This window comes from Amborella trichopoda, chromosome 13 (assembly GCF_054954075.1).
Source record: "Amborella trichopoda isolate Santa Cruz 75 chromosome 13, AtrichopodaSantaCruz75HAP2 v2.0, whole genome shotgun sequence".
Classification (NCBI taxonomy): Eukaryota; Viridiplantae; Streptophyta; class Magnoliopsida; order Amborellales; family Amborellaceae; genus Amborella; species Amborella trichopoda.
Genome location: NC_142348.1, coordinates 35,620,271 through 35,692,359, shown reverse-complemented (window position 1 = coordinate 35,692,359; position 72,089 = coordinate 35,620,271). Strand labels below are relative to the sequence as shown.

General features: G+C 37.7%; 2 protein-coding genes and 1 long non-coding RNA gene across 4 annotated transcripts in view; 1 reads left to right on the top strand and 2 right to left on the bottom strand.

Moving 5' to 3' along the window:
* LOC18446292 (NAC transcription factor 32) overlaps positions 1-10,412 on the bottom strand; it is a 10,905-nt gene extending 493 nt beyond the window's left edge. Inside the window, exons 1-3 of the mRNA XM_011629551.3 lie at positions 9,857-10,412; positions 1,464-1,772; positions 1-394 (exon numbers count right to left, since the gene is read on the bottom strand). The exon at positions 1-394 is cut by the window's left edge and continues 71 nt beyond it. Of these exons, the coding sequence (XP_011627853.1) occupies positions 209-394; positions 1,464-1,772; positions 9,857-10,285 (924 nt within the window). The 5' untranslated portion in view covers positions 10,286-10,412 and the 3' untranslated portion in view covers positions 1-208. The remainder of the gene's footprint in view (positions 395-1,463; positions 1,773-9,856) is intronic.
* A 30,223-nt stretch (positions 10,413-40,635) lies between these two features.
* On the top strand, positions 40,636-62,073 carry LOC18446288 (putative E3 ubiquitin-protein ligase HIP1). Of its 2 annotated transcripts, none has more exons than XM_011629550.3 (6): positions 40,636-40,957; positions 54,380-56,216; positions 60,555-60,605; positions 61,069-61,167; positions 61,325-61,465; positions 61,540-62,073. In XM_011629550.3, the coding sequence occupies exons 2-6, from the start codon at positions 54,471-54,473 to the stop codon at positions 61,669-61,671; spliced, it is 2,169 nt and encodes a 722-aa protein (XP_011627852.1). In that variant the 5' UTR covers positions 40,636-40,957; positions 54,380-54,470; the 3' UTR covers positions 61,672-62,073. The 2 variants fall into 2 exon arrangements, with proteins under 2 accessions (XP_011627852.1, XP_088711376.1); XM_088855250.1 differs by having other exon boundaries at positions 60,552-60,605.
* Positions 62,074-66,779: 4,706 nt separating this feature from the next.
* On the bottom strand, positions 66,780-68,300 carry LOC110008301 (uncharacterized). The gene is made up of 2 exons (XR_002283089.2): positions 67,923-68,300; positions 66,780-67,391 (listed from the first exon to the last, which is right to left on the bottom strand). It is a non-coding gene; the product is annotated as an uncharacterized LOC110008301 (long non-coding RNA).
* Positions 68,301-72,089: the final 3,789 nt, after the last annotated feature.

The window sequence follows — 72,089 nt, the reverse complement described above, 5'->3', positions numbered from 1 at the left end:
GTTCCACATCTTTCTGAGAAAAATCATTTTTTTCCTTCTTTCAGTTACCTATGTAGAGATAAAACGAGAGGATCTGCCTCTTTCTCATACCAAAACTTGATGCTGTGCCAGTTAATAAACGAAGTTGTCCCAGATAATCAATGTCCTGATTTAATCAGCGTCCCAGTTAATGAACTGGATAATTCAGTTACCTATGTAGGTTTTCTTCTCATCGAAAGGAGCTCGAATCTGCGAGAGGAGAAACCAAATCATTTAACTCAATGTAGTCTCCATCTAAAAGCGCACGATTGCACATTTTATTCCATTCACCCTGGATGATGCCATGCTTCACAGATTCACTAATGAATGGCACCGGACACCAGTTAATAACATTCTGAACCGGTTCATCAATAGCCTGAATGACAACATTTTGTTAGAGGTGTAGGATATAGTATGCAAAATAGAGATGCATATCTATTCAAAATTTACTGAGCAGAAATACATGAGACCGATTGTATACACACAAAATCTCATCTTTTATGCAAATTGCACCTGTATTTTAGCTTTAATCGATCAATATTATTATTACACTCCCTAAATTAACATCAATTTTTAAGATCAAAACTAGAGGACCTCTCATTAGAAATATTTCACAACACAATGCCAGTATTTCCAAAATCAGCACATAAATCGAACAGGTGTGCTTCATGTGTGTATATGTGTCTGTGTATGCAGATATGCCTGTGTGGCTGCGTAGGTGGTGGTTTTTATTTTTATTTTTGGAGTGGAGGGTAAGATTCTACAAGCTAACAGGCTTAAAGCTAAAACCACATCTTGGAAGGACAAACAATACCCCAAAAAAAAAAACTAATTTTTATTCTTGAAGGCCTAGATTCATTATCCACCAAATGGATCACAAAAAATGGATGACTCTTGTTTCCCCTTTTTGTGTGAATTTTTATTTGTATTTTTTCAACCTCATGTAGGTGAGGGAAAATAGGTTAATCTTAGCCGTCTATTTGGTGCATTGTCAAAATTAAAGCTCCAAAAAAAGGTGCAAATCAAGTTGATCTATAAACACTAAAAAAACTTGAAAATAGACAATCCAGATAATGTGATATAATATGCATTATTTTCGGGATTTAAAATCCTTTTATCTTTCATTGCCATACATCTCGAGGTCTAGAAATTGTAGAGTTTACCAACGTTGGAACAACTCCGTCGAGTTTTTGAAGTGCCCTTTACTTCTACAAAATAAGGTTAAAACACACACACACACACACTCTCTTAGGGTTTGAACCCATTGCTCAACTGAAAGGCAGTTGGATTTATCTAGTTCAAACACAAGTCCCTAAACAGTGTATGCATGCGTATATTCATGTGACAGACAACGAGAAGATAATAGATCCAAAAAAAAGGACTAAAGCCTTTGCAGTACATTCTCGGACAAGTTATGACAAGAACATGTATCCTCATAGCCTTACCATTTGATTGGTCATAGAACTACTTGCAGTGGTTGGTAAAGCATCCCAAGTTTGGCTGCCAGTCTCGGCATCCAACATTTCTGACAGAAGCTTGTGAAGCTCATCATCTTGGGGAATCAAGGTCTCTTCTTCCTCCTTAACCTCCCAAATCACAGGTAAGGGAGTTCCACCCTGCTGTCTATAACAAATTTCATCATTGCAGCAAGCACCTATTGTGACAGCCCCATCTTGCACAAAACTGCTTTCACAAATTACTTGTCGTTTTTTGGTTGGAGACTTCAGGTATATATGGCATAGAGCGTGAGTACCCTGATTACAAAAGCCAAGAAAGAAAAATCGAACGGTTTCCAAGTTATGGAAGAAACAGACGGCAAAAGACAAAAAACCTGATCCTTAACAATCAAAGTATGTAAACAATTATTTTAAATGGCTAGTTGACATTCTGTTTTTGCTAGTCCCACTCCAAAATACAGAGAAAAATTCTAGGCACCCCTGTGTCTATGATATTAATGCCCATTCTCAGAGAAGAATAGCAAAAGTAAGGGTTCAATTGCCAATCAGAACCTCAAATCGCTTCATCAGCAGTATCTTAAGAGTTATGGAAGGGGAAGGAAAGATGGAGAAAAAGAGTGATTCCTTCTCGAGAGGCATGATCAAATATATTGTAGTAGCTATTTCGTTTCACTGACAATATTCACATCATCCATAAATAATGTGCTTATCACATGCATATTATTTATATACAAAAGTGTAGGAACAAAATGACTCATTTGTAAAGAGACCATTTACTTTTAATACAAGGAGGTCACAATCACTCTTTATTGACAAATTTCAAATTAGGTGGTTCTGAGTGCGTCATTGACTAGACTCAAAGTTTAGAAAAAGAAAGAAAAAAATCTCAGAAAAAAACAAATTTCTTGAACTTGCATCACACCTTAGGCCATCCAATTTGATATCTAATAGCTATTGGGTTTCTGACCTTTAAAGGCCTAGAGAGCTTGTAAAAATGATACTTTATAGTGAAATATGCACTTTAATAAGAGCGTGTGTGTTGACTGACCATAGGTTGGGTAGATTATAGCCCTGGTCATGTCCAAAATCCTTACCACTGTGCACATAGCACTACTGAGAAGGGTTTACAGTGGGTCTGCATGTGGCACTACTGAGAAGGGTTTACAGTGGGTCATCCCTTGTTGAGGTCGGAGAGATGCCCATGGATGATGTTTGTAAGCCATGAAAACTGTGGGAGCTCCTATGTGGCGGCTGTAGGCCTATGAAAGCAGGGGCTAAAGCCTCAACAAACTTTTATGTGTCATGTACACATGACAGCCGTATTACTGGGAAGCATGGACATGTGTATATGTACATAGAGAAAGCCTCATTTGCACTGTAATGACAAGTGCTAGACTTGCTCTTAAAGGGGGGGAGAGACTGAAATCTACATTCCAAGATCATGGTTCCACTGTTTATTGACCAACTTTAACGAGCCAATTATGAGACCCACCATTGAGACTGTGGGTCATGAGTCTTTGTTGGGTTGGATGAGAAAACAATAGTGGATCATAGTTATTGGGTCAAGTGGAGTGCCCTTATTGTCACTAATTTTGACCCATTTGTACTAGTCCACTTTTAAATATTTCATTTTAGTATTAGAAATGTTTTTATGATTTTTACAATATTTTGCAAAATTTTAAAGATTTATTTATGCTGTAAAATCCCTCAAAAGGGCATTTTCATAATTTCTAAAATTAGGAATGGCACATGTGGGGCCCAAGATCCAGCCCCACATGTGTGCCACCCATGGCGGGGATATGGGCCATTGTGGGGACCACTTAATACAGTCTATTTTAGGGAAGTCTTTTAAATATTAAAAGATTGTTTCATTATGAGTTTCGTTTGACTATAACTCTAATTATTTGGACTTCATACAAGTTTTGAAAAGATATGAGGAAGTTTTGGATTGGTTATAATTCTAATTTAAATAGAAGGACTTAGGTCAAATTATAAGGGGATAAAGGTCCTAATAATCCTCCCAAAATCATGTTGGCTGATTTGAAGGATGGATGGCTCAGATTTGCTCTCTCTCACCCCACAAGATTTTCCTAAGTTCCTATTAGTCAAGTTGTGTCATTGGATAAACAATATCAAGGAAGGAATTTTAATCCAAATAGGAGAAGGAATTTCTTTCTATTTAAACACCATTGAGCCCCCCTCTCTCAACAAACATATTTCTCTCTCCTCCATACACCAAAATTCTCTTTCTTTCTCCCATTAAAATTCATTTATCTCTCTCCTCCCTTCTTTAAAGGGTCATGCCACCCACCCAAAATTTGATAAGACAAGGGTGGCACATTGAAACCCTAATTAGGTTTAGCTGTTTGGAGAAGAAAAAAGGGTACGCCCAGCTAAAGGAGGATTTTATGCCTTCAAGGCCAGCCCCAATTAGTTCGTAAGGGTTCGTACGAACCCTAGTTAGGTTTCCATGCTCTCTAAAACCCTAGAGTAAGAGATTTTGCCTATGAAGCTTCCCAAAATTTCCAACAAGATCAAAAGGGACAAAAGTGAGTCATAGGACAGGGAATCAAATTTGGGGTGTATCAAGTCCTGTGGGGGTAACCCTAGGCATGACCACGTAAGTCTTCCCAGCTGTTTTTATTTACTTTTCAATCATATTGGCATGCATTATGTGATTTCCAAGAACATGTATTGTACTTAAATTCATAGTGGAAGACTGGATATTGCTCGTGGGTTATGTTTATTTGCTTTGGCAGTACAAAGAAAGGTCCTAGGTTGTATCTAGGGCTTTATTTTTTGATTTTCAGTAGTGTATTGTGGCCCATGTAAGTAGAATTTAGCTATAAATAAAAGTTAAAAAGGAAAATTTTTTAATTTATTACTTTGAATTCCACATAGCCATACCTTCTCAATAGCTAGTAGCAATTGGGACTTCCTTGCAATAAAAATAAATGGTTTCATAATATACAATAACAATCCCATGAAAAGTAGAACATAATGTTCATTTCCACTATAATTTATAAACTTATCTCCTCCAATGCATATCGCAAGCCTGAATGCTAGAATTGTGGGAGCTTTTCAATGCTTCATAAGTATCAGGGTTTCCCTTCTCGGCTGATCAACCACTGGCTTCATGATTAATGCATTTAATCAATTGGTCATATACCATGAGCCAGCGCTCATGAATTGGTAGTCTGACACAAATGTCCGTAGGGTAAGCTACCGGGGACTGGTAACCACTGGTTTCATGATTAATGCATTTAATCAATTGGTCATAAACCATGAGCCAGCGCTCATGAATTGGTAGTCTGACACAAATGTCCATAGGGTAAGCTATCGGGGACTGGGTATTCATCTTGTAGTAAAGACTGGTAGCGGCAGACCAAGACCCAGGGAAGTCATTGGAATTCTAGAATTCTACACCCAAGATTATTTAAATTTACTGTATAGATTCAGGTACAGGTTTCACTATAAGCAAGCTGCCCAAATCTTTGCTACACCCTACCGCAAAATAGGAAAATGAATATAATATTAGTATTAATATTTCATAGGAGCCCCCAAATAGGAGAGTTGAGTGTGTATCAATTTGGTCTAATGACACGTAAAATACAATGGCATGAAAAACTTGGTGTACACGCATGTAAGCATATGTGCTTGCTGGTGTGTATTCAAAAGTCTTATATTCTACATAGCCAGCTTCCACAGGGATGTTTGAAAAGGAATTCGCACAGAAGTATAACATAATTTTAAATAATAACACAAAGGAAAATATGAACAACATAAAATACCATAACCAGTTCGTAATAACAATTACCAGAAATGAACATCCAGTCTCCACCTTGTAAATTAGAACTACTCCAAGCCCCAAGTTGTCAATCATAACCAAGAAATAAAAACGATTTCAGAATATGGCACAAAAAGAGGTCTTCACTATCGCAAAAATTGAAAAAGACCGATATCTTTGGAAATATTGACAAAGATCTCAACCCATGTATACTTATCACATAATTTAAGCCCCATGAAGACCTTTCAAAATAAATAAATAAATAAATTTAAGCCCCATCAAGTCACTGAAGGTGATATCAAGGTATAAACGAGACAGTCAATTGTTGATCTACTCTAACATCCTCAAATGAGCTAATCTTCATGAAAGAGTTCCCCATTTCTTTCTCCTATAAACTAAAATGTCTGGCAATTCAGGTTACACCAAGTACTCACATGGAATCAATGAACATTGGTACATCCGGTTCAAATGCTCCTATTCTCATGAAAGATTGATGGAGTCTACCCTTCCTTTTCCAGATCCAAGTAATTTACAATAGAACAATCTTTTAGCAGCCTCCCTGTACTCTTAACAAAAATTCACAGGTAATGCCACTATCATTTGACAATTGTTGATCACTATTGATCAACCGGATAACCAGTATTATCTGTAGCTTTAATGACTAAAGTACGCTGTCCCTATTTGATATGTCAGTTAACAAGTGCTATAGATAAGTAAAATCCTAAATCCTAGTCTCTGTCCAACTCATGAACTTTGATACCAATCTTATGCATGTAAGAGGAGTTTCAGAAGATTTATGAGAGAAAACAGGAGCTTGGTTTAAAGATCGATACTTTGTTATCACTTATATAAATATGTGAAAATTATCGATCCAGTGTTTTCCTCCGCTACTATTATACCAAAACTCATTACATTCATCACCATGAGCTTCTACTAGGGGGACTTTGTCAGTGGGCAAGAATCTAAATGGGCACATCAATGGGTCCGTGAACCTTCAAGATAGAACTAGTTAGCAATTTCGGTTCAGAAAGACGGTTCAGAAAGGTTATATATAAAAGCTGGGAAGAAAACTATTGCTTTGATATGTACTCTCTTGAATTGCATATAAAGTACAATTTAGGTGTACCCACCAGTTTTAGAAATACAGAAGTATATATCAGAGATTTAAATTGACAAAATGACATTTCTCAATTTATTAACTTACCTGTCTTAGACTATCTCCTGGACTTAAGGATAATATGTTACTAGACCTAATCTTCTGAAATTATTTAAAGGATTAAGCCCCAAGTATGAAATGTTAGATTAAACAGAGTACCATCCCCTGATTGATAAACAAATAGTAGATGTCAGAAATATGAATAGTCACTACTCTAGTACTGTCACCGCATTCTTACTAAATTCTTCATCGAGAATGAAACAAATCATACCACATAACAGCAATAGTGAAGTAGTTCATCTTCTACATCGAAACTGGTTTCCCAATATTATAACAAGCTTCAAAATGTTAATACACCAAAGTGCCAATGCACAGTACCAGATTGCAATTGCCATACTACAAAGCATTCAAAAACTCATTTTACGACTCATACAAATGACCTCAACCAGCGGAGTCCTCGATTATTATGAAAAACACTGGTTTGGCAAAGTTTTTCATTTCATAATATAACTAATCCGGATTTAATATCTATAATATGCTAATACCATATCATATTGTAGGCTACATGGCAATATGTGCTTCTCAGATTAAACTTGGTCTCAAGTTCTTAACTTACTGCTGGCATATAATTTTTTTCCAAAATTGAAAAGCTCGAGCAGGTTGACTCAGTTTTGGTTGCAACTAAGTCAAGACTGAGTTTGAGTTCTTGAACACTGGAAAGTTTCTTTTCAAAATAATTATACTGCAATGGAAATCATTCGTCCAAGAAATGAAGGTTAAGCCTAAGATGTTGGGAGCAGGAGCTGGAGTGCGATTAGAAGCCTGGAATCGGGTCATGGCTGAAACTTCCTACCTTGGGCACGCCTGAGATGTTGCTCAGGAAGCGGGGTTGGTACATATGTGTGTGTGTGTGGGTTGGTCGGTGTGCGCTCGTGCCTCTGTGTGTGTGTGTGTGTGGAAAATGTTTTGATATGGCTGCAACCCTATCAAAATAAGTAAAGCCCCACTTCGAACCTCACCGAAAATTGTAGTTCTCACATTGGAAAACCTTCAAATCAATCATCTCAGCTTGATTATTATATCGTGACTTGTGAAAAAAAATAAGGATTTCAAGACCTAAAAACAGTGTAAAATGTAACACATTATTTAAACCTTCCATTTCGTCCTAGAAATAAGTGTTCATGGATCAGCAAGATTTGTACCCTGTTTTGAGCTTCAAATTTCATAGTCAATGTTGGAAATGGATTTTGGAGCCATCATGGAGATTTCCAATACCCAAAGTGCTTTCCCGACGAGGATTCAAAGTGCGGCTTTACTTTATTTTCATAAAGCCTCGGCTTCATAGAAACTGTACCCTATACACACTCACACACACACATGCATATATATATATATATATATATACACACATAACATACAACATATTATCTAGACCTTCTATTTCGTCCTAGCAGTAAGTGTTCATGGATCCGCAAGATCTGTATCATGTTTTGAGCTTCACATTTCATAGTCAGTGTTGGAAATTGATTTTAGAGCCATCATGGAGATTTCCAATACCCAAAGTGCTTTCCCGATGACGATTCGAAGTGAGGCTTTACTTTATTTTCATAAAGCCTCGGCTTTATAGAAACTGTATCCTATACACACTCACACACACACACATAAATATATATACATACATACCATACAATTCCATTTTTAAAGTGATTTAAAAACAATTAAGAAATCCATAATCAGATTTTTAACATCATCTATACATGTACAATGAGAATATTAAGCTTGAAAGTCCCTTAAAAATTTGAGAAAACGAAATTGGAGGGTGGGTCATGATAAGAACTGAACTTAAGAATCGTCAGAGTCTTTAACTAGATAAGACATGGTGATTTGCCATAGTGAGAACTAACTGGTTCTAGACAACCCTGGCAATTCCGCTCTTTAAGACTATTTGGACCCGGGAAGCCCCCCAAATCGAAGCTAACTCAAGTGATTCTGAATCGGTTCCTCAGTCTTCAACCACTTATGCAAACAACGACAATGAAAACATAAAACAAGAATCATCTAGAGGTGGTCTTTAGCTAGAAAATCAACAAAAAGAAAAGGAGAAAAAAATAAAAAATCATCAAATAAAAAATGTAGGGTTCAAACTTCAGTAATTTTAAAAACTTCCCCTAGTATCCAGATCCCTTCAAACCATGATAGCATGCCAATTTTAGGGGGTCGTGATCCCCTTCCAAAGCAATCAAGAACCCTTTTATTTAGAGATCCATATCCTTATAAGATAGGAATCAAGCTCCCTTTACAAGAGGAGCACTCTTCTACTCAAGCTCCTACCCTGGAATTGCCGGTGCAAGATTCTGAGGGGGGGGCCGGCCACCCTCCAACTGAGTTCCCCACATCTATGGGCTAAGCTAACATTCCTTCATTTCTAACCTTAGATACAATGTTCTTGACTCAATTCAGAACATGATCCTGTTATTTTTCACACTCAATTGAGTTGTCTTAGCCATAGTTTTTACTTCTAATGGTTAGTGAATTGCTCCAGGTGCATCTAACCCAATGATTGAAATTCCTTTTGTTTATCCCTTAAGCAACTTTCTAAATAATCTTTTGTTTAAATTACAAGTTCTCCCCAAGTTACATGTCTCTATTGGAGAATTCCTACGTTCTGTTTTTTCCGCTCAACCAAAGAATATTCTATGCTTCTCCACCATAAAAATCTATGTGCTTAGTTTATAATATGGCAACTATCAAATAATATCCTTGCTTTGAAATATTAAATGACTTTCTAATATTTCTCTTCTCTTGATAACGCTGGTTGAATGCCTGAAAACATTTGCTACTTGCCTTTTCAAATAACCACAAGTTTATTTGATGTTTCACATGCAAACGTAGGGGCCCCTTCAAATGTCACAAGTCAATCTGGTCTTACGTGGTATATTTTTTTCATTGAAGAGTTCTAGTGGATTTATCAATTATGTCTGAAGGATTTCCAATTTCAAGACAAAAGATTGTTAACAGGTAGATTCTGAAAGTCGCCTTTAATATAGGTTCCATGGGAGTGCTCATCTCTATCATTCAAAATGATTCTCAGACACACCGCAAGTAAAAGGGCATAGCATCCATGTTCATGTCTATATCACATTACCAAAAAGCCATTAAGAGAACACAGGAATCAACACAAGCATGATGCACTTCAGAAATATAGAGGTAAGTTCCTTCCCAATCAAACTTAATGTGATTCACCCATCACGGCTTTTCCTGCTATCACAAAACCAATCATAAAAAATTTCCATCGAAAGCACGGATTAGCAATATGTTAAATGTGAAACCCATACTATCTATTCCCCTTTCTGATAACTCTTGAAACCAATAGAAAGACAACAAACTGCTCATATAAATGCAGAAGTAAGGAAAATAATGCGAAGAAAATGCACATACCCTAATTCCATCGCGATCACTCGCCAAAACATACTCCTTCATTCTCCAGTCTGTCTTCTCTCCATTAGGTGCCCTACCCTTGTGGAAAACCAGAGTCGTCTTAAACCCCACAACCCCTTCCCTTCCTGAAACAACAGGACGCTTACGACCAACGACTTTCCAATAACCACCCCCTGTAACCCTAACCTTACGTGAAAAAATAGGGGCCGTCCTCTCTGCGAAGAAGAATAACTGGTTTTCATTCGGGAAAGAAGCCATCCCAAGAAGATCAAAGGGTTCATGGTTGTAAATATCAAGCTCTCTGATTATATCAGGATTAAAGTTGGGTGACCTAGTTTCAGAAACCTTGTTCTTGAGATAATGAGAAACCAGTTCTTCCTCAGTAGGGACAAACCTAAATCCAGGAGGGAGCCCATCGAGCTCGCCCATGGATCAAGAGGAGAACTACTGATGCCCTAGAATTCAAATTCACTGATAATAATCTCATAATACGCACGCTTCCTCTACTCTTCACTGGTTCTCTGAGATCGTCGAGCCTTACTGCCCAAGTGAGAACACTGAATGGCTTTCTCTCACTAGCTTTTATAGTTATAGGGTAGAAAGTGAACGGAAATGGAGTCAAACGGGCCTCTGTCTCTCTCTAGAAAGTCATGCTTGCTCAAGAAGCTATGTTTGAGAATATTGCATCATAAGCAAGAGAGAGAAATGCAAGGAACCAAACAGTTGATGAAATTCAAAAAGAAAATGTTTTGATAGGGCTGCACCCCTATAAAAATAAGTAAAGCCTCACAATCAAAATAAACAAAGCCTCACAATTAAACTTATTGAAAATTCTATGTTTGGTGTTGAAAAACTTTTAAATCAATTATCTTGGTCTTGTCTATTATGGTAGTGAAAAAAATTAAAATTTTAAGTTTTAAAAATAGTATATATTGTAAGACAATATCTAAACTACATATTTTTTTCTAAAAAAAATTAAATATTTACATATCCGCAAGATCTGTACCTTCTTTTTAGCTTAAAGCTTTGTAGCCACTTTTTAAAAATGACTTTAGAGCCGTTAAGGGGATTTTCGATGCCCAAAGTACCTTCTGGAGGAGGGTTAGAGTTGAGGTTTTACTTTGTTTTCATAAAGCGTAGACCTTATATAACTTGCATCAAAACCTAAAAATGGTAAAAAAAAAAAAAAAGAGGAAAAAGATTGATTAATACTTATGAGATAGAGGAAGACCAAAAAACAATTAAATGGAGTGAAAAAAGGTGGAAAAAAATAAGGGGGAAGTTTTTGGACGGCCTCATATTGAAACAGGCTTCAATGGATACATATTAATTTTGTATTTTTTTTTATTTTTATTTAAAAATTATCTTTATCTAAAACTCAAAGAACATATATATTTTCATGTACCAAATTAAAATAACAAAATCTATTAGTTTGAACAAAAAGATTGACGATAATGCCCCTAAATTGACCAGAATACCCTTGAAACAATTCAGGGATTTTTCTAAATTTTAGAAGTATTTGGGTCAATCTTTTTGTTCTAAATATTTTTCTTATTTTTATTTAATAAACTATACAAAAATGAATCTACAACCCAAATTTTAGAAAAAATTATTTTTAAAAGAAAACTAAAAAAATATGAAAATAATTTATGACTATCAGGTGAGGCTAGGTTCACTGTGAACTATTGAAAGGGTGCTTGTGCACCCTTTAAGTGTCTACATCATATAGAGACTATATCATCCCAAAAAACGAACATTCATCGTAACGTTTGATAATTGGAAGTTTTAACTTTAGAATTTAAAAGCTTTTACTATATTGTGTCACTTATTTTAACAAGAGGAAGTGTTACTAGCAAATGAATTTAGGAAGATCTGAGTTCCGAAAAAATGAGAACATGCAACTTTCATCTCCACCATTGACGTCCACTTTATGAAGTAAATTTGGCCTTCTTTTTTGCTTCATGTATCTTCTTTTTTCTTTTTTCTTTTTTCTTTTAAATGTTAAGTTAGCCTTTCATTGAGAACATGAAAAGAATTACATGATAAGTATAGGGAAAAGAAAAAAGATGAAAAATAGCAATGAAGAAAGAACAACTACAATAGCTGAAGGACAAAAGAAGGAAAAAAGAAAAGACAAAGTAAAAAAATATGACTAAGGAATAACATATATATTCAAGAAGTTTTTGGTTTCTGCTGAGAAAGTGACCTCCTTTGCTAATGCATCAGCTTTTGAATTTCTGTTGGTTAACATGCTGATACACCACCTGTTTCCTTTTTAGATGCATAGAAATATGGTTCACCAATAGAGTCAAAACCTATGGAGCAGTCATAAGATCCTTACACTCGCCAATTACATTAACTGAATCACCTACCACTATGATGCACCTCTGATCTGCTATGAGCTTCAGTACCCCTTCCTTCAAAGCATGGACTTCAACCTTATTTATATCACAATTTGCAAAGATCATTTGTATGTCCATATGATATTTCCATGATTATCCCTCAACAAACCTCTATATCCAACCCTTGAGCCTCACCTCTCATACTTCTATCAAAGTTAAGCTTATACCATCCCTCCTAAGGGGGGGCACCAGATTCAGTTGTTTAGAACTTTGGCCTTAGATCCCATCATTAAATTACATAAATCGTCTCTGAATTCCGGTAAAGCTTTCACCCATTGGACAATGTGGACAATGTCATATTAATCACTTGTTGCACCTCCCTTGTTTTATCTTAAAATATTCTTACATTTCGCTTTTTCCATAAATTTCAGTAGATCACAGCCATTGTTATTCTCCATAAAAGCTTACCACCTTTTGGAAATGGTAGATTAAGATTCTGATGGAAGAAGTCTTGAATCCTTCCAAGTGTTATCCAATGCCAAGAAGATAAACTCTTACTCTGAGACATAAGGACAACAAAGGAATTGATGGGAATTTGTTTCAGCATCTTGTTTGCACAATATGCACACATTGCCACTATGACTCCCCTTTTACTCAAATTTTCGATAGAGTGTGTTTGATCTTGTTCCAAAAGCCATAGAAAGGCCTTCATTCTTATGGGGACTTTAGTGACCCTGATTTTCATGCTCCTACTATCCACATATCTGTCCTTAACAAGAAGAGCAAGGATTTAACAATGAAAATACCTTAGGTGTTAAGTTCCCGTATTATTTGGTCCTCTCATTTCGGATAGTAAAAAATGTATAAAGAGCTTCAATTAATGATAAAAATTGGTGTTCTATAACTCCATCTATTCTTATGATATTGAGAATTATATTTCAAATAGTTGTTTTGCCTTCTCCATTCTCCATGTCACATATGGATGTGTTCTTATTTACAGCTTTGCTATAGAGATCTAAGTATTGAAGCTTTAGAGGTGAGATTCCTGACCATTTGTTATACTAGAAGTTTGCCTTATAAACATCACCAACTAAGAATTTGGCATGAGAAATAAAAAAGTTTCTTACTTAATTGAGTCCTTCCCGAACTGTAGAAGTACAATCATTTTGTGGTAATTTTTTTGGAACAAAGTAATCAAGTCCATTCCATATTTTTCGAATACTATTTGCTGCTATAGCTATGAATCATTATGGTTAAGTCTTCACCACCATTTTGTTAGTAAGGCTTCATTCATTGTTCTTAATCTTCTAATTCCAAGACCTCATTCCTTCCTTGGTAAGCAGACTTTCACGCAACTGACTAAATTAAATTTGGTTTTATCACTTGAGCCAGGTCATAAGAAAAGTCCTCATCATCCTTTCTAATCGTTTGATTGAAGACTTGGTGCCCTTTTGATTAAAAATTGTGATGCCCTATACAAGGAGCAGTAATATATAGGTATATTTGATAAAATTGTTCTGATCAAGGTTATCTTACCCTCAAAAGATAAGAATATACTTTTTTAGGCATTTAATTTAAATTAGGATCTCTAAACGATTGGATCACAAGCTGATGGAGGTAACCTACCATCAGTTAAAGGAATCCCCAAGTATTGAGAGGGCAATGTCTCAGTGGCGCATTGTAACCAAGATGCCCAATCTGTGAGTTCCTCATCTGAGCAGCAACTCCCCATTAATTTAGTTTTTGTCATATTGATTTTTGCCCTTGATATTACTCCATAGAATTTAAGGAATAGCCATATGTTTTCAATCTGCTCATTGTGGTTTCAAGTGAAATAAGAGTATCATCAGCATATTGAAGATATGCAACAAACATTTCATTAGTTGTGACTGGTGAACCCCTTAGTAAACCTTTTTTTAACACACTTTCACCTACTAGGGTATATAGAAAAGGGGATAGGTAATCCCCCTAGCGAAGTCCCTTGATAGCACAGAAATATCTGCATGCCTTCCTATAGACTAATACTGAAAATTGAGTTGAGGATAAGCAGCCTTTAATCACCATTCTCCATCGACTTTCAAACCCCATCACCATGATCTCCTCCAAATAATCCCACTCTCCTCCGTCATAAGCTTTTCCGAAGTCCAATTTGCATAGAAATGATTTTCTTGGCTTCTTTTTAAGTGGTGTGGATTAGCACCTGTGACACTAAGATGCCATCCATAATTTGCCTTCCCTAGATGAATGTTGTTTACGTGCCCATCAACCACCTCATGATTGACCCTTTTGAGTCTGTTGGCTAGGACCTTACCCAATATCTTATAAATCGAAGATAAAACACTTATAGGTTTCAGATCTCCAATGGCTTCAAGGACATATTTTTTGGGATGAAGGCCATGAAAGTAGAATTCCAAGCTTTGCTGACCACACCATGATAGAATTGTGAAAGGAGAGCGAGGAGATCCTATTTCACTATATCCCAAATTCTTGAAAGAAACTAATTTAGAAACCATCTGCCCCCGGTGTTTTATTCTTTAGTAGCTCGAAGATTGCCTTTCAAATCTCCTCCATTGTGAATTTCCCTTCTAGAGTGACCTTATGTAGACACCCCGATTCTGATTGAGGAAATCACGGAGGATCAAAATACCCCAGCCCAACTACCCCAGTACTTGAACCACTCGCACATACCTTTGCCCATTCGTAAACTGGTCCCATAAGCTCATAAAACACTCAAACAGAGCTTAAAGCACTTGAAGTACGAAACAAGGCATATGAGGACTCCAGACCACCAAGCTGAGAGCGATCTGAAAGTAGAGAGTGTCGACACCATTCCCAATGGCGTTGAAGCAGCTCCTAATGGTGACAAAAAGACGACCTGAAGATATGACATAAAAGCATTGTTGAAGCAACCCCAATGGAGAGTAAAAGGCCCAGCGGCCTTTGGTGCCCCTTACATGGCCTCCAGACGAAAGGCAGCCTAAACTAACGGTGACCTGAAGACATGACTCAATGTTGTGTAATGATGTGTGTTATTACAGATTGACATGTGTCAGAAAGTACTGACATGCATTGGTGCCAGTACAGAATCTGCGTGTCAATTTCAGGTTAGTCAAGGAACCATCCCCTCAACCACTAGCCATACAATGCATTGGAATAGCCGTCTGATGCCGCTGATCAGAATTGCATCGAAGGAGTTCGGAATCATGACACATCCTGCCCAGAAGATGACACGTGGTGAATTTTATTGTGGAGGAGCTTCGAAAGGCGTTGGCACCATTGCCAATGGTGCCCGACCTCTGACAACCCACCCATAAAAGTGTACTCAATTCAAGCCATGTGATTAGAAAGCATAAAATATCGCATTTATTTCTGAAGTCTACATTTAATGGTCATTAATACGAACTCGGTGCTATTGCCAATGGCACCAGAGGAAGCCCAAAAGGCAATGAAAGATGAATGGATGAGATTGCACTAAAAACAATCCAATGGTGGTGTTGAACCCAATTTGTCTATAACTAAGGCACATGACCTTGAGTTCCCTAACCGTAATTTTTTAATGAAAACAGGCTGGCGCCTACTGTGGGGCTAGTCAAGCTTCCCTTGCATCGTAGCTGTTGCAGTGGCCCTCTGAATTATATTCCAAAGGGCCACCATAAACCCGGAGTTCATCCCGACCCATTTCGAGCCATTCTCGCTTTGTTTGGATCCCGAAACAAACATAATTCACTAAAAGTAGCCTCGACACCATTCCCAGTGACCTCTTCATGCCTCACCAGTCTCCCCGCGCTTCTTGGATACTCAGAAATATGTTGTCAATGACAATGCCTCTGGCATTGTCGCTAATGGTGTCATACATATGAGATCCCAGGAACCCCTTTTGGCCTTTCGGGGCCTGTTTCCAACCTTTCGACTTGATGTCCAAAGTTCTAAGAAGAAACACGTTGTCGTCATTTATTGTGGCGCCCGCGCCACTGGCATATGCACCAGCATCTGTCATCGCCATTCTCTATTTCCCTTGGCTCGTCCTGAGTAACAGTGTGTCCTTTTCGCTACTGCCAACTTTGTTGATATTGTTTCATCTGCGTCAAACCCATGTTGCCTCGAATAGCATTGTTCTTACTTGGTAATGTAATTTTATCGCTTTCTTACATCTTCCTACCTCCTCGGCAACTATGGAACATAGGGCCTCTCCCCCTCGTTTTGCATCACGCTTCAAGAAAGGTTACACCTCGCTCCAAGCTTGTGTGTTCCAGCATAAGTCGCAGCGTGGTCAATTTACGACCAAAAGTGCCTTTCACTTGTACACTTTTGCACCCTCGAGCATGAATGAAAAACCTCTTTCAAATATAGTTTTTAGAAAATCCTTCATCCGGCCTTCTAGCTTTCATAGTAGGCATGTAGTTCTAGAGGAAAAACAATTGGGATCGTGGTCCCATGACAAGAGTTCTCCCTCTGTATATTCTCAGCGTGTAAGAACATCCCACAATACTTCAGTCCCATAATCGCTTATAGGAGTGGTACGGACCAAAGGTAGGTGTACCATGTTACCCTATCTCATTTGTCAAAAGGGTTTACACCTAAGTAGTAACTCTAAAACTTGTCCTTACCACTAGCAGTTTAGAGGTACCTATGCCTTTTTCATTGTTGTTTTGCTCAAGTAGAGAGATGTAATACAACCCAAGAGTGGGGGTGTGGGACTCAGACACCGAGTCCATTGCCAATTCATACCAAAGAAGTCATCCAGTGAGATAGCGTACTGTTGTCCCCTGAGATTATGGGACAGCCCCAACTTGAGCCAGTGGGTAGGCCACGTACTTATCTTTTTAGTGACCAACTAAGTTATTAGCTGGATGCTAGGGGTCATCAGGTTTCTACTGTCATGAGCGCCTTGAACAGCCACGGAGTCAGACATGGTGCAATTCTCCAGCAAGCAAGAGTGTTGCAACCGTCATGGCGTCAGACATAGGACAGGGCTTGTGCCTTCAGCGGCGGTCATGCCGATGATCTAAGAATAGAAGATCTCCATAACCCACTAGTTCCCCCTTAGCCTAGTAGTGAACACTCCACTAGGAATAGAGCAACTGGATCCTCTAACGCCCATAGCAGCTGTAGGGCTGATAGATCACTTCTTAAAACTAAATCTTCCTAACCTAAGGGTAGCACCAGACCCTAGCATGGCTCAGACCCCCCTAGGGGCTAGTCTAGCTGCCATAGCCCAAGCAGTTCTTCAAACCATAGCGAACCCTAGCCTAAAACATGCAACAAACCTTTCGGCCCAACCTAATCCGGAGCCTCCCCAGTTCGGTTAAGTGCAGTTTGACCCTAACATGGTACCAAATCGACCCACTTTTGAACCATCTTACCATTTCCACCCTTCCCAGCCTAGGGAGACACCACCTATCCCCATGGCACCAACTTATCCACCGGCACATCAACCATCACCCATTTACCTAGCCTCCCAACCTACCACCTTGGGAAGCACCTATTTCCCTCTAGGTTCAGCTGGAGGGGTCTGGGATACAATGGAGAAAATAGTTTCTTCATGCAGTACATATCTAACTTTTCTTTTCCATTCAAAGTACTTCGTCCCATCAAACATTTCATCCTTTAGTAAATCGGTTAAAATTCCCTCTGTGTCCATATTAAACTCAATGCAGAATACTAAAAACGTAGAAAATATCTTACTATGATATTTATTGAAGTAGTATTAGGGGAATCAAACAAGGTATAAAAAAATAAAATAAAAAAATTTAAAAACACCTTACACAATCTTTCATTTCACCTTAATGCAAATCGCATCTGGGATGTTCAAGAATATGGCTAATTAGAATTTTGTTTTATTTTATTTTATTTTATTTTATTTTTATAGGAGGAATAGATGTAATTTTTTATTTTATTGGTTGAATTGTGACTTAAGGTATGAAGCATACAAAGGATATATAATTAGAATTTAGCTAGTTGCTATTGTTATGGGTGAGTTGTTTCCTTAATGGGACATGTGGGTGGGTATGGAGGAGTAGATGAGGATGGGTAGTGAGAGCTACAGGGAAACTCCTATTTTCATGGGGGTAAAGATTCAAAGAGATAATTTTTATGGAGGGGATCTAGGTGATAACGAGAGAAGAGGTAGAGATATTTTCTTGAAAAGATGATCTAGGGGAGAGAAGATAGGAAAGAATGAGAAATGGGGATTTACATGACTTTGAGAGAGATATTAATATGAAGTTACGTGAGGAGAGACAGTACGTTTGATCAAAGAGAGAGCAAGACATGGGTTGTAGAGAGAGACGTGGGATGTAGAGAGAGAGAGAGATATTTTATTTTAGTTTTTTTATTTTGTATTTAAGAGGAGACATCCCAATTTATGAATGAAGAAAGGAGTTTCTTCTTCCCATAGCTTGATTTACAACTAACTTATTTTCTTCATAGTTGTTGAATTTTGTTGGTTTTAAGATCCAAAGAATGCTGGATTTGATTTCCTGAACTCCTTTAGCATCATTTGGTATCAGAGCATGGTTCGAAAAGGGTTAGTGACTGTGATGGCTGGTCATGGAGGTCGCAATCATGGAAATGTCATATATGACCAAATATACAAGAAAATCAATAACTCGACGGAGATGGTTGAAAAGTTATTGCAAAGAAAATATTGTAAAATCACATATTGAACATTTTGAGATCTATAGTGTCAGATCTATGTTATGCGAGTTCTAATGGAGATCAACGTAAATTAGAGTGCGAGTTTGAGTGAGAACGGACTGATGTTATGCTTGAATTTACTTATGGGCACGACAATATAGACAGAAGTATGAATGCAAAGAAAAGTTAAGTAACCGAAAACCCCAAAGCCAACATCATAGACACAAGGACTTTAGACCAAAATCAGTCTCAAGACGAACAGAGAAAAGATTTTACCACATCCAGATCCACCATTGGAGTAGGATCCTCTCAGGCTAGGAGACTGAGACCTCCAACCTAGGGAGGTGCTATCACTACAAGAAAACTTCGCACTGAGCATCACATAATTAAATAGACAAAGATATGTGATTTCTTGATAAAAGAAATTCTAAATTGGTCACTAAAGAGGTTGATGCATTGAAAATGCAAAAAGTCCTAAATCTAATGAGAAAATGATAGATGTATTTATAAATCAATTTGCTGAAAAAGAAAAGATAATTGAGGATAGCCTAGAAGGATGGATGATTATAAATATGATAATAAATAAATTCATCATTGTATCAATTAGAAGAAAATGTTAACTTTTGAAGATAATGTTGAATTTACACGTAAATCACTCCTATTGAACAAGAAAGAACAACCCATAACTATAATCAAAGGAGATTTAGGATTGGATGAGAAAGTAGAGATAATAATTTCTTATCAAAGCAAAGTGTTGTTGGTTAGACATGAACTATCTTTGTTGTCATTGAGTTAGGAGATTCCACCTAAGTCTTCTAAAGAGGAGGGTATGGCTCTACTCTTAATCCGACAACATACAGAGAAAATCGATGTTCTCCTTTCTTCCGTTGGCAAGCTATGCATAGTGAATCTGGGGGGAATCAAAAACATTGTAGGAAAATGAATATTAGTCACCGACTGAATTCGTATAGCTTCATTTCGTTCTTGCTGAGGGAACGAATATACTAAAAGACTTTTTCCTACTTAGAGACTAGAAGGGGCCAGGTCAGCTACGCTATGTTCATCAGTCGGTGAGATCCGACAACACAGAGAGAAAACTGATGTTGAAGATAGTGCTAGAAAGGATATTGAAGTTGTTTTCAGCTTGGTTTTTTAACAATATCTTTGACATAATTAATATTCACCTTAAAATTGATAATGATGTCCTCAATGATAGAATGAAGGCTGAGTCATTGCTTTTCTTTGAGTGGAGGATCTAGACCTCAGGGCCTGAAAGAAACTACAGGTTGAACGTAGGACTTATTCTAGCTCACGTCAAATTTCGTGGCCGAATTTTCTCAGGTTCCTTTGGCAATTGTTTACAATGTTCTATGGGGATCGAGAGATCCATGGTTTTCAATCTTTCCATACTACTTGTGCTAGTATTTTTACGTTAGAGTGGCACAACGAATTTGTAGAGCGTGTAATAGCAACCAAGCAAATGTATGTCAAAATTTTGAAATTTGGACCAGGTGGTAATGTTTGTGTTGTCATTTCAATCTCACTTATTCATTACAAGAGGGCCAATCTCCTTCCCATAGATTCAATATTCACTCTTGCAAGATATAAAGGTCAGACTTCTTATAGGACTGTTTTGAACGGATATCCTCAGGATGGTATGACAAGGAGTTATGTGAGAAATTTTCCTACTATACTCTTTCATAATGTTGGAACAAGCTATTTTAATCTCCATGTTATTATCAGTGAGTACATATTCTTGAACTCAAGAAATTCAATATTTGGATTTCAAGCTCAAGAGTATAATGTTGTGAGGGGCTTAGGCTCAAGTGCTTTGGTGGGAAGTTCTTTTATGTTTATCTATAGTGGACTTGATTCATTATTTTGTGGACCCAAGACATTATTAATTTGAGATCTTTGATAACAGCTTATGACTTCGATGGCCTTAAAGAAATGGCCATTGGATTTGTTTGGAAGTTTTGGGCTTTCAAACTGAAATTAAACAAGCATAAACTCGTCGATTATTTGTCCTATACTCGAGAGCATTGCAAGCAAGCTTATACTCTTGCTTTAAATAAAATATCTTTAGTGTGCTATGAAGTAGGCGAAAGAGTTCTGTCTTTGAGCTATGAATTATCTTGGTATTGGCCAATGGGATATATAGAGATATGAGAAGTGAAGGCTATGTAAGAACTAAAGCTGATGCTTGTGACGCTGCCCATAAAGTTTATACTTCTTGCATCATTGCCAAAGCTTACAACCTAGACAAGCTAATATGTTTAGCCTCATGCCTCACAAAGAACATTTGTATGGAGATGCTGGACTTCACCATCAGCTAAGGGAAGTTGATGATGCCGCAACAAAATCTCGAGACATGTTTTCTTTCAACTTGGGGAGTATAATGCAAATCGCATCAAGGATGTTCAAGAATATGGCAAATTAAAATTTTATTTTATTTTATTTTTATAGGGGGCATGGGTGCAATTTTTTTTATTTTATGGAAGGGGTAAAAGGAGAATTTAGTTAGTTGTTATTTTTATGGGTGAATTGTTTCCTTAGTAGGACATGTGGGTATGGAGGAGTAGCTGAGAATGGAAGTGAGAGCTAAAGGGAAACTCGTATTTTCATGGGGGTTAAGATTTAAAGAGAAAATTTTTATGAAGGAGATCTAGTGACAAGGAGAGATGGAGGTAGAGATATTTTCTTGGCAGGGTCCGAAAGAGAACATTATGTGACCCTTGCAGCCATAGCATTGAACTGGTTGACAAAGTTTGTGAATGCTTTGTCAGGTCCTTGTTTGAAGGCTAATAGTTCCCCAAGGTAGATCGGGCGTGGCTTTTTGGCCCAGTGATCTGTCACAAATTTTTTAAACATATCTCATCATGATGCCTCGGGATAGTCCCTCACAAAATTATTATACCATATGACCGAGTCTCTTACGGGACTATGAACAAACATCCCCTTTACGGTTGTTGGTTTGTCACGCAGGGTAGGGACAACGAGCAAATAACTGGTCACATGTAGGTTAGCATCCCCCTTTCCATTGAAGTAGTTTCATAAATATAGTGGCATAAAGTTCATGGGGAGATTGGCTAGGCCATCAAAGTAAGATTCATCACAGGGGTCCATGAGGGCCGGGTCATCGATTCCCATCCATTGTAGGGCTCCCCTCATGACCTTGACTTAGTTTTCCAAAGACCTGTACTTGGAATCCACCTGTGTAGAAGGTACCCATGGGTTGCTACCCAGAGTGGCCGGCTGAGCAGCCAAGTAAACAGGTGTTCGATGTTGTACCGGTGGGTACGCCGGCCATGGAGACAGGTGGTGTCTCCCTAGGCTAGGAAGGGTGGAAATGGTAAGATGGATCAAAGACAGGTCGGTTTGGAGCCATGCCTGGGTCAGGTTGCATTCGACCAAACTGAGAAGGTCGCTAATTGGGCCAAGCTGAAAGGTTCACTGCATGTCCTAAGCTAAGGCTTATTATGACTTGGAGAACAGCTTGAGCTATGGCAGTCGAGTCTATAGTGTGGCTAGCCCCAAGACCGTTTTGGGTCATGCTAGGGCCTGGTGCTACCCTCGGGTTAGGTGGGCTAGTTCTAAGAGATGGTCTATCAGCCCTACAGCTTTCATAGGCATTAGAGGATTTAGTTGCACTATTCCTATGGAAGTGCTTCCTGCTAGGTCGAGGGGAATCTAGCGAATTGTCTATGCATAGATCATCGGCTTGGCCACCACTGAAAGCACAAAATCTTGCATCTGGCGTCGTGGCGGTTGTGTTACTCCAACCTGCTGGAGGATTGTGCCCAGTCTGACCCCTTAGCTGTTCACGGTGGGCCAGAACCTGATGACCCCTAGTATCCAGTCGGTGACTTAGTTGGTCTTCGGAAAGATAGCTAGGTGGCCTGACCATGGGCTCGAACTGAGTTTGAGTCCCATAATCCCAGGGAATGGCAACACACTGTCTCATTGGGTGATCGGTCGACGAGACCTTCGATATGAGTTGGCGGTGGACTCAATGTCCAAATATCACACCCCCACACCTGGGTCATAGTACATCTCTCTACTTAGGCACAACAACAATCGAAAAGACACGGGTCCCTCTAAACGGCTAGTGGGCAAGGCTGGGTAGAGTTCCTAACTACATGTGTCTTTTTAAGAAATTAGGTGGGATGATGGGGTACTGCCCACCTTTGGTCTGAACCTCTCGTATAAGTGGTTATCATACCAAAATATTGTGGGGGTGTTCTTAGAGGCCAATAACGATGTACAGAGGGTCAGGGGTTCTTCCCATTGTGGGCCCGTGATCCCATTGCTTTTCTTGTACAACTGGGTTCCTACTCCAGGAGCATGAAGTGCCAGATGCAGGATTTTGACAAAAAGTGTGCAAAAGTTGTGTCAAACATCATGTGCGCATGGAAAACGTGTGACAAACATGCAAGAGTGTGCACAAACAAACAAATGGATGAAAGGTACGGTGTGTGCGAGTGATGCACGCTCTGAGTCGACAAAGTCGATCAAAGCACAATGAATGTGAAGAGCTAGATGCCCCCAGCAATGAGTGAATACCGAGCACATCGGTGTCGAGCAATGCGCACTTGGGTCAACAAGTTGACCAAAGAGCAATGAGAGTGAAGGGCCAGGCGCCCCAACATTGAGTGGCTATGTCCAGCCTTTCGCCAGTCAAGTATCGAGAAAGCAAAATAGTGGCTGAAGGAGAGCCGGGGTGAACTTCGGGTTGACAGTGGTCCTTTGGAACAAAATCCAAAGGGTCACTTCAACAGCTGCGGTGCAAAGAAAGCCTGACATGCCCCATGGTGGGCGCCAGACTGTTTATCAAAGAGTTGATAAAGAAAGGGTCCTGTCAAATTACGTCCTAAGCCGAAATTGAGCCCCAAGGCTGTATCTCGCTCGGACCACCAGCAAAGCCGGCTTTCTTAGCACCTTAGCCTTGGAGTTCAAGAAAATTTTTGAAGAGGGTTTAACAAAAAGGGTGATTTTAATGAAGATCTTTTTGACATAGAAAGATAACTACAATACCAAACAAACCAGAGCAAATCAAACTGATCTATGACTACTTCAAGCCATATTCATGAATAACTATAGAAGTATTAAAAATGAAGATAAATTAGCCTTATTAATGCTTATGATTAAAAATAAAAGTGAAAAGAAAAGAGAATGTGAGCTTTAATGGAGGGTCTTAATGAGAGACAAGAAAGAGAGAGAGAGAATTTAATGGAAGTAATAAATGGTCATTAATGAAAAATTGGGGAAAACATGGATAATGTGCACGCAATTAAAGAGAAAGGAAATGTAGGACCTTAGGCCAGACCCTTAGACCTGGCTCCCAGAGTTGGTGTTAATTCAAATTAAGAGGTTTCACGATCAATACCAGTCATTCGAGTTCAGATGAGGCAAATGAATATGGGAGGAAGAGGACCCAGAAGGTCTGATTATCCAGGCTGTCTTCACGACAAAGCATAGTCGAACGGGTTAAAGGCTTGAGTTTAGAAGCTTGGGTAGAGGTTCATATTTGATTCTAGGTAGACTCGGATAGAGCTTATGCGGTCAATGTGCGAAAATTCTCCCCAACTTAATGTCAAGAGGTCTATTTATAGCCAATCAATCTCAAAACAACCATTGGATCATTTCATGGGTCAATCTTGATATCCATCCCTGGGTGCTAGTCCGAATACTTCCGATGCTAGTCCGAATGCCTCCGACGCCATTGGCACCGGTGTCGAATCTATCTAAATCAGCATCAATTGCTGCCTCTAGTAGTAAATGATGCCTTAATTGCTTTCTTGTCATGTGACTGGATTGGGTACAACATTGTGGGCAGTGTGTCAGGGGTTTGGCGCCATCGCTAGTTGGAACTGCTCCATATACAAAAGGGCCACATGTCATGCTTTGAGGCTTTTGATCAAGGTCGATCACTACTTGGATATCCTTCGGCACCATTCTGGATGGCGATGGCTTCCGACAGTTACTCTGGCACATCGTACTACTACATGCAAAAGTCGACACATATGTTTGTACCATTATCAGAGGGCACATCAGTATGACCTGACACGTGTCAATCTGTACTTACAAACATCATTACTCGGATTTATGATACTTCTGCAGAACGTTGTCGCTTTGAGGCAAACTGGTTTGACGGAAGTCCAAGGGGCACAGGCACCATTGGCAGTGGAGCTGGGCCCTTATCTCTCCTTTTGGGCCATTATTTGGATGTTGTCTTCTGGTTTCCTTTTTGTCATTGTTGAGAACTGCTTTGACGCAGATCCTTCTTCTTCCAAGTCGCTCTTCAGTTTGACAATCTCGATCACTGTTCTGATGTATTTCGAATCACAAGTACCTTTAGCGATGTCTGAGTGTTTTAAGACTTGTGGGATTCAGTTTACAAATGAGTTAAAGCGGGTGTGAATGGCTCAAGTATCCAGGTGGTTTCCCTGGAGCATTTTGGTCCGTCATGGTTTCCTCAATTGAGATCGGGGTGTCTATACCCTGGTGTGTTCCCATATGGTGCGGTTCGAACCAACAAAATTTAAATGAGGTAAGGCTTACCTCGAGGTGAAGGGGTCGGATACACCCGGGTGAATCACCCTCTTAGATCCTAACGCTTGTATGCGCCCACAAAAAGCTCCCCAATTGTCGATCGATGCATTTTGGATTCAACACCCTTGCTCTCTTCCCTGCTCGGTTTCTTCACTTGAATCATGCACACTTAATGCTCTGGGTCCTATGGACTCTTAGGCTTTTTCTTGGTTTGAAAAAGGTTCGAGTGTAGGCTTGGTTCAAAGTGGGGTTGATTGGGTTTATAATGGGTTCAATATGGTTTGATTTAGGTTTGGGTATGTTGGGATGAAGTGGGTTAGGTGTGGTTCAGGGTTTGGGTCAAGTTGGCTCAATGTGGGTTAGCTATGGTTCGTGGTTTGGGTCAAGTTGGCTCGATGTGGGTTAGGTGTGGCTCGGGTTTTGGGACAAGTTGGTTCGATGTGAGTTACGTGTGGTTTGGGGTTTGGGTCAAGTTGGCTCGGTGTGGGTTAGGCTAGCTTACATGGGCTAGGTTAGGTTTGGGTAAGCTAGATGGGTTGGTTAGGCTTGGCTAGGTTCGTGTGGGTTACGCTAGCTTAGGTGGGCTGGGCTAAGATTATGTGGGTTGGGTTAGCTTAAGTGCGCTAAGCTAATAGCTGGGTTAGGCTAAGTTTGTGTGGGTTGGGTTAGCATATATGGGCTGGGCTAGGCTAGGTTCGTGTGGTAAGGCTAACTTAAGTGGGCTAGGCAGGATTCGTGAAGGCTAGGTGGAAAGAGGGCATGACTGGAATCCGGTAGCGGTAGCCTTCCGGCGTCACCTCCCCTAGGAGGTTATGGGCAACAATAGAAAGGTATTAGGTGTATGGCCTAACCACCCTAGAGACTTTGTCTTCAGTAATTACCCAGGACGGACCCAACCAGTGTCACCAAGGTGAAAACCTCCTTAGAGAAACAAGTGTGGTCTAGGTTGGGAGTAGGTAGAATGGGGTGTATGGTCTAAGTAGGTAGTAGTGTAGAGTGGGGTGTACGGTCTAGGTAGGGAGTAGGGTAGAGTGGGGCGTATAATTTAGGTAGGGAGTAGGCTAGAGAGTGGGGTAGTCTCTCTTTGCATAAAATTTATCTACCATCTCTCAAGGAAAAGTAATTTTCAGTAAAGCACAAGGCAAAAAGTAAGCCTTATTTATTCCTTTTCAAAAGGTTTTCCAAGCCCTTTCACATAACATTTGATGGGGTTTATATATAGGTTACCCTTGAAAAAAGGGTGTACACTCAAAACCCATAAAGATTGTTGTAAAATAGAAATAATAAAAATAAAATGAAAATTCAAAATAATAGAAAATTACCACAAAGGATACTAAGAAATTCTGCAAATGACACACGTCCCCAAAACGGGGCATCTTCCCATCCACATGACTGCGGGCCTTCTTTCCGCTTTTCTGACAATGTTTCGAACGATCGAGGCGATCGTTTTAGTATAAGATTTGCATCATATCATAGAGTTTTGATGATGTTCTCACAACTTTTCATTTTTCTAGTTGTCGTGCAAACTTGCTTTTCCTTTTCCACTCGATCTTGTAAAAATTGTTGTGTTTTTTGCTTTGTTTTTTGCAGACAAATCAAAGTGGATGTCATCACAATTGTTTCACACAAAAGGGTGTGCTAAATGACCCTCAATTGGTGATTTTGGGTTTCTAGGAAATTGCTGGAAAAGTGGTTTTCTGGTGCCTCAAAATTCATGCCTAATTTGCAAGCTCTGAACGAACATCTTCTTGAGCCTTGATTATATTATTTCTTATCTCAAATTGAATCAGTTTATTGAGCTACGATTGAAATGCACTTGTTTTTTTTGTCGATCCGACCTCTGGGCATTGCGTTACGATCGTCAGAGAAAGGTATGTCATGTACTCTGATTTTCTATATAATCTCAGTTTTGTGCAACCTTCTCTCTAGGATTTCTCTCGCTGCAGACGTCGATCTTGTCTTGGCATATGTCAAAACTTTATGCTCGTAGAGGAGCACGACATGTTCGAATTTGCGCTCGATCGACCTTGCGGATCGTGAGATATGAGTATAAGAAGTTTGCCGTATTTTTTGAAAAAGGTATCAATTTTTTACTATATCAAAAAATAGGTTTAACTTGCCCTTCTTTGAATACTAAACAACCTACCCATTTTGGGAAAGTAGGACCAAGAAAGGTCTATTTGGAGTGAACCTTGGTAGTTAGGGCTTTTTTGGCCTTTTAAAGTTGTCTGTGGTGGTCTGGAGACCATCTAAGATCGTCTTCCTAGAGGTATCACAATACTACTCAACCGTATATATATATATATATTCTTCTTGTCTCTTTGCACCTTTGCCCGATTGGGGCGAAACTTTGGGAATACTTTTGTGGTATCAAATGCAACTCTTATGCAACTTTTGAGGCCGAGATGATGTATTTCTAGGGCCTCTTCAAAATCTAGGCTTATTTTGTGCGGGCTTCTATAGTCCTCAGGGCATATCTAGCGCCTACAGGTCATGGTTGCAATTGCCTCATTTTTTATTCACATCGGAGAAAGGTGCATCAATACGCGCCCACAAACCTCGATATCATCCTCATCATCATCACCTTCTAAGTCCTCAAAGGCAGGAGGTGGTACCTGTTGTGACCTGGTTGCCCCTTAGAGACCTCACTCTCGCCGCCACTCCACCTCCAAAATCATTCTCCAACCAGTTGAGGTAGATATGATTCTTCCCCTTCTTCTTACTCTCATGATGGGGCACAACTCCTAGGTTGCCCTTAATGACTTTGCGATGATCCACACCCTTCTCGGGAGGGATGCTCATGAAGAGTTCTCTGTCCCCCCTAAGTCCCATGATCATCACCATATCCTCTATGGTGGGACTCATCTCTCCAAAAGGGAAAGGAATATAGTTTGTCTTTGATCTCTATCGAAGACAAAACTCAATGAGGAGATAATGATCTATGATAAAGGGCCTAATCCTACAAGTCTCCCATATACCTATCATAGTAAGAATGCGCACTTGGAATGGGGACAAAAGTTCAGCCTATCTTTGGATGATATATAAATGGCAAAAAGTCTCTACCACATAAGCCTGAAACAAAAAAATAGTCATGGGAAGAAAGAAAAAACGACATCAAGACTATATAATTGTGGAAGAGCTCTAGTCTGACTCAAAACAAATATAAACTTAGTAATTTACTGAGGTGTTGTAGGATATTTTTAAAGCACTTGTTTCCTCAATGTGAATAAAAGAGGAGGCAGTCGCAACCAAGACCTATAGGTACAGACATGTCTATGGACTATGGAAGCTTGCACATGAATAAACTTTATTTTGAAGAGCAATGGTAATGGTGTTATCTTGGCCCCAAAATATGTATATAAGCCTCTTATGATGTCCCAAGAATGCCCCTCAAGGTTTGTCCCGATCTGATAAAAATATGAGGGAACAAGAGAAGAATCATTTTGAAGTACAACTCTTTAACTTGTACAAGGATCACTGTGGCTAAAACTCTTTGTTATTGAGCTTTGATGGTCATCAAACTACCACAGATGGATTCAAAAGACCTATACCAGCACACCTGTCAAATTTTAGCTCAAACGGACCTTTCTAGGTCCTACTTTTCCAAAATAACGAGGCCATTTACTGTTCACTTGCAGCACCAAAATAACGGGCCCTTTACTGTTCACTTGCCGTATCTCTTTCGTCTTATGGTGAAGCAAGCTAAAATTTTTGTACATCATTCCCCTCGTTGAGAGGAACGTATTGACGCATGGCACGCTTTGAGAGGATGCTCAAAATAGGAGAAATCCTAGATAGAAGATTGCTCGAAAAGTGCATAATGCAGAATTTTTTTGTGCAAGACATCTCCTCGCTCCGACAGACATTTCTTGAAGGCGTGAGATCGGATGATCCCAAAAATAGAACCACTGCAATCGTGACTCAAAGAGCTTCGATTTGAGGTAATATTTGCTTGAAGTGAGAGCCAGGAAGACACAAAACTGAGGCTCTAAAAAATGCATATTTTTAGGTCGTCAAAAAACCATTTTTCGGCGACTCCCAAAATTCATAAAGTGATCAATCGGAGTAAATCACATGATTTTTGTTGCAAAAAGATCAAAACGATTTCATCTTCAATTAACGACCAAACGAAAGACCAAAGGTGTGACAAATAAAGCTAGATCGAAGATTCAAGAATTCAAGTTTATGTCTTTGGCAGGAATTTTGAAACCATAAACAAAACTCCACGTCAAGACGCAAATCATATATTAAAATGATCATCTAAGAATGATCTATGTTTCTACGAAGATAGATCGCCCAAAACGTCGTCGAATCATAAGGAAACTTTAACCCTTGAAAGAATACCCCTACCCACCATATACCCTACTCCATACTCTCTACCAAACACCATACACCCTACTCACTACCATACACCTTACACCCAATTCTATACCATGCACCTGACTCCCTACCATACACCCTACATCCCATTCCCTAAATCCATACACCAACCCATCTCTCTCTCAAGGCACCAGCCTCCCCAAGCCGTTGTATTCTCAAGCCTAGGTGTCGGTCCCTAGTTGTCAGTTTATCCCATCTAGGTATTTTCTCTCACTCCTGTTCTTGCCCCTCTCTCATTCTCTCACCTCTTCTTCTCTCTCTCTATGCTAGACCAGTGACCAAGTCGCTAACCGTTGGCCTCCCCCTCTCTATCTCTCTCACTCTCTCTCTCTCTCTCTCTCACCGGGGTCCAGGCCTAAACTCATTTCAAGGGCCACAATGATGATTGAGGCTTCACCATAAGAATTATCACATTAAGAAATATAAGGAAACGTATTTTCACAAGATAGAAAAAATGTTCAACGTACTAAAAATTCTCCAAAGCATGGAAAAACATATATTAAGCATGAAAAAGAATTATGATACAGTCTTGGAATGGAAAAATCAGTCAATTATGACAGAAAAAGAAAATTATGGATGTGCTCATTACAAAGTTGCGATGAAAATGACACACAAGCCAAGACAATAACAATGAACAGTTTCATGCACCAAGATTGAACATGCATGCTCAAGATATCAAAATAAATAACTCTCATATTCAGTGTATGACCACAAGAGATGAAAAGGCTCAATAAAACATGTTATCAAATACTTGGTATGCACATTTTCATAAGAAGTTCATATTCAAAACAAACAAATTTCATTCAAACTAATTTATAGGCTGTGCGTGCGACACGCAATGTGTCGCGTGACCCCAACGTGTCCCATCCATATAACACGCTGCGTATTGCGTAACTCCCATGTGTCCCATCCATATGGTACGGAAGGGAGGAAGATAAAGTGAAATAGAAAAAACTTGAGGAAGCCCAAAGATTAAAAAAGAAAAAGAAAAACAAGAGGGGCAAGGGTCTAGTGGACCACAACCCATTAAAAAAAATAAATAATAGGAAGAAGAAGAAAATCTATGAAAGGGGGGTTGCGGCAAATTTGTCACTGGACCCAGAAAAATGAGGAAAATTTGAGAAAAAAATGAGAAATGAAAGCTTAAATACTTGGAAGATAGTGAAATCAGCTTAAAAATAAGCCCGGAACAGTCAGAGAACCCTTCATTGTGTCCAACACATCTAAGAAGAATCAGAAGTTTCAAGATGCCCTTCATCAATCATCTTCAGAGTCGAAGAACTCCAAACGTGACACGAGCTGAAACAGCTTACCAATCTAGTTGAAAGACATCCAACCCATACGACGTGAAACAGTTGGGAAATCTCAATTAAAATGTCAAAATCGTGAGACATAAACGAGCCGAGACAATAAGACGTAAAACCCATGCGACGAAAAAGAGTTGCGGCAGGTAGAAGAAAGGTCCATCACTGCATGAAATAAACTTGCTCATAGGGTTCAATGGCTGCACGAGCTTAATACGCTGACCAAAATCAAATGCTCTCAAAATTCTCACTCGTTTTCAAAATTTCCCCTACATGTCCTATGAAGTTTTCAAAAATATTTTTAATTTATTCGTTTAAAAAATAGTACGAAACTCTGTAACTCATTCAAAATCCTACCAATCTTCAAAACCTTCTAGAATGTTTGAATAAACGAAAGAGTTTCGAGGAGTCTTGGACATGATGTTTCCACTGCCACTAGATCTTGGATGCCATGCCGCAAATCCTTAGGAAGAAAACCCAAAGGTTGCCAATACTCAAGCCTTAACCCGTAATTCAAAGAATTAAACTCAAGACCGAACAAAAGTTCAATTAGCTAGTAATTCATCAGGATCATCCTTTTTTGTAAATCAAGATCCCATTCAATTGAAAACTAGACCCTAAGAAAAAGCTCTAAAGTCGAAGATGAATACACTGAAATCCTAGGTAGCATTTAGGTGATTTCAGCAAGGAGTGCCACCAGCTCAAATATAGCACAGTTCCTGTTGATTGTCATTTCATATCTCTATTGATGGAAACCTCTCCATGCTACTGCCTAATAGTGCAGTTTTAGTTCGATGTCTTACGAGTCAAAATCATCTATCGGCATACCATCTCCCCAAAGGGTCGTGGTCATTCAAAAGAATGACATCTGGAAAACTTACTTTCCATCGTGTCCCAGGTGTTTACTTCTTTACCATTCAACTTGATATCCTATGTGAATGCCAAAGAGGGGCAACGGTAGACATCCCCTGGATATTATGGCTAAGAGAACTTCTAGAATCTTTATTTTGAGTCCTAAGGACCACACTAACCTTAGCAGACAGTAGCATACCTAAACTCAGTAAAATTATCCCACAATCACCTGAAACCTATCATAGATCAAAGTAGACCCCGTAAGCTTTCCAATGGTCCAAGAATAACATGTTTTACTAAACCTTTTCATCTCTTTTGGTCATACACTGAATATGAAATTTATTTATTTTGATATCTTGAGCATGCATGTTCAATCTTGGTGCATGAAACTGTTCATTGTTATTGTCTTCGCTTGTGTGTCATTTTCATCGCAACTTTGTAATGAGAACATTCATAATTTTCTTTTTCTGTCATAATTGATTGATTTTTCCATTCCAAGACTGTATCATAATTCTTTTTCATGCTGAATTTATGTATTTCCATGCTTTGAAGAATTTTGAGTACGTTGAACATTTTTTCTATCTTGTGAGAATACGCTGCTTGATATTTCTTAATGTGATAATTCCTATGGTGAAGCCTCAGTCATCATTGTGATCCTTAAAATGAATTTAGGCCTTGATACGTTGTGTTTTGTGAGACTCCCATGTGTCCCATCCATATGGTACAGACGACAGGAAGATAAAGTGAAAAAAAAAAAACTTGAGGAAGCCTAAAGATTAAAAAAGAAAAAGATAAAGAAGAAGGGCAAGGGTCCAGTGGACCACAACCCATTAAAAAAAAAAAATACGAAGAAGAAGAAAACCTATAAAAGGGGGGTTGCGGCAAATTTGTCACTGGACCCAAAAAAATGAGGAAAATTTGATAAAAAAATGAAAAATGAAAGATTTAATACTTGGAAGATTGTGAAATCAGCTTCAAAATATGCCCGGAACAGTCAGAGAACCCTTCATTGTGTCCAACACATCTAAAAAGAATCGAAAGTTTCAAGATACCCTTCATTAATCATCTTCAGAGTCAAAGAACTCTAAAAGTGACACGAGCTGAAATAGCTTACCAATCTAGTCGAAAGACATTCAACCCATACAACGTGAAACAGTTGAGAAATCTCAATTAAAATGTCAAAATCATGAGACATAAATGAGCCGAGACAATAAGTCGTAAAACCCATGCGACGAAAAAGAGTTGGGGCAGGTAGAAGAAAGGTCCATCACTGCATGACATAAAACTGCTCATAGGGTTCAATGGCTGCACGAGCTTACTACGCTGACCAAAATCAAATGCTCTCAAAATTCTCACTCGTTTTAAAAAATCCCCCTACATGTCCTATGAAGTTTTCATAAATATTAATTTCTTCGTTTAAAAAGTAGCACGAAACGCTGTAACTCATTCAAAATCCTACCAATCTTCAAAACTTTCTAGAATATTTGAATAAACGAAAGAGTTTCGAGGAGTCTTGGACATGATGTTTCCACTGCCACTAGATCTTGGATGCCATGCCGCAAATCCGTAGGAAGAAAACCCAAAGGTTGCCAATACTCAAGCCTTAACCCGTAATTCAAAGAATTAAACTCAAGACCGAACAAAAGTTCAATTAGCTAGTAATTCATCAGGATCATCCTTTTTTGTAAATTAAAATCCCATTCAATTGAAAACTAAACCCTAAGAAAAAGCTCTAAAGTCGAAGATGAAAAGACACTGAAATCCTAGGTAGCATTTAAGTGATTTCAGCAAGGAGTGTCACCAGCTCAAATTTAACACAGTTCCTGTTGATTGTCATTTCATATCTCGATTGATGGAAACCTCTCCATGCTACTGCCTAATAGTGCAGTTTTAGTTCGATTTCCTACGAATCAAAATCATCCATCGGCATACCATCTCCCCAAAGGGTCGTGGTCATTCAAAAGAATGACACCTGAAAAACTTACTTTCCATCGTGTCCCAGGTGTTTACTTCTTTACCATTCAACTTGATATCCTATGTGAATGCCAAAGAGGGGCAACTGTAGACATCCCCTGGATATTATGGCTAAGAGAACTTCTAGAATCTTTATTTTGAGTCCTAAGGACCACACTAACCTTAGCAGACAGTAGCATACCTAAACTCAGTAAAATTATCCCACAATCACCTGAAACCTATCATAGATCAAAGTAGACCTCGTAAGCTTTTCAATGGTCCTTGAATAACTTGTTTTATTGAACCTTTTCATCTTTTGTGGTCATACACTGAATATGAAATTTATTTATTTTGATATCTTGAGCATGCATGTTCAATCTTGGTGTATGAAACTGTTCATTGCTATTGTCTTGGCTTGTGTGTCATTTTCATCGCAACTTTGTAATGAGCACATTCATAATTTTCTTTTTCTGTCATAATTGTTTTATTTTTCCATTCCAAGACTGTGTCATAATTCTTTTTCATGCTGAATTTATGTTTTCCATGCTTTGGAGAATTTTGAGTACGTTGAACATTTTTCTATCTTGTGAGAATATGCTTCTTGATATTTTTTAATGTGATAATTCCTATGGTGAAGCGTCAATCATCAATGTGACCCTTAAAATGAGTTTAGGCCTTGATACGCTGTGTATTGTGAGACTCCCATGTGTCCGATCCATATGGTACGAACAGGAGGAAGATAAAGTGAAAAAAAATAAACTTGAGGAAGCCCAAAGATTAAAAAAGAAAAAGAAAAAGAAGAGGGGCAAGGGTCCAGTGGACCACAACCCATTAAAAAAAAAAAAAAAGAAGAAGAAGAAAACCTATAAAAGGGGGTTTGCGGCCAAATTTTCACTGGACCCAAAAAAATGAGGAAAATTTGAGAAAAAAATGAGAAATGAAAGATTTAACACTTGGAAGACAGTGAAATCAGCTTCAAAATATGCCTAGAACAGTCAGAGAACCCTTCATTGTGTCCAACACATCTAAGAAGAATCAGAAGTTTCAAGATGCCCTTCATCAATCATCTTCAGAGTCGAAGAACTCCAAAAGTGACACGAGCTGAAACAGCTTACCAATCTAGTTGAAAGACATCCAACCCATACGACGTGAAACAGTTGGGAAATCTCAATTAAAATGTCAAAATCGTGAGACATAAACGAACCGAGACAATAAGACGTAAAACCCATGTGACGAAAAAGAGTTGCGGCAAGTAGAAGAAAGGTCCATCACTGCATGAAATAAACTTGCTCATAGGGTTCAATGGCTGCACGAGCTTAATACACTGACCAAAATCAAATGCTCTCAAAATTCTCACTCGTTTTCAAAATTTCCCCTACATGTCCTATGAAGTTTTCAAAAATATTAATTTCTTCGTTTAAAAAATAGCACGAAACTCTGTAACTCATTCAAAATCCTACCAATCTTCAAAACCTTCTAGAATATTTGAATAAACGAAAGAGTTTCGAGGAGTCTTGGACATGATGTTTCCACTGCCACTAGATCTTGGATGCCATGCCGCAAATCCTTAGGAAGAAAACCCAAAGGTTGCTAATACTCAAGCCTTAACCCGTAATTCAAATAATTAAACTCAAGACAGAACAAAAGTTCAATTAGCTAGTAATTCATCAGGATCATCCTTTTTTGTAAATCAAGATCCCATTCAATTGAAAACTAGACCCTAAGAAAAAGCTCTAAAGTCGAAGATGAATACACTGAAATCCTAAGTAGCATTTAGGTGATTTCAGCAAGGAGTGCCACCAGCTCAAATATAGCACAGTTCCTGTTGATTGTCTTTTCATATCTCTATTGATGGAAACCTCTCCATGCTACTGCCTAATAGTGCAGTTTTAGTTCGATGTCTTACGAGTCAAAATCATCCATCGGCATACCATCTCCCAAAAGGGTCGTGGTCATTCAAAAGAATGACACCTGGAAAACTTACTTTCCATCGTGTCCCTGGTGTTTACTTCTTTACCATTCAACTTGATATCCTATGTGAATGCCAAAGAGGGGCAACTGTAGACATCCCCTAGATATTATGGCTAAGAGAACTTCTAGAATCTTTATTTTGAGTCCTAAGGACCACACTAACCTTAGCAGACAGTAGCATACCTAAACTCAGTAAAATTATCCCACAATCACCTGAAACCTATCATAGATCAAAGTAGACCCCGTAAGCTTTCCAATGGTCCAAGAATAACATGTTTTACTGAACCTTTTCATCTCTTGTGGTCATACACTGAATATAAAATTTATTTATTTTGATATCTTGAGCATGCATGTTCAATCTTGGTGCATGATCTTGTTCATTGCTACTGTCTTGGCTTGTGTGTCATTTTCATCGCAACTTTGTAATGAGAACATTCATAATTTTCATTTTCTGTCATAATTGATTGATTTTTCCATTCCAAGACTGTGTCATAATTCTTTTTCATGCTGAATTTATGTATTTCCATGCTTTGGAAAATTTTGAGTATGTTGAACATTTTTTCTATCTTGTGAAAATATGCTTCTTGATATTTTTTAATGTGGTAATTCGTATGGTGAAGCCTCAATCATCATTGTGACCCTTAAAATGAGTTTAGGCCTGGACACGCTGTGTATTGTGCAACTCCTATATATCGCATCGATATGGTACGGACGGGAGGAAGATAAAGTGAAAAAAAAAAAACTTGAGGAAGCCCAAAGATTAAAAAAGAAAAAGAAAAACAAGAGGGGCAAGGGTCCAGTGGACCACAACCCATTAAAAAAAAAAAAATAAGAAGAAGAAGAAAACCTATAAAAGGGAGGTTGCGGCCAAATTTTCACTGGACTCAGAAAAATATGGAAAATTTGAGAAAATAATGAGAAATGAAAGATTTAATACTTGGAAGATAGTGAAATCAGCTTCAAAATATGCCCGGAACAGTCAAAGAACCCTTCATTGTGTCCAACACATCTAAAGCTTGATTCGTAAGACTAAATCAGCTTCAAAATATGCTTAGAACAGTCAGAGAACCCTTCATTGTGTCCAACACATCTAAGAAGAATCAGAAGTTTCAAGATGCCCTTCATCAATCATCTTCAGAGTCAAAGAACTCCAAAAGTGACACGAGCAGAAATAGCTTACCAATCTAGTTGAAAGACATCCAACCCATACGACGTGAAATAGTTGGGAAATCTCAATTAAAATGTCAAAATCGTGAGACATAAACGAGCCGAGACAATAAGACGTAAAACCCATGCGACGAAAAAGAGTTGCGGCAGGTAGAAGAAAGGTCCATCACTGCATGAAATAAACTTGCTCATAGGGTTCAATGGTTGCACGAGCTTAATACGCTGACCAAAATCAAATGCTCTCAAAATTCTCACTCGTTTTCAAAATTTCCCCTACATGTCCTATGAAGTTTTCATAAATATTAATTTCTTCGTTTAAAAAGTAGCACGAAACTCTATAACTCATTCAAAATCCTACCAATCTTTAAAACCTTTTAGAATATTTGAATAAACGAAAGAGTTTCGAGGAGTCTTGGACATGATGTTTCCACAACCACTAGATCTTGGATGCCATGCCGCAAATCCTTAGGAAGAAAACGCAAAGGTTGCCAAAACTCAAGCCTTAACCCGTAATTCAAATAATTAAACTCAAGACCGAACAAAAGTTCAATTAGCTAGTAATTCATTAGGATCATCCTTTTTTGTAAATCAAAATCCCATTCAATTGAAAACTAGACCCTAAGAAAAAGCTCTAAAGTCGAAGATGAATACACTGAAATCCTAGGTAGCATTTAGGTGATTTCAGCAAGGAGTGTCACCAGCTCAAATATAGCACAGTTCCTGTTGATTTTCATTTTATATCTCGATTGATGGAAACCTCTCAATGCTACTGCCTAATATTGCAGTTTTAGTTCGATGTCTTACGAATCAAAATCATCCATTGGCATACCATCTCCCCAAAGGGTCGTGGTCATTCAAAAGAATGGCACCTTAAAAAACTTACTTTCCATCGTGTCCCAGATGTTTACTTCTTTACCATTCAACTTGATACCCTATGTGAATGCCAAAGTGGAGCAACTGTCGACTTCCCTTGGATATTATGGCTAAGAGAACTTCTAGAATCTTTATTTTGAGTCTTAAAGACCACACTAACCTTAGCAGACTGTAGTATACCTAAACCTAGTAATATTATCCCACAATCACCTGAAACCTATTATAGATCAAAGTAGACCCCGTAAGCTTTTCAATGGTCCATGAATAACATAAATCGGACCTCAGAGCCAAGTTGGATGCTTTGAACGGATCCGGGGACAACAGACCAAAATGCCCCTACTCGGGGTGTGTGCACCACATGGTGCGTCGGGGCACACGAGGTGGGCTGTCTCGCGCACACTATTACTGCAGGCCTATTAGCAAAAGATTTGATCCATATTTATCGATTTTTCTAAAAACAACACCAATAATGTACACTTCCTTGCGTACACTAAACTCGGTACTAACTCATCTCGCTCATGGGGCGAGGCTGAGTAACTCGGTCTAGTCCTAGTGGAATCGGCCAAGTTCTGTGGAATGTTGGTGCCTTGTGTGTGTAAGAGACGGTGGTGGTGGGTTTATTATTATTTATCATGGGAGGTGGTGGGATTCACGTGCGAGATTGAGAGTGAGGTAGGTTAACTAACCCATTCAAACCGGCTCAAAAAACTGGGACCTACACCTCAAACTGTGGTCTAAGGGCCTGTCATGCCTACAGTCCTAGTTGGGTCAGCCCAGTTCGGCCCAGCCCGATCCTTTCTCAGTATAGTTTTGCTTTTGTTTCCTTTTCTTCCTATTGGCCCTGTTGGGTAGGCCCTTTTCTTTCCATGTTTTTCTTTTGCTATTCTTTTATTCTTTTTGGCCCAACCGGACCTTGATTGGACCGAGGTCTCTTTGGCCCTGTTAAGGCTGGGCCAAGCTTGTGCTGAACCTATGGGGATCTTGGCCACTGTGCCCCATCCATGCCCTGCTCATTGTCAATTCAAAAGTCTAGAGTTAGGGAGAGAACTGTGAAAATTGCTTGTTAACTACATACAAAGTTTGTGAGGAGGGGAGGAATTTTGCTCCCCTTCTCTTATCCCTTCACTGAAAGCCAATGCGACCCACGCCATGGATCCAGTACCCAAAGTCCTCGAGACAACGAAAGAGAAAAGACCTTTTATTTGGTGCAATGTGAATCAACATGGGGCCGAGGTGAAGGATAAAAGCAAAGCCCCTCTCTAATAAGATAAAAGGGAAGACAAAGGATGCACATTTAAGTAGGGTCTACGTGTGACTTAGAGAGATAAAAATAAAGGAGAGGAGAGAGAAAGTGTGGGTCATTGAGTATGACAGGGTGGGTGGTGTTATTGTGGGGAGAGAAAGAGAGGAGGTTTGGGGGTTTACTTAGGAGAGGGGGTGAAGCCATTAATGGAGAGAGAGGTGGGATTATTAAGAGAGAGATAGAGGGGGATTATTGAGAAGAATGGGTGAATTATTTGAGAGTAGAGAGAGATTGGGTAGGGTTATTTAGATAGAGAGTTGACTAATTTTTTTTTTTTAATATGTTACTATAGCTGTTTCCGTTTCTTTTCGGCTTTAACATGTTTGTTGGGGAGCAAGCTACACTAAAACCATAAAAATGATTGACACTAGTTTACAGAGTTTACCATACAAACAGGGAAATTAGGGTGGCTTTAATGAGCAACATAGACCTAGAACAATATTGATTAAACAAGAAGGGCTATGGTCCAAATGAGATGGATGGGAGTAATACGAAGAGATATGATCACACCTATAGTTGGATTGAGAGCATGACCTTTGATATAGTAGAATGGCAAAACATGATTCGTATATTTACCTTAAATAATTAAAATAAGGTTTGAATGATAATGACTTTTCAAAACAAAGAAATCCAAAGTATTCGCTAGGATGTGAGTTTCATAGAAAGAGAGAGAATTTTTCTAACCCTATCTCAAACTTTGTCCAAGGGTTGATGTGAGGCAATTGAGCAGAAATTGAAAAAGAAGGAGCGTGACATTGTTATGACTCCTAACTTAGAAAAAGAAAAGAGAAAGGGGGGATATAGGGAGAGAGAGAGGGCTAGTGGGGGGGTAAAAATATACAAGGTTGGATGGAAAGAAGGGTTAGAATTTAAGGATTGTATACAAAGAGATCATTTATCTTTTATATAAGGTGGTCATGGTTATATACAATCATCTTATTTGAAATCTAATAGTTTAGGTATGATACAAAGTTTAAAAAAATTTATTTTAAAATTTGAGTTTGATCAATAAAATAAAATACATCCATTTAATTTTATATTTAATGATCAAAATTAATTGTGACCATCTTATACAAAAAAAATAAATAGTACATTTTCTCTAAAGTTTAAGATATTAAGAGAGAAGAAGGGTATGTTTGTTGGATGGTAGAGAGAGCCGGTGGGCTTTTTATTAAGAGAGAGAAAAAGATTGGTTAAATTTGTGGAGTACCGCAAATAAAATCAATGCGACCTTGGCGTGAGGCCGATAACATCTTTCCCACGCGCAAATAAGTGCGAAGAAATGCGCCGTGGCGCCGGCAACCCATCCCCCGTCTTTCTTTCTCTCTCTACTTTGTCTCTCCGGTCGCATTTATTGGGAAACGGGCGACGTCAGGGGGCGCCCCATTGGTCAGCGGACCCTATTGCAATGCTATTCTTATTGCTAGCTATGCCTCCTGCCATTTTGTGAGTGAGGAGAGAGAAACAAATGCGTTTCTCTCACATTCCCCCCCTCTCTCTCTTCTCTTCTCTCCTCTCCTCTCCCCTTCCTTACAACAACGCAAAGAGAGAGAGGAAGCATTTGCATGTGTGAGAGGAGGGAGGAGAGAGAAAGCAGGTGGGGTTTCACCTTTTGGGGCTCAGAGACTCGGGGTAACGAAGAAGGCGTAACCCCCCTGAAGGAGACTGGGTCTCGACCATTAAATCTACCGATCGATACATTTTTCCTCCCTCTGCAATCAAAATCCTTAGGTTGATTGTTCTTTGATCGATCGATTGGGTTTTTCCGGTATGTTTCCCCCGTTTCTTCTCGTTTTGTTTTGCAGATTTGTTCTCTGGTTCCCATTTGGTCTCAGAAAAAATGGATAAAGATTGTAGCTTTGATAGACTTTCGATTTTCTTAGCCTCTATTGTTTTTCTTTTTGTTTTGATGAGGTTGTTTCCATGGAGATCTTTTGAACATTATTGGTTCTTGGGTTTTGATGTTTCTTGCACTGGTAGGGGTTTTGGGTCTTTAGGTTTCTTCTCCCTTCTGGAAAGCTGGGTTTTTTCTTCGTCTATAAAAAAACAGCTGGGTCTTTTTGTTCTTTAATTTTTCCCCCTTGTTCAGTAGTTTGCCTTGTTTCTTTCTCGTCTACTCGTTTTCCCGATTGAAATGGGGTATGGATAAGACCCCTGGAAAGCTGTATCGGAAGTTCTAGCTGTATGTTATGGTTCTCAGTGATCAATTTATCATCTTCCCATGCTATCGATTATCTGGGTATTTTTCCTTGGATTTCTTTGCTGTTTTTGTTGTTGAGGCTAACAAACCTGATGTGGGCTTTGTTAGATTGCCAAGGGGAGTGGATACAGTTAGTGTTTATGGTCAGATGTTTCAGTTTTCACTGCCGTTCACAAAAATGCTTATCTTTTTCATCAGGAAAAGGTCCCAATGCTATTTTTTAGTGAGATGCGTGCATTTCTTCTCTGGATGACTGTTGGTGTTGTTTGTCGGTTGGAGAGGCTTTTCATGCTTTTACGTTTTGAGTAGATGGGATTTGGGCCAGAAATAGTGTTTTTCTTATCCTCAAGTCTGCATGTTTCTCTAATCATCTGGGCCATCTAGTTTCCTGGTGTTGTTGTCTCTTTGAGGATAACTTGAAAAAAAAATGATTGGCTGTTCTTTTTCCGAATCAAGGCTGTTTGGCTAGGATTTTTAGCCATCATTTACTTTCTTTTGTGTGAGTAAAATCTGAAGTTTTGATCAAAATATCCAAATCATCTAATCAGTGTCATGGATCATCAATAAGCTGGAAGATAATAACAGAAGGGTGGAGCACGGGGTTTCATTGGGTTAACACTTTTAAGCTCTTGATTAGTAGTACAAAAGAGTGCCATGCCTGTCATGTTACCTTCATGATAGCTGGGCATTGCCAATTCTGTCACAAGTGTGGTCTCTCTTATTTCTTGCATTCGATTACACGAAATTGGTACTTCTAATATTTTAAGATGTACAATAAGATTAAACGATCCAAAGTAAACATATTTCTACAATTTGAATGGTCTTTTTTATATTGGCAGTTTACATGCAAGGCGGTATTAATCTTTTCATTAGTTGATTGATCTTACATTTGCCTAATTTCTAACATATGCCAGACAATGTGCAGTCAACATTAAAAAATTTAATATTTTGCACTGCTGAATTTTTTTCTTTCTCGTTGCTTATTCTTCAGCGTGCTGATTTTGATTATTGAGTGTTTCATTATGTTATTATTTGGAAATCGATATCATAGAGCTATTGAATGAGTTGGATAGATCTGATGTAGTTAAAGTCTTTAAGCTATGAGGAAACTTCAGAGTATCTTTCAGCGAATATTTATTTGAAGTTGCACTGGATGAATGCTTGGGAATGGGAGCTCAATGGATAAATAATTTCTTTAGGGTTATTGATAAGGTTACATTTTAGCATTGATTAGATTGATTCATGCTTTTTAGAAAATTGCATTATCTTGATGCTTTTCATGGTGATTGGGAGGGTGGAATCTTACTTGCATTTCTAGCAGTTTACAAGCAGGGAAGGTGGTGACTGAGTCAGATCCCATACGTGGTCTGGATTAATCACCTTACATAACTGCTTCAAAACCTTATGAACAATGGTGAGCTGAAAAGGAGAAAGTAGATCTCCTTGCCTGAGGCCTTGAGGGGTCTCGAGAAAACCTTTTGGGGAATAACCAGAATGACAAACACTCTCTCATCGATCTAATTGATGAATTTCCCAAACAGACACACGCTCATAGAGATCAGGGTTGTAATTTGAATCAGCTTGGAATCAACCCAAACGATTTTTGGGTGAAAACTTATGTCCTTTGAAAGCTTAACAGTTCTTCTCAAAGGCTCGACCTGGGGTTTCTTCTCAAGAACTTCACTTGAGCCAAAACCCCATTTTTTTTCTTGGCAGGTTGCGAAATAGGTTTCTTTTCCCGTAGTTCAGTGGTAAGATTTGAACTTGGTATGTGGTGTTGCAATTGTCAACAATTTATCCACTCAACCTGTTGCCAGTAACAGGGTTTTTATTGGGTTTTTATAGTGCGCATATATATATATATATATGTATAGATATATATGTTTAACTTTAAAAATTGGTTCTCTCAAATATTTAAATAAAAATAAAAAGGTTTCATAAGAGTGTGACATTTAAGACTCTGGTTTGCACTATGAAGCCCTGAAACTAGTCTGTGCAGGTAGAGAAGAATGAAAAAATCATAGTAAATATATAGATGCCTGAAAGTTGAGTTAACTTTCAACAGTGATTTGCCAGGAAGCAGTTAAAGTGAACTGCAAGAAAGGAACCAGTAGAAGACTTTGAGTTTTTTCTTTTTCCCATTGTATTATTTTGGTTTGAGCTGGGGATTCATTCATGCCATTGCCTCATAAAAGAGCAGGAATGAAACATCTAGGAATTATGGGCCATTAAAGTGCCTGGGAATTTACATATACTTATATCCAAATTCTGTTTTGGTTCTAAGTGCTTGGGAGTTTACATATACTTCTATCCAAAGTTCTGTCTTGGTTCATTAAAGAATACTGTCTATCATTATACAAAGAAAGAGTACTCCTTCTTGTGTCAGTATTATGTGATTACTCTTAGTTATATTTATCCCTTTAGGAATCATGGTTTTTTTTCTGAAAGATTTGGAACTCTTCCAAATGGGTAAGCATGAGCTATTAACTAAAATAATAAATAGTATCCTTATATCTAATATAAAAGGCACCATAAAATCACAAGAATATATCTTTTGAACCTTTTAATCAAATAAACAAAAAATAAATAGAATAAATCCAAAATAGTTAGTTCACTTAATTATGTTGCACCCTTATAATTTCTGGATGTGCTAAACTCCTTTTAAATGTGATGGTTACATCATCAACATTATCATCACTATAGTAGGGAAGCCATGAATGACATTTTTGTCACCATGAAGATGAATGGTTTTCTGCTGAAATTTAGTTATGAGTGGGTTATTGTATTCACTTGCCCTAACATACACTCCGGTTCTTCTTCAACTCAATTCTATGCTAAGGTGACTTCTTCAACACATTTTTGTCACTATGAAGATGAATGGGTTTTTCTGTTGAAATTTAGTTATGAGTGGGTTATTATATTCATTTGCCCTAACATACACTCCGGTTCTTCTTCAACTCATTCTATGCTAAGGTAACTTCCTCAGTTCACTTTGGGGATCGAACGTCTTTGTTGCATGCAATGAAAAAATGCTTGTAGGTGGTTAACTATTAGGTTTTGTGTTCTATTTAATTTTTCTATGTGTGAGATATTTCATTTTCCCCCTGGAGTATACATCTCACTACTTTGAAGTTGTGAATGAAATAAAAAGTTGGCTTGCTTATAATTCCACGAGGAGAATGTGATGCTGGAAGGTGCACTAGAAAGGAAGTTGAGAATATTTGAGGATTTGAATAACTTGTAGAAGCAGAATAAGGGGTGGGACTATAGTTACCCGAATCACCCACTGGGGTAGCGATTCCATTTCGGAATCTCGATTCCGCATTTCCCAAGATGAAACTCGATTCTGAAATAAAGGAATCACGTTTCCAAGTTTTTCAAAATGTGATTCAATTTAGTTTATGAATCTTTGTTCTTGGAAGCCTGGAATCAAGATTCCATATCGCATACTTTGTTATTCTTAGCTACACTACAATGCGATTCTACTTGTGTGAAACATCTATTCCAAATTTTTAGGAATTGTGAATCCATGTTGTTTGCAATCAAGATTTTATATCGCAGACATTGTGATTCTTAGCTACACAACAACTCGAATTTACTTATGCGAAACGTTGGTTCCAATTTTTTTGGAATTGCGAATCCATGTTGTTTATTTCAAATTTTTAGGAATTTTTATCCTTGTATTTGAATTCCATGTTACTTTTTAACAACTCTTACCAAGAATAAATATTACTAAAAAAAAATTGTTACTTCGAATTTAATAAGTTTTAGTAAATGATGTGGGTACTAATGTAATATTGTTTAACATATGATGGGTACCAAGATATGCTACCACTGATTTTCTTCAAGTAGAATAAGAGGATAAGAATATGACTGAAGTGCCCTATGGTGTTTTAGGTTAAATTAATCATTAAATATAAGAAATTGACTTAAAATTGAATGACTCAATTTTCAAAAGTCAAAACTACATTTAACAAAGAAGAATTTCTATGTCATCTGCTTATTTTATAATTCAAGGAAAGGAGATAGAGGGACATCGCCCTTGTTCTCACTAGTTGTATGTCATAGACTAGCTCCATGCCTTGTAGGAGAATGGTTGTTGGTAGATCGAGTCCATTGTATGAGATTGTTGACAAAATTATCATAAATGTTGACATTGGTAATTGGACTAAATATTTACAAACCAAAATTCAATCTTGTAATAATAATAAAATTATAATATTTTTTGAGTACTTTTCTCATATACCATAGGGGATTGGTGCACAATTCCAGTATGGGGAGAATCTCGATTCTTGAATGGTGAGAATCTTGATTCCAAGTTGATGGGGACAACGATTCCAAAATTTTAGGAATCAAGATTCTATATTTTTAGGAATCACAATTCCAATCTAATCGGATCGCGATTCCAGGATCCACTGAATTATGTGGAGTCAGGTGTGATTCCATGTACGTATGAAACTCGAATCCAACATGAAGGAACATCGATTCTTATAAATAGGAAACACAATTCCTATTTTATTGGATTGCAATTCCAATGTAGTGCGAATCAAGATTTGTAATTCCGAATCGTACGGACAACAATTCCACGATTAGGAAACATCTGATACACGTAATTTCGTGATTCCGATTCCTGAAATGATTCAGAATCACAGGCGTTTCCGGCAACTATATGTGGGATGGGACTTGTAGAAGCAGAGTAAGGGGTGAGAATTTAATGATATGCACTTTTGGTGTTGAGGGGGGGGGAGGGGGGGGGGGGGGGTTATGTTTAGGATTAAGAGATAGTAGTACTCACTGAATTCATTACCTAATTTATAAAATAGTATATTACTGCAGTAGCCAGAGTATCGAAACAATGATAGCTTGATATACTGGGATTTATGTATGTTTATCGCAGTAGGGGAAATGGGTGCTGGTTGGTTAAGCAAATATGGTTGAGTGGTGAGATGAAGCAGACAACAACAATATCAACTATTGCATAATGTGGAGCAACTGTTTCAAATTGATCATCATATTACAATAACAAAACGAAATATTATATTATAAATTTATCTTTATTGGGATCATGATCATAAGAAGTTGATTATGGCACTATGTAAGGAATCACATGACTGTCGGTCCCGTATCTTGAAATAGACCTAATTTTTTGGAAGGATGATCATAAAATCATGACTATGATGCTTTGTTGTTGTTTATGAGTGTAGGTGAAATGTGAAAGCCTTTGATCTATACCCCTTTGATGTATATCAATGATGGATTTTATGATCAACATGGTGATGCAGGACCATGGGGCTTGGCTCCTGTACAAGTGTAGCACGTGAGGTGGCCTTTCGAAGAAAGGATTTGTGTGGTGTAGGAGTTTTAATTACGTTGAGATTAGGAGTTCTAAAGGGTTTTGATTCTTGCAATGATTAGGACACAACTAGTTGGGGTAAATTTGGATAATATTAGGTCTAATTGAAGTAGATAAAGAGTTAGGGCTATGAGGACGGGTTTGTTTGGGTTAGGTCAAGGTTTAGGATAGGTTTTAGAGTTTTGAAAGTGGTTAAAGATTGTAGGATATAGGAGGTCCAGCAAGATATAAGGATGCTGATAAGGATTATAGGGTTGAATTATGGCAAATCTAGGGGTTAACTGTGGGTTTTTGAAGGCTAGGGAGTGTAGGTATATGATCAGGCTAGCAATTGAGCTAGTTTACCTAGGTTTTAAAGATGTATGGCTAGGTTTTATGGAGGCCATTGGATGAGTGATTAATTTGGTGGTGGAGACAATGGGTATGTGCCACACAAGGTGCAAAGGAAGGAACCCAAGCTTACATGCGTAGAACCTCCAATGCACATACTAGGGTTTTGGAGAATATCTCCATCAAGAGAAGAAGAAGGGCTCTAACCTTTCGGGAGACTCTTCCTAGCCTAGGCCAGAGTTGTGGTATCACTCTCTCTATGACAAAAGTTGAGGAATCTCTTTTGAAGGTGTCCTCTCACCACAATTTATTACTCGAATAGAATTTGGTCATAGGCCTACATGGGTATTTATTGAGGTTTAGATTCCACATTCTTTGACTTAACATCGAACTCAAGTTTTCTCTACTTTAAATTCCTAATCTTTTAGATTCTTTCAAAAATTCAATGTGATTAGGAACAAACCAGGGGCCAAACCGGTAATGTCATTTTATGGCCGAAATTTTCTTGGAGAAGTACCTGGAAGTTTGCCTAAATCTTAAGGTTTTTCTCAGTTGCGAGATTGTGAGAGAGAAAATTGCCAAAGCCTTGGCCACAAAGCTGGAAAAACCATTTGGAAGGCTGCCACTGCTGCGCTTAAATGGGTTATTTGGATAGAGAGGAATAATAGGATATTCCAGGGACTCTATCAACAGTTATCTGCACTTCTCCACAAGGTTAAGACCAATGTTTTAAAAAACGGTTCGCCTAGCGCCTAGGCGGCCTGGACAAAAAATCCGCTTGCTTAGACCTAGGCGACCCTACACGGGCGGATGTACCTGGGCAGGCGCCCAGGCGGGCGCCCAGAAGGTCTAGGCGGCCCAGGCGGATGTACCTGGGCAGGCTAGGTGGGTGCCCAGGTGGGCTAGGCATTTTTGGTTTTTTTAAAACCACTGGGCGCTCAAGGTTTTGGGCCCCCGCCTAGGCGTTGGGAGTCAGCAGGCCGCCTAGGGGCCACCTAGCGTTTTTTGAAACCTTGGTTAAGACTTACTTTGGTAACTTTTTGGGCAACCAATCACAAAGTCTTCGCGGGCACACCCACAAACTTTTTTCTAAGCCATTGGGGTAACATCCTTTTTCACCAACCAAGGAAAACTCAAAAAACCAACAACTGGCAACCACCCTTGAGAGGAACCATCAAACTTAATTTTGATGGTTGCTCAACCCAAGACCAGCCGGGGCCAGGGGAGTATTCCGAGATCATGAGAGGAATATTCTGCTCACGTACGCCGAACCCCTTGGCCATACAAACTCGCAACATGCTGAAGCGATGGCACTGTTGATAGGGCTCAAGCGCTTTAACCCCTCTTGGGGATCCGACTTGATAGCTGAAGGGGACGCTAAACCACGTTGGTATATAGCTTCGATCTTTGATGAGATTGAATTCATTTGCAGGGATATCAGCGTCTCTTAGAGGCATACCTTCAGGACGTCCAACGCGTTCGCAGATCTCATGGCCAATGACGGAGCCGATCTTACAAACAGTCTTGGACCTCTCAAAGTTAGCTGCAGGGTCTCTCTCTCTTTTCTAGCTCACCACTTGTATTTATGTTGTAAATAGGGTATTAAATAAACCCTCTCACCATTTTTGCTAAGCCAACCCATTGTTGTCACAATACTGGATTGTTTTTTTGCTTTCATGTAAAGGGATTACCTTGCCCGTCAGGGTTCTGGTAGCTCCCATTTTTTGTAAGGCACGCTCCCAATACTTGTATTTACTTCTTTCATTCTTCAATGAAACAATTAAGTTAACTTTATCAAAAAAAAAAAAAAAAAAAAGAAAAATTTCGAAAGCCTCTTTCTCTATAGAAAGTGGTTTTCTATATTCGAAAACCATCCCACTGTTTCATTTTACCGAATCTCCCTTTGCCAAACTCAAAAGAATGAAAACAAACTCAAAAGAATGAAAAGGTCCTTTTGGACCTTTTCTTTTTTTTCCTATAGTGGGACTGGCATTTCGATCTCGAACAGGTGGACCGGCCTTGGTTGGAGATCGGTTCAATGGCTGTTTTGGTATAGGAGGGTCAAACAAACCGAAATGGTGCTGGTTCACCGGTTTGTGGTCTAGATGGGTCTATCCGGTTCGTTTTAAACAACATTGCAAAAATTAGGTAACTTGTTCCATTAGGGTCATTTGGATCTTGGGTAAATCTTTACTTTTTTTTTTGGAGAAAGGTTACTTTTATTGCAGATATGTAGTAAACTTGTTTCTAATACACCCAGGTTTCGAGAATAAAAGGTTGTTTTGGGGATAAAGTAGACCCAGTCAAAACCTAGGTTTCAAATTAGTCCATGAAGCCTATTTTTCTCTCTCAAAACCTAGGTTTCAAATTAGTCCATGGAGCCTATTTTTCTCTCTCAAAACCTAGGTTTCAAATTAGTCCATGAAGCCTATTTTGGGGATAAAGTAGACCCAGTCAAGACGTGGTGTTTCAAATCAGCCCATTAAGGCTCTTTTGGGGTTAAAGTAAACCCAGTTAAGATATGGTTTTCCAAAAATGTGGGTTACATTACTGATGTAATCAGAAAAAGCCTCCTTGCATATCAACTCCATTAACAATCAATCTCTTCCTCCTTCTCTCTACCTCACATTATCTCCATTTCCACTAGCACCAGACCTGAGAAGGTGCCTAGGAAATACCAAAAACTTTTTTTTTTTAAAGGTGAATCCAACTAGTTGAAGCATAAAACCTCAGTTCCATCTTGATTCTATCGAAATGGAATCTACCCAAAAGCCGATGTTTAAAATTACTCGGTCTCAAGAAAACTTGGGTTTTAGATTTACCTAGGGTTTTTCTTTACTACTTGGCAAATGCCCCTTAATGTTTTTAGGAATTACACCCTTATTAAACATGGAAAGAATCTTTCTAGACTCTTAAACAGATTAGGAAACTATCTTCCAATTATTTTAACTTTTCTACATAAATTAAACCTAAACCTAGTTAATACGAAAATTTCGTAATCAAATTCTTAATGTGCTCTTGACCATGATTTGGAGCTTGAAATGTCTGAATTACTAAAATCCCATGAAGATAGGATCTTGTAAAGAGCGATATTCTCTTTAAGCTTTGGATCACCCAAAACAGACATTTGAGTGAGAGGTCATGTCCTTCAAAGATGACTTCATCATTTCCCCCCGATTGGAGAAAAAATGTTCTTATGTTTTAAAGGAGCTTGAATGGCCACTATAAATCTTTTCTCTTCAAGTGTTTTCTTTATTGCTCCTAAGAGTTTGGATGGTATCTCGTTGGTTGAGCGAATTAACTCTTTTGAGAATCCCTCAAGAAAAGGATTGATGTATGTTGATAGAGGAAACGGAACAAAAACATGCAACTTACTCGATTTTCCAACCATACTGTTTATGCATGTGTACCATGTCCCATCTTTCTTAGAAGTGAGGATACCAGGTGCTGTGCACAGGCCCATGCTCTAATGAATAAAATCCTCGATGAGAAAGTTTACTTTGTTGGTAAAGCTTTACATGATCTGTAAGACTCCTGTAGTTAGAAGAAAGGCTCTTGGATCGAGGTCAAGATCATGCTATGTCTCTCTCATGAGGGGCAACAATTTCGAGGGCTTTCAAAGAATCTAAGTAGTCGAAGAGGATTATCTGGACCTCTAGCGAATACTCATCTTTAGCCACCTGCAGGTCAGGCTAGACATCTCTTGCAACAAGCGCTTTTATTACCCCATACATTATTACCCAATACATTTGACTTTATTACAGAAAAGTTCTGAGAGTGAAAGCAATGCCTGACTTTGATCCTTGGATGCTCTGTATACTGTGAACTGGCTGGTCTGAATCTAGAATACCACCTCCTTGAACATGTCCATCCTTTGGAGGGTTGGTATTGGTTGCCTTGGATTTGACTCCACTATAGAGGAATGGATAGAGCAACTCTTACCATAAAGTAGAGGAGAAGAATTATCAGAATGCTCCTTATTTAGACTATCCTCAGCCTTCCTTCCATTTCCATTGGGAAGGGCTGCTGATTATAAAGTGACTTATTTTCTCAAACATGGTAGTTAGGACTCACCGCCTGGTATTTTACCATTTCCATTAACTGCTTCAAAAGCTCATGTATTAGTTTACCCAGGTTTTGGGAATGTGTGACTGAAGTTTAGGGAGGGGTTTGAATGAATGCCAATTTGGTTGTGGGATCTTGGATGGGGCATTCCACACAAAGATGGGAAAGAATAAGGGGCACAAGCTTACGTGGGAAGAACCTCCAAACACAATCTAGGGATTTGAGGGAATATCTTCATCAAAAGAAGAAGAGGGGGCTCAACCTTTAGGGGAGGCTCTCCCAAACCTAGGGCTAGAGCTATAAAAATAATTGGGGAATCTCTCATTTAAAGGGGCCTCACAAAAGTTAAAAGCCCTAATTTATTACTTGAGTGTAATTTTGCTACAGGCCTGCATGGGTATTTAGAAGTTTGAATCCCTATTCATTTTACTTAGTAGGAAACTCAAGCTTTCTCTACTTTTATACAACTTAATCTTCGAGTTTCTTTCAAAATTAGTTAACTAGTTTCTGTGTAGTTTGTATGAAACTAGACCCTTACAATTCAAAAGAATCTCTTTAGACTCTTAAACAAAATAGGAGTCTAATTTTAAGTTTGGAAAGGATACTATCTTATTGAAAAACAAAAAAGGCTTTCCTATTTTCTAATTTTTAAGTTTGTAAAGAATACCATCCTACTGAAAAACAAAAAAGGACTGAAGCCTTCCTAATTAAATTAAACTTAATTAATACTAAAGTTGTTGCTAAATTTCTAAGCAGGATTCTACTGTGATTTGAAACGCAAAACATCCATATGACAACAAACCCATAGAGAAAAGGGTCGTAGATCTCGAATATATTTTTTGATATAAGTTTTGGAAGTGGACATAGTTTCAAAAGCTGACTGCACTTGGTAATCATGTGAGTAAGGAGTGGGATGGTGTGAAAGAGTGAAGTCATATTGTATTGGTAAGTGACATGGTGGGATCCTAGATAATATTATGGAGCAAATAGAGACAAATCACAATGGTAGTATTATTTTAATGTTAGTGAAATGTGGCATTCAACTAGAGTAGTCCCTGTTGGAGCGAATTGTTGGAGAGATGGCTTTTAGGTAAGGTAGTGATTTTATGATCTTGAGACTAGTCACAAGAATAAAAATGTGCATCACATTTGCCTCTTGCTAGTCATATATTCAGCTGAGAGCACTGCAAGGAGACTAATTGAACCTGGACATAAATATTGAAAGATTCATTTTATTGCAAAATAAGCAACAATAACATAATGCAACATAATAAACGAGAATATGGGGAGCCCCACATATCATGAACAGTAAATGAGGCTTAATACCAGATTATGCACTCGGGTGAAAGCCAAGCGAGACCCTATGCAACTTGAGTATTGTGGGGGATAATACGGCATTTCAATACAACACACTTTAGTGTAGCATGAACTTATTTTACTAAAAAGTTATTTGTTCACTACTGGTCATGGATCATGATGATGCATCAGTCGTAGACCAAATGATTCACCTATTTTTCTCTCATACTATTCTCACGCACATATATATGCCGGTGTTGGGAGTTATCTCATGCTACGGTTTTGTAGTAATATAATGAAAATGCTCCTTTGAATTATCATGTTAGGGGCATTTTTATGATTCCAAATTTTGAACTCACACTCTTTTCATCGTTGCAATCAATCCTGAAAATCAAAAAAATTGATTTGCACCCTAGAAAATATCGAAGCAAGTTTTCCTCAACAAAAAAAGAAAAAATCAAACCAAGTCTTGCTCCAGCAATGTACATGGACTGTCCATTTGGTGGACATTGGGATCTAGTTCTTTATGAACTCAAAATCAATGTTTTATTTTGTTCATTTGATGATGATAAGGCTATCTACAAAATTTGGGGTAAAAAAAAAAAACCCCCCCTAAGGCCAGGATCTAAACCTCCCATCAAATGAATGTAGGGCTTTTTAGAGATTGTTCATCACAATGAAAATAGTGTGTTTACAATTTGGTATCCATCAAATTCCCCTAACATGATTTCTGAAGGTGCAGTTTCATTATATTATTTTAAAACCATGCCGCCGAACTTATAGCACATTATAGGGTGGACTGTTCATATTGAATCTTAATAAATCTATGGTCAGCGTGTATGAGCACTATTTGTTTTTTTAATGTTTTCTAAATCCCATTGCCTGACATACGTGCATAAAAAGAAGCAAACTAATACTCTAAAATATGACCAAAATGAACCCATCCTTGTCAAGTGAGCACTGGCTATTATTGGTTGCCCGGCGTAGAACTTTGGGTTCATCTCGTAATTTGTTCTACATTTGGATGACGGAAGTTTTTAACATTAGTCTAGTGAGATCAAAGGATAGCAGCTCTAAGGTCTGGCAAGCCCATTCGCTTTAGCATTGCTTCCTAAATTTGACACTTGATCGAGCATTGGCTAAGTTTGGCTATAACCGTGAGATATGATGTTGTATGTAGAATATGTGGTAATAATCTATCTTGTATGATATTCATTATAAATATTATGAAGCATTGGGTACTGCTTATGTGTCTCTTTTACTTGCATTCATGGGATGGGTCTCCAAGTGTTAAGAATATGCATATTTATTTGTAATGCCTTTTTATGAAGAGAGAATCTTACTTTAATATCATGATGGGGTAGTGCACCTAGTTCAGAAATCTTGATTCCCTTGTTCCTGTAGGATGCCAGCTTTTACCTTGTATTAATAATGTTCATCAGATTTGAATGTGTTTCATTGATATGTTATTTACTATGCTTTGGATTTTGTTTCATTCTCGCATTCCTGAATTTCATGTTCATTTTTAGAGTCTGCGACTGCTAAGTTTGTATGTATTCTGGGTTTTCAAATATTGCTGCATGCAATCAATCAAATTGGTCATGATAGCTGCAGCATGTCTCCATGTTATGTGGTATTGTTTTCATTCAGTGAATTTTACCCTATTATATTGAGTGCTTTCTCACAATGGATTGAAGTGAATATATAAAATGTCCCTTTGCAACTTTTGCTTTTATCTTTCTTTGAAACTCATCTTTTATGCAATCATCAAGAAATCAAAATGGGAACTCATATTTTGTGCACCTTGTGGAATGAAATCTATTCAAGATTTGTGCTTATCTAGTTCCTTTGGGAGTTGCTATAGTTTATTGGTTCCTGTGAAGGCGTTTTGACTTGATTGGTTTGATCATCATCAACTCATTCATCTTTGTCATTATTTCATGCAGGTCTTTGATGATTGTGTGATTAGAAGGAACTTGTTAATATTGTTGTGTACCATAATCTTTTCAACTGTTGTGAGTATATATATCTGTTCTAATGCAAGGTCAAAGGGGTACCGTCCAGTCCTTCCTTGATACATTTGAATTTGAGACTGGTTCTAGCTCTAGTACATCTGGTGTTGAGCAACCGCTATACTGGAATAATATGATGAATCCAGTCGAGACGGGGTCGTTGCCAGATTTTGTACTCTCTCCGAGTGATGCCAACATAGCATTTGTGAGCCAGGATGGGAGCTTGGGTGGTTGGTCTGTTGGTGGGTCTAGCGCTGGTGAGCATTCATTAAATCGAGTTGGTCATGATGATGTAAAAGTGGATCGAGGGTGGAGTTCTTCATTAACCATTCCATCTGGAAGTGATGCCAGGTTAGAGGAAAGGACATTGGAGCAACCCAATGTTCTTTCATTTGAAACCGTGGATCTCAGCCTCAGCACCGATCATGTTGCTAATGACCCTTTGGTCTTTCAAAACTCCAACGCTCAGGGTTCTAACCTAAATTTAGGAGGCTATGCTGGCAATGACTTTATGGAGCACGACTCTTGTCCTCATTCATATAAATCCAGTGGTCCTGAGTCTGAGCACATTTCATCAGCTGACCCTGGTGGGACAAATAACGCTGGTCATCTTGGTGAAGGTAGCAGTGGTACTAGATCGAGTTTATCAGTTGATCATGGAAGACGTGTTTCCTGCAAAAGGAAGAATGTAGAAGGAGTATCTGGTCAGTCATCTATGGTTGGAACCTCTAGTTCATTCCCACATGATGACGAAAGTGTCCAGCTCTCGCTTCCTTCTCGGGCGAATGCTACTGGCAGTAGTTCAAGTACTTCTATACCCACTGTTGGTAATTCCGCAGATGATCAATTGAACCCAAGACTTGGAATTAATATCAATGGAGCGGCTCCTGACTGCCATACTGCTCTACCAGTGGGTGGAAATGCAGAGAGCTCGCAAAGAAGCTTTCGTATGAGAGTCAACCCCATTTATCAGCAAGATTCAGCTTCTTCCCCCCATTTATGGCCTACTGGTAATCCCACTCGTCGTGCCCATACTATGACTCCCCATGCATCATCATCTGGTAGACTGATGCAGGCTCCAGATTTGAGAGCATCCTCGAGTTCTTCTCCTCTTAACCACCTCAGTATACCCCACCGTCTTCCTAGTCTTCATCGAAGTCCTCGCTCGTTTGGTTGGAGTGGAGCTTCTATCCCAAGAATTGGCAGCACATCTGGTTCAACTGTATTTTCAGGGGAGAGACCCACTGTTTTGAGGGATGATGCGAGTTCAAGAGCCAGAAGTACCTTAGAGCATGCCTTGTTAGCACCTACCCCAGAAATGAGACCATTACCCCACGATCCAGCTCCTTGGAGCTCTCCTAATGGGAATGTAAACTTGCCTGGGAATGTTGCTTCTACTTCCCGAAATGGTTCAAATCCAAGCAATACCCATTCTGCATCATCGTCAAACTTGGTTCCTCATCAGGTGCCTCTGTCTCATTTTCCAAGAAGGTTATCAGAGGTTGTTCGAAGATCATTGTTTTCAGCTCCAGGCTCTGAGCAGGGAAGTCAAAGCAGTACTTTTCCTCCTATACGACCAGTTCCTTCTACTTCATCCACAGAGATTGTGATGCCATCTTCTGGTGGTGGTGGTAGTAATATACAGGGGCATCAGCCGCATCTAAGGTCAGCTTTCTTGATGGATCGGCATGGTGATGGTGCTCCAGGAGTTCCCTTACCAGTACGAAATTGGGCGGCTGCAAGTGAAGGGCGAAGTAGGCTTGTTTCTGAGGTTTGTTTCTGGATACAATTTTCTGAAATTTATTGCTTATTTAGCATGTTCCTAGCATTTTAAACATTACACAACATTGAGACACTGTTATACACAAATTTAACACCAAACTATCTTTTGAGTTTAGAGCATGAAAATTTATTAGTCATCGACAACATTTTCAGGAAAGTTGCTTTTTATTTGTGTCATGGAGAAATGATACCTCGTGGTTCTGTTTTCTGTCAAAGACATGAAGATTGTATTTCTTGTGACCTTCTTTAATCTATGGCTTTCATATTCTTCTTCTTGTTTTGATCATGGGGTTACACCTTCACCTGTTTTTTGGACTAACCTCATTGTAGGCATTTTCAGTGTTTTTCAACATGTATGAGTTTAATGGCAGGTTATTTGAATAGTTCTTTCCAGTGGTTTAAAAAAAGGATCGGTGCCCCGGATCGGGCACCCCAAAAACCCATACGGATCGGTGAATTGGCGATCCGGATTGGAAATCGGCCGAATCAGTGAGATGAAGCCTTAGAAAAAATCCAAAAAAATTATTAAAATTCATTATAAATGTTGTTTTTTAGGAATTCAATAAGAAATGAGGGTACTGCCATATTAACTTTCATTTTTTTCATAATATGTGAATCTTGAGTTGTTCTTTCCCTGCATGAACTTATGTTAACCATTAAATTTACATCAAACAGAAGAAAAATTATAGAATTATAATGGATGAAGTGTATAATCATATATGGACTACAATAAAGAATGCTTTAAATCGATGAAACAATGGCCACCAAAATATCGAATTTGCGGAGAACCCTAATCCGTAAAAAAAAAAAACAACCCAAATTATTACAATCTAACTAACTATAATCCAAAATTATTACAACCTAACTAACTATAATATTATATACTAAAATTGAAATTGTTGGTTTACATTTTATAGTTATTTTATTACACAAATAATAACAAATCCAAAATGTCTTATAATATCATATAATTTAAAACGTATTATTGACAAATATAAGAAAAAATAGTAAATTACATAATTTATAATGTAAATAAATTAAAATAAATAAAATAAAAGATTCGGTTGTCAATATAGAATTAAATTCTAAAGTGGTATGAGTTAGTGTTATTTTTCTCTCTTAAAATATCCTCTAAACTAATATTTTTTAATATTCAATAAACTAGAACTAATATTATTTTTTGTTTTTTTAATATCCAATGAGCTAGTACTAATTTTTAATCTCAATTAACTACTCAATTAATTATTAATTATATAATAAAATAATCCTGTGAGATAATAGCCTAATAAAATTTTTATGTTTTATTTGGGTAGGTAAATTTAAATTTTTTTGGTGAAAGATAGGGGTGGTGAGCACCTAATTATTATTTTTAATAATTTTTTTATTTTTTTATCATATAAATTAATGACTACCATCGAAAGTACATTCTTCTTATTCATGATGGGCATACACCGTCGGGGTACACCATCGTGGACTAATACGTTAAAACTTAAAAGGAAAAAGACTTAGGATTAAAGCGCATGAACCTTCATGTGAGTTGAATAAAGCAAAGGTATATATATAATTATCCCACATTGAAGAGATGTGGGATGAAAGGCAACAAGCTTCATAAACGGCTGATGCTAGTAGGCTATGTGGAAGTGAGGTGGGTAAGTCAGTATGCTGACATAAGCATGACACAAGCAGGTGGGGGCATATAATTTGAATTTTTAATTGAAAAATAAAAAAAACTGAAAATAGTGTAGTGGCACGTGAATGATGATGTCACGGGCTGTGAGTTATTATAGCGACATGCGAATCGTGACGTCACTGGGCGATTCACTGTTCCGAATCGCCCGGTTCTCTCTAGACACGGGCGTTTTAGCGTTATTTGGTGGAACTAGCACGGGGGTGTCGATTCCTGTGTCGAACAGGACGAGTCTGGTTTGATTCGACGAGTTTTCAAACACTGGTTCTTTCCTTAGAACTTGGAACATGTGACCTTTCATGCAGCCAATATTTACTGGCTTGTGGTTAGACATTCGCTCATAAAATTTTTGTAGTTTCTTAGTGATAGGGTTGAAATTCTTAATAAATAGTAGTTTAATTTATTGAGCATTGAAGTGAAATCACATGAAAATATGAAATGCATTGATGAGAATATTGCTAGTTGAAAGCATCTTAAACTGTATGTTATGTCAAAATGTTTCAGGTTGTCATGAAAATGGTAACCACGCACACCTTTACTTTTGAAGGGCCAATTTACTAGTATATAGTGAATAATAGCAGAAGTCACAAAGCCTATGGACTGCATAAAGTTTTAGCTAGTTCTGTTATGTTTTGGAAGGAGATGCGTACTCTGATATTATTCCTTCTGGAGACTCTGCATGTGGCCTTAAAGCTATTTTCTGTGGATGGTGCAGAGTGTTCTTTGAGGGCTTGTTTACGTGTGTATGTCCTATATATATGTAGGGTTGAGTAAAACTTATATCATCCTTGCGTAGTTTCTTTGTCATCACTTTGTAATACTTCTGTCGCAGACATTTAAACCTTAGCGACAAAAATTCGCAAGATGCTTTCAGTGTTAGTTAGCCTCTTTGGACTCCAATCTGGTGACATTCAAAGTTGTCTCCCTCAACCCGTAGTTTGGTCCTTAGAGAGTAAAAATTGTTGCCTAGGAGACTACTCTGCCTCTAATGATTCATGAACTCCTACATGACCTGAGAAGACCGTATTGGTTTTCCGTTTGCTCTTCAGAAGTGAGCTGCTTAGTCCAAAAGGGCCAGAGGGTCATCCAAAGGGGCCAGGGTTACGAATACATATTCATCAAAGTCTCAGGCCCCTTGGCTCTGGGGCTCTTGTGCATCATTGATCTCGGAGTGAAGATGCTGGTCATTACAATTCATTTCGTCTCTTTCATCTGGTCTATTTCCCTATGAACCAGAAGATTTGTGATTCAGGCATTGCTATTATCACAGACTTCTATTTGACCCCCGAAGATTGTGTTTGCCTCAAATACCCCAGAACACCACCAATTCTTTTCTGGCCGGTGAGAGGGCATTAAGGTTTGGACCAAGAGGTCATCTAAATGGTAGTAGAACCAGATTTAGCCACTAAACCCTGTCCTACATGTGGGTGAGCTCATTTGGCTCTGGTGATTCTAGTTGACGCAATATTGTTGTTATCCCTTGAAGAAATGGAAGATGACAATGCTCATCAGTATGAGATCTTTAACCAATTTCCTTTGTGGATTTTGATTGAACTGAATGTTTACGTAAGAGAGAGCTTTAACCAGATCTTGTATCTTTTTAGGTGGTTGTTTCTTGATACATATAGAAATGACGACTATTGTCTTATATGTAGTGGATAGGCTGAATGTAGACCTGTATTGGGGACTTCCAAAGAAGTCATATGGCTTCAAGTTCTATTGGCTGTTTTGAGGTTTCAGATTACTTGATCTGTCCTCTCCCTATGAAAATAATATTGAGGCCATCATGATAGCTATCTATTTCATGATAGAGGCAAACAAAATTAGATAAATTGTTGCTATGCCAGTTATAGATTACCACTACAGGACTGGCTGCAGATATATATAGAACTCTGTAACTCGAGATAGATCTGCAACTTTTGGTGTTGATGGCTACCCACCCCCCTCCTCTCTCTCTCTCTCTCTCTCCCCTTCTTTCTCCTCTCTTTCTCTCTCTATTTTTGTTGGGCCTAGAAAATTGTCACGATGTGTGTTGTTTGTAATTCTGTCTTTGACATCTTCATCGTATGTATAAATATATTTTTCCTGAGCTTACATGGGATATTTATAAGTATTTGTATATCTCTGAGAATATATCAATTTCCGTATAATTGTTCAAACATTCTTGTAAAGGTTAATTTGGTTATCCTTTCAAAAATAATGATATATTAGGTATTATTCTTTCATTTTACAAAGAAAAATAGTTTTCCCACTGTAACAACAACTTTTGGGAATCTGGTAAGCAGTCATCATACAGGCAAGCATGGGTGACATATTTTTGGAGCCCTTCAGCATATGCCTGTCACATTTTTGTGCTTCCCCTTGAGCACCCTCCTTTAATTGCATTCCTATTGATTTTTGTGGTTATTTTCGATCCTTGCATCTCTTGGTTAAATCTAAACCTTGAGCCCTCAAGGATTTTTGGGGTATGTTTGTCTTTTTCATTTGTTTATATCATTTTCCTGTCCTCTTAACAATTGTGACCTTATAAATTGTTATTGATGTTTTTCTCTCGGAAATCTACATATTAATAGTTTTTTCTGTCATGTACTTGGACAGGGCCTTCTATTGGAACTTATAATTCATTTATTTGTGTAGCAGATTCGCAACGTTTTGGATCTTATGCGTCGGGGTGAAAATTTGAGATTTGAGGTGCGTAGAGAAAGCTCATACTAAGATTTAGTGGGATTGGAAAAAGAGCACACTTCTGTGTTAATGTAAACTCTAGGAACCTGTACGTATGTCCTTTTTTTTAGTCGTAGCAAGAAAACTACCTTATCTTAGCCCCTGACTGGCCTGCCACTTACTATTTCATGGTGCAAGTTAAGGGATGCAACCCAGTGTATTATGACCCTGTTGTGATCTTGAGGATTAGAAAAAGGAAAAAAATCCCTTTTTGCCTCTATTACCTCCACTTGATTATGACCCTTAAACATTTGCCTATTTTCACAATTGCTCGTTAAGGCAAATTAAGAGGTTTGGATATGGCTAACAGGAAGTTCAAATGGGGCCTAAAGAAATGCAAAACGAGCTGTTGGTTTCATTGTCTTGAGAGAGTTCTAGAAGATCACAAATTCATTATTTTCTTACAAATTGAATCAATTGTTATGTGCAGGATGTTTTGATCCTTGACCAATCGGTATTTTACGGTGTTGCTGATTTGCATGATCGACATAGGGACATGCGTCTTGACGTGGATAACATGTCATATGAGGTAATTAAAGCGCATGGAAGTTTACTATAATTCTATAGATCATGATGAATAGGCCTTTGATTATCACAGTCCAAAATATAAAGTGATGGAGATAGAGTTGGACCTCCCATTGTATTTAGGCTGAGCCTTTCTGAATTTGTTGTCTTTACTCTTTCAGGAACTTTTGGCATTGGAGGAACGCATAGGGAATGTGAGCACTGGACTTAACGAGGAAACTGTCGTGAAGTGTTTAAAACAACGCAAGTATGTGGCAATCACAAATGCATCTGTAGAGGTTGAGCCATGCTGCATTTGCCAGGTAAGATTTTTATTCTTTGTATGACAAATTATTCGATGTTGCTTAACTAAACATTTACTCTTTCGCATTTGCAGGAAGAATATGTGGATGATGAAGAGCTTGGAACACTGAATTGCGGGCATGACTTCCATACCGCCTGTATCAAACGATGGCTGATGCACAAAAATTTGTGCCCTGTTTGTAAAACAACGGCATTGGTTACATGATAGAGAGAGAGAGAGAGAGAGAGAGAGAGAGAGAGAGAGAGAGAGAGAGAGAGAGAGGGCGTAGGCCTGGCTCTCTTGGATATTAAGAGGGTGGGGCATGAATGAGTGCTCCTCTCATTTGTCAAATCCAATATGCTGGATAATATTTGTGTCAAATTTCATTTTCTTTTAATCCCATGTTTGAGGTGATGGGCTGACTTGTTAGTGTCTAGTCTTGTGAAGGGTCTCAACACTTCGCCAAATTGGGCATGCGCCAGCTGTAGGGTGGGATAGATTTAGTAACGGTCTCCTGCTACATACACTGCTTCTTATCATGCATTGTATATAAAGACTTGGATACACATACCTATGGTTCTGCATTAAGAGATTGCTCTCTATAAAAGGACTCGCATGTGAAGATCATATCACCTCTCATGGGACTAGTTTTGAACGTTTTCTGCCTTCTGGGGTCGGTTGTTTTGGAGTAGAATTTATCTAGTTCTCACTTCTCAGTAGTCTTATGCAAAGTGAGCACATGTTAATGTTTTGGCTTGTCTCACACTTAAGAATTTGAGATACTTTTGTTAAATCAATTACATCGAATTCAACTATAGGAGCTTTTAACATTATTTAAGATCTCACCTGACACTTCCATATGATCAGAATGTAAGATATGATGGGGATTCTGATACAGTGGGATTAGGATTCTCCACTCATAGTAGGAATGGACTGCAAAATATTTTTGATTGGAATTTTAAGTTCAAAGTGAAGGTCTTACTTTAATTTTAAGCTAGAGACCTGTTTTGACGTTCGATGTTCAAACTTCAAAATGAATTTTTTTGTATGGAACATGGACTTTGGAACAACTTTTTTAACTCTAAAAAGAGGCAAGTGACTCGATACAAAACTTCAATACGAATTGGGTCACTTTGTCTTTTTTCTATGAAAAGCTAGTTAGTTTAGACAGGTTTAGAACTTGAAGCCCTAAACCAGTAAATTATTCACTTTAAAAGAAGACAAGGGACCTGGTTTGAACTCAAGTTCTTAGCCTGATATGGAACTTGAAGTTAAAAAAAAATTGATTTGTGAATTAGAATTTCCAACTGACCTCACTTAGAAGCAAAAAAGATCCCGGTTCTGAACTTGGTTTAAATCCACGGATATATGAAAAAAATAAAATATCACAAAAAAAAAAAAAGGATGTAAATTATGAAATACTAGGAACGTTATTTAAAGGATAAAGTTTATATAAAATGCGAACAATCAAATTAGGGTGTACCTCTAAAATTTCACTAGATGTTGTTTTGATGCTCAAATATCTTCAAATTGATCATCTTGACTTCAAGATACGTGGACTTGAGAAAAAAAAAAAAAAAAAAAAAAGGTTTCAAATTTTGGAAATAGTGCATTTTGTAATGCATTTTTGGATCGTCAATTTTCAAGATTTTATAGATTTGTTCGATCTATACTATTTTTGAAGTTTTAAATTTTATAATTAGATATGAAAATATATTTTAAGGCTATCACACATATTTCCAGTTTCTCTACACTATTTAAAGGTGCATTTTACTTTGATTGTTTAGAGCTTCGGCTGTACCCTCTTTTAAATTCTACATATTATAGGGCCTACTTAAGCAAATTTCCCCTGGTTTAATATTTCTATCTACTTGATTTGGATGAGGAATGGACCTTGATTTAGAGAAACGTACAATGACACTAGGTCAATAAAAACTAATCAACCGAGTCTTCCTTGTCCAATCGTGAATGGGTAGACATTGGAACCAAGTGATGATCATAGTACGTTTTTGCAAAACATTTTGTCTGCTGGAGGGGGGCTGCTGTAGACCACACTGTCCACTCTCACCCATTCTGAAGGCTGTAGGGGCATTTGTGTCGGCTCAGGGACACATTCCTCTTGAGCTTGTGAACAACAATATATCGGGAAATATTTTAAGAAAACAAAAAAATTTAAAATGAATCGACATTTGTGTCGGCTCAGGCTCAGTTTTAAATCAAGGGCCAAGGGAGATTAGTAAGAGCATACATTTTGTAGATTGCTGTGTCATCTTCGCATGAATAATTCTAAGGGCCTGATTCGATATCTAGATGTAGGTCCTAAGGAGATGCCTATCCTGGACCTGACATCTTCTAAAATTGGCATCTATTGGACTATAGGTGTCACTGGTTTGCCTTTTTTTTTTTTTTTTTTTTTTTTGCGTGATTCAATGGTAAAGGCAGGACCCCTACCCATTTTTTTTAGAGAAAATATCTCCATATCTCCTATTTTTAAGTTTCATTTCACAATAGACCTAATGTTTTAAAAGATATCTTGAGGCATAAAACTTGTAAATTTGATTTCTTCTAACTCTTGAGCTAATTTAAATATGTTTTTTTTAGGTCAAACAAATATAAAAAGACATGTATTTTTTAAAAGCCATCCTCTCAAACTTCTAAAGAGAGAGAGATAGGTGTTTGGAGAAATACGGTAGGAGAGAGAAAGTGAGAGATGCAAGAAGCGAGGGAAAGAGAGAAGTTTGAGATATATTAGTAAAGAGAGAAATGATTGAGTTTAAAAAAAACATGTCTTTTTCACATTTGTTTAGGTTAAAACATAGATTTAAAGTGGCTAGGGGGTTAAAAACCTTAAAATAGAGGATTAATTTTCCCCATTGCAATCTTTCCCATTGAATCACAACACCCCCAATTTTTGGGTGATTCAATTTGAAGGTGTTAATTAGGGGTGTTAGCAGTAGGAATGGATACCACGATGTGGTAATAGGGTATGGGGATGTGTTTCTCACAAATTTATTACATCTTTTTTTTTCCATTAATCCCATCATATTGATTGGGGCAGAAGTTTAAATTATCATCGGCAATTTATTGATAAATTAGTGTGACATATAATAACAAATTAATAATATCATTAATATACAAATGGTAAATATTAATATTTATGGCATTATAAAAATATTATTAACATAATATTCATAATATCAAAGTAATATTAATATTCCTATAAAAATAATAGTAGAATATTTTAATAATAAACATCATAATAGTATAATAGCATAATAATGTGCATAATAGTAAGGCGTTGTTATATATTGTTATATCTTATAAAGACCAATACTACTACTACCAATAATAATAAGGGAAGTTATTGCAAATATACTTATGTTTTCACAAAATTTGGAAAAAACCTCGTTTATACCCTTTATCACTATTTTTGAGTTTTTTTAGACGAAAATGCCCTTCACAGTAGTCTTTCTACCGTAATATATATGACAAGTTTTACAGTAATTAAAATACTGTAAAAATTTTAAGTAATACTATAGTACTTTTGTAAAACTTTGGTCATAACCCTTTTTTCCTTCGTATATATTTATCTCTTTCATCTTAATTTTATCTTTTTTTTCTCTCTCTAATTCTTTTTTCTCTCTCTAAATCTTTTATCTCCCTAATGGGATATTTCACCCTAATTTTATCTCTTCTTTCTCTCTCTAAATCTTTTTAATTTTTTTCTCTTCTTTCTCTCTCTAAATCTTTTTCATTTTTATCTCTTCTTTCTCTTTCTAAATCATTTATCTCCCTAATGGGATATTTCGCCCTAATTTTATCTCTTCTTTCTCTCTCTAATTCTTTTTAATTTTTATCCCTTCATTCTCTCTCTAAATCTTTTATCTCCCTAATGGGATATTTCGCCTTAATTTGATCTCTTCTTTCTCTTTCTAATTCTTTTTAATATTTATCTCTTCTTTCTCTCGTTAATTCTTTTTTATCTCTTCTTTCTTTCGCTAATTCTTTTGTATCTCTTCTTTATCTCTTTAAATCTTGTCTCCCTAACTGGGATATTTCGCTGTGTCTAAATTGACTTGTTTGAGTAATCAAACATTGACTTCGGCTATGCAAAACAGAGGACGGATCTATCTAAAGAAATGATGATGAAATTGTAGAGAGAGAAAAAAGAGATAAAAAAGAATTAGAAAGAGAAAGAAGAGATAAATATTAAAAGAACTAAAAAGAGAAATGATAGATAAACATAAAAAGAATTAGAGATGAAAGATATAAATATTAAAAAAATTAAAAAGAAAAATGATAGATAAATATAAAAAGAATTAGAGATGAAAGAGATAAATATTATCTAAAGAAACGATGATGATAAATATTATCTAAAGAAACAATGATGAGATTGTAAAGAAAAAACAGAGATAAATATTAAAAAGAATTAGAGAGATAAATAAGAGATAGAATTAGAGATGAAAGAGATAAATATAAAAGAAGGAGAAAAGGGTTTACGACATTTTAAGTGCTATGGGTTAGTTTTAACAGTACTTAAAATGCCGTATAATAGGTTTTATTTTTTACGGTACTGTAATTGGCTCCACGAACAGCCAGAGTTTTACGGTACTTAAAGGACCGTAATATTACTTAAAATTTTTACGGTATTTTAATTACTATAAAACTTGTAATATATATTACGATAGAAAGACTACTGTGAAAGACATTTTCGTAAAAAAAAAACTCGAAAATAATGAAAAGGGTATAGAAGAAAATTTGGGGTTTTTATCTAATTTTGTGAAAATATAGGTATATTTACGATAATTTTCCTAATAATAATAATAATAATAATAATATTAATATTAATATTAGGTTTTAAGTCCTCTTTGTAGAGTTTGACCCCTCCGGGAGCGCAGTCTTTGAGAGAAATGTATTCCACCTATTATGGAGGAACACAAATCTCTATATTTTGTCCTAAAAACGTTGAGATAGATATCCGTATCCTATCTTAAAATGACATTGAGTAAATGCCTGAAGTAAATGCCTGATTTCCATGGAAATAAGTCTCCCAAAGACCCATTTCTATATATCCAAACATGCCCTAAAAAGAAATGATCTTTAATTTTTAAAGGGCGAGAACCTGCAACCCATAAAATAGATAAGAGTCCACTCACTGAGTTAAACAAAGACATGGAACTTATTTTTCAGTTTCTTTCATGGGTTTTTTGGGGGGTCAACTAGACAAATGCCCCTAAAGCACCAAAAATAAGAGAGGGCAGACAATTACAGTGAAATAGTCTCCCCATAATTTTCCCTTTATATTTATTCATGTATTTCATCAAATGGTTAAATAAGAGAGAAACTCTTGAAACTCGTATTCCACTATCTTAGCATAAACAACGGCAACAGCTTTTGTACTAGGCCAGCAGGCTGTTTCTTACAAGAAAACGGATGCGTATTAGCGCAACGGCTTTCACACTAAGCTAGCCATTGCTTCTTGCAAAAGAAAAACAGATGCGTGAAAGCCGTTATTTCTTTAGAGAGAGAGAGAGAGAGGCTCTTAAAACTTCTATTCCACTAACTTAGCATAAACAACATTCATCAAAGTATGTATTTACTCTTTCTATCTCATAAGTGTGTGTGTGTGAGACTTAAAACTTGTATTCTACCATCTTAGCATAACACTCTTTCTGTCTCCCAAGTCTAAACCTTTACGCCTTAGCATAACACTCTTTCTATCTCCTAAGTCTTAACCTTTGAACCTATGCACATTTACACTACTTTGCAGCCATGCACTCAGTTATGGATAGGTTTCTTCTTCCCAGCCGGTGTGTAATCCATCCCTGCTATGTCCATAGGGTCTGGATAGCCATCCACATGCACATTCACAGGGACAAGCTCTTCTCCTACCACCGACTCCCTTCTTCTCTCTTCAACTCCATTACCTACTGCCAGTGGTCTCCCTGTATCACAAGCCCATCGATTCGAGAAAGATAGTAAGTATAAGGAAACATAAAAATAATGGACTGCGTACGCCACTTCTATGTACGATGCACCACACAAGATGTGTCTTGTAGACTTCTTAATATATAAATTTCATAGTAAAAAATATGCAAAGAAATCAATTTTTTTTTTAAGACAAGAAGAGTACAATCACTCTTGTCCTTCACATTTCAAATTGGGTGGCTGTGAGCATGTAATTGACTACACTCAAAGTTCAAAAAGGAATTTCTCGATCTTTGCAATACACAGCAAGCCATTTAATTTGTAGCTAAGAGTGATATGTGAAGTCCTTGTAAAAAAGATAAATAGTCTCATAGAATACAATAGTGTTGTGCTAAATGCAATAAATCCATAATGCACAAACTTTTGCCATGTCATTTCACCATTCCTCATTTTTTTTCTTTGTATTTTCATAAAGATGAAAAAAAAACCATAGGTTTAAAAAGTATCAAGAGAACTTGTTCCCAGATTTTGTGTTGGAAGTCACTCACCCTCTGATAGAATCAAGAGAAGCAGGAGAAGAGGGACTCTCAGGAACTGTGGACTGGCCATGGCGGAGGTGAATCACTTGCAAAATAATGAAAACAGGGCTTTCTCGTTTCTACTCTCTGTCCCTTAGACTTTTTGTTTCGTGTGCGGTTGTGTGCCTGTGGGTAACATATATATATATATATATATTAGAAGTTTTGGAGGGAAATGGAAGAGGAGGTAATGTCAGGTGGAGAGGCTGCTGGCATGAGGCTCTCAATTTTGGACACTGAGGGTGGGCAGGTGGGCCGTGTCACTGTCCCACGTGGGGAGGCATACGGGGCGGTTTCACCGCTCGGGAGCAACCCACTAAATGCGACACAGACACTCTAGTTAGGACCACATTCACTCTCTAAGTTCTACATTCATCTCTTCAAGGTAGTGTCCATGACTTTTTAATGGCGGTCTTATTTGGATGCGACACAGGGGATGGTGATTGAGAGAGAGAGAGAGAGAGGGGAGGGGGAGGGGGGAGAGGATTGATTAGAGAGAGAGAGAGAGAGGGGAGGGGGAGGGGGGAGAGGATTGATTAGAGAGAGAGAGAGAGAGATAATAGCTAAGAGGGCAGAACATGTGGGGGCATATAGACATTGCCCCTTCTACTTGTTTTTTTCAGTTTCTTTTGAATTGTGCTTAACTTTGTTACATATATTTACTGACCAATCTGATAAAAATGGAAAGCATTTTATAAAGGGATTGTACAATATGACACAATTAATTTTTGGTACAAATAGGTCACAATCATTTTTAATCATTGGATGTAAAATCCAATAGATCAAAGTGCATTACAATATCGGAAAAGCTTTACGGTCTTTGTACCTAAACAATGACATATGTTCAGCCCCTAATTTCAAATCTAGCAATCAATAATGATTGTGGCTACTTTGTATTAAAAGTAAATGATATTACCGAATGCATTTCTTTCTATAATAGTAATTACACAGTGTTCTTAAGTACTGTAGGGGCAGCAATTGATCTTTTAGTGTCATTTAACATTAAAAAAAAGGGCATCGTTATTATAAGGGAAAATTGTTTCATGTGGTGGGGACCGCATTTCTACATTTGTGGTCTTCAAGTATAAAGCATCCATCTTAAAGATGGATAGGTGGTCCATCTAAAAACAATTGAAACTCATGGTCCAAATATTTTCTTAATAGAGTTGTTATTTCTAATTTTCAGAACTTATTTATCTTTTCCTATTCATGATCATGATTATATGCCCTCAAAAATTAAGTCCAAAAATCCATCTCAAAAATAGATTTTTAAGAGGTGACTCATTTCTACATGGAATCATAGAAACCATGTCCTTCTATACATCCTAGGACTCATATGTAGAAATTAGTCTATTCTTAAAAAGTTATTTTTGAGATGGATTTTAGACTTAATTTTTAAGGAATATATAATCTCTAAAATAGAGGCCATGAACATGTAAAAAAATTAAATTTCAAAAATTGAAAACAATAACCTTATGAAAAAAAAAATGATGACCATTGGTTTTAACTTGTTTTGGAAGGACCACCCATTTGCAATGTTCAAATGGAGGGACTACCCATTTGAGGTGTTTAAAAAGAGGGACCACCCATTTGTATCCATGTTAAACAAAGATATTTTATGCCTAAATGAGGAATCCGACATACAACTATTTTCTTTAAAAAAAGGAGCATCAGTTCTATCACCATCAATTCAAATGATGGATGATGACAAAGATGAGTACAGGACCCACAAAAAGAAATTACCTTCCATGATTTCAATAGACGAGGACATGGGGCTCTTCATAGGCCTTAGGGACTATGAATAGAAAGATGGAGACTTTTATATGACAATCAATACAACATCCCACGTTTCAATGCTTTAAAACATTTAAGGAGAGGGCATTCTTAAAAGATTTTGCTATGGTATTTTTGGGCATGCCCTAAACCTTAGTTTCCTTTGATTGATATGTAGAAGTCTTCTTTTTTCAAATTCCTATGAAACACAATTTGAGAACCTACGTCTTTCATTAAAGATGCTTAATATCCAATTATCTTTTCATTAAACAATAACTTTACAAGCTACAGGGGCTGAGGTCGTGGCGGTAGCATAACCCATACTTCAGTGGCACATTGTTGCTTTCATTCCCACTGACAGCTTCAAAAAAACCAAATAAAATGGATAAGAGCATGTCATCCCCACTACATTACCTATAAAAAACTTTACAAGCCACATGTTCCGAAATTTCATGAACTCCATTCTCTCTCTCTCTCGGTCTTGCTTATATGCAGTACTTATGCAGTGGAGACCACTCATGAACACATCAAATCCTGGGCACTCTTTGTTGGAGACCTTGCATCTACACACAAAACCAACAGCAGATATGTCCCAGGCACTGTTGTTTTCCAAGTCTCAAAATCCAAATGTATATCTCTGTCTCCTTCTCCATTGATAACAAACATCAGGGCCAATCCTCACATGCCTATGTTTACCTCAACCACTATCCTCTAATCTTCATGACTATGAAATGTCTTCAAAGTATGGACATTGCATGGATGGAAATTTTTCACATGATGCAAACCCTTTTACTCCTATAATTTGGTTACATTAGGGAAATTAATAGTTATTGTCATTCCAAGAGATTTTTTGTGGCGAGGCTTTTCTAACTATCCTAGTTCCCTTTTTTGATAAATGAAAATATCAGATATCCTAGTTATGAAAAAAAACTAACATAACTAGGTGCTGTAACAACACTAGAGTTTTCAATTTCCTTTAGATAATTTTTTTTTTTATTTATTAAGATTCACATTTAATGGATTCAATTTTTTTCCCTATGAATGGCCCAGAGATAAGATAATCAATGCTTTCATCCAGAAGTGGAATCCAATATGCTCTACTACATGATAATCTGATTACTATGATAGAGGAAAGGTGCAGTCATTTGATATTAAAACACTATGCTCACTGTAACTTATTGATTGGCAAGGATTCTATCTTTTTTGTGATAAGGACGTATCAAACATACAATCCACTAGTGGGAGGAGCTAGTCTACTAAGCCTATAATAGCTGGATTTTCCCTCCCACTTTCATGTGAATTAGGACAATAACTATGGTAATTAAGAGATGTTATGATTTTGACAAGAAAAAGGAACAAAATTACACTTGCATTTCCTTAACAAAACATTTACTTAAGGGACAAATTATCTAAGATCTTAAAATCTAGATTTAAGGTGCACCTTTAAAATCTTTTGAAAAATGTTTTTTTACTGTTGGAAAATATCTACTTGATCATCTGAACTTTGAAATGTATAGATATGGAGAAAAAAAAAAGAGATTTTAAATCCGAAAAATAGTACATCTTGCAACACATTATCTGGACTGTCTATCTTCAAGATTTTTATGCTTTTATAGGTTTGCTTGATTTGAACCATTTCAGAATTTAAACTTTTATAGATGGATTTTCACACCATCCTAATAAATTTCAACACCAAAATTGCATCTCATGAAAAAGTTTGGAGGTGCATCTTACTTTTATTTTTTTAATGTTGCAACTTATGCAAACCCTGTGAACATTTTATGCTAAAACTTATTTATATCAAAATAAGTGTTCCACTTTCAATCAGCATCTATATCAGTAATCAGGAAAAATGGAAAGTTGGATAGGGGGGGGTGTGGTGGTAGTGTTCCCTATGGTGGAGGCAGGGAAAAACCTTGTGATTTGCATAGAGCAGTTGAGATTTTGAACAAGGAGATCTTGAGGACTAGAATAGTTAGTGCTTTTGGACTTAATATGTCTAGTCTGTGAGGTTCAACATGATCAAAATCAAAATTCCATAAGACACACACAGAGGGTAGGTAGTCTAAGTAACTTTTGAGGCTTTACCAGTAAGCTATGACCATTTTCTTAATCGAAGAAGGCAGATTCCATTGCTAGGATGCTGTTTAAGTAGAAATTATAGTTCGACCTGTTTTGAGAAGTAGAGTGAACACTTTCAAAATATTTGTTTTACCCAAGGTTGAAAACCCTTTAGTAGTGTTAGGATATGGGGCCCAACCTGATTTGTGAATGACATTTTCTGTCAGATCGATTTAGAAATCAAGGAAAAATAATAATGGATTTTTAAAATAAGGGAAGTTTAACAACAAACTTCACTATGAT

What these genes read in the sequence shown, in the direction of transcription:
- LOC18446288 (XM_088855250.1), top strand. Translation starts at nt 54,471, where the DNA reads ATGCAAGGTCAAAGGGGTACCGTCCAGTCCTTCCTTGATACATTTGAA. An exon ending in GAAGTAGGCTTGTTTCTGAG is followed by an intron (nt 56,217 to 60,551) that starts GTTTGTTTCTGG and finishes TTATTTGTGTAG; the next exon opens with CAGATTCGCAACGTTTTGGA. An exon ending in AGCCATGCTGCATTTGCCAG is followed by an intron (nt 61,466 to 61,539) that starts GTAAGATTTTTA and finishes TCGCATTTGCAG; the next exon opens with GAAGAATATGTGGATGATGA.